Source organism: Tauraco erythrolophus, chromosome 9, assembly GCF_009769465.1.
Source record: "Tauraco erythrolophus isolate bTauEry1 chromosome 9, bTauEry1.pri, whole genome shotgun sequence".
NCBI lineage: Eukaryota > Metazoa > Chordata > Aves > Musophagiformes > Musophagidae > Tauraco > Tauraco erythrolophus.
In genome coordinates, this window is record NC_141473.1 from 12,124,543 (window position 1) to 12,195,614 (window position 71,072).

At 45.0% G+C, this 71,072-nt stretch overlaps 1 protein-coding gene across 3 annotated transcripts; it reads left to right on the plus strand.

Annotated features, from left to right (window-relative positions):
* The first annotated feature begins 261 nt into the window (after window positions 1-261).
* XPNPEP1 (X-prolyl aminopeptidase 1) lies at window positions 262-30,583 on the plus strand. 3 transcript variants are annotated; one of them, XM_009988163.2, is made up of 20 exons: window positions 262-354; window positions 3,038-3,168; window positions 8,837-8,900; window positions 10,617-10,721; window positions 10,983-11,075; window positions 12,009-12,152; window positions 12,542-12,637; window positions 14,680-14,761; window positions 15,657-15,867; window positions 19,555-19,644; window positions 20,980-21,030; window positions 22,182-22,240; window positions 22,913-22,990; window positions 23,531-23,602; window positions 24,913-24,973; window positions 25,818-25,887; window positions 27,072-27,245; window positions 28,111-28,187; window positions 28,885-28,983; window positions 30,031-30,583. In XM_009988163.2, exons 2-20 carry the CDS (start codon window positions 3,052-3,054, stop codon window positions 30,157-30,159), a joined length of 1,872 nt encoding a protein of 623 aa, XP_009986465.2. In that variant the 5' UTR covers window positions 262-354; window positions 3,038-3,051; the 3' UTR covers window positions 30,160-30,583. The 3 variants fall into 3 exon arrangements, with proteins under 3 accessions (XP_009986465.2, XP_086472450.1, XP_086472451.1); XM_086616324.1 differs by lacking the exon at window positions 20,980-21,030; XM_086616325.1 differs by lacking the exon at window positions 10,983-11,075.
* The last annotated feature ends 40,489 nt before the right edge of the window (window positions 30,584-71,072 follow it).

Consider the following 71,072-nt stretch of genomic DNA (forward strand, 5'->3'; position numbering starts at 1 on the left):
AGTGACCTCTGACAGAATGATTGGGAAAACAAATTGGTGAAAAACAGCACATGCTTGCAAGATTTAATCGTAAGTCTTGACAAGCAGATGCCTGGCCCTTGAAGTTTCCTGCTTTCCCATGGTTCACCCTCAGTGTATCTCTAATCTTGCCAGTAGAACGTAGTGTTGATGCGTTTTCAGCTCTTTGCTGGGAGATGAGAATGTTTTATGGGGTGCAAAGTTTGCTAGTTGTTTCAGTTTTGCCCTTTGCTTTCTCAGGCACAGTGGAGCTTGTGAAGGCCAAGCAAAGAGCTGAATGGTATTTCGCGTGAGCAGAAACAAGAGGCATCCAGACGTGGGAAACTACAGAGGCAGGTAACATGGCAGTCTTAATAGCTTTGAAAAAGTTAGGGCAGGGAATGGGACTGTTTCTTGTACTGCTAAATCCACTATCTTAATTTCAGCTGTGTTTGATTTTAATTGCCAGAGTGATTAAATAATGATAGAGAAGCTGTTTTAACTTTGTGGAGGCTTATTATGGCCAAGAAAGGAAAGGTTACCTGTTAAAAATTATAGGAGGACCAGAGTAAACGACTACCAAGGATCTGGGAGAAAATGGCATCTCTTTCTCTGGAAATTGCAGATAATTTTATTGGAAAGTTTGTGGAGGATTTTTTTTAGTGTGATTTCGTATACTGTAGGGGTTATCTAAAATAGATGTCCTCCTTAATATGGGTTTTGTTGCTAATCTTAGTTGTGTTTTTAATATTGCAAGCAGATCTTTCAAGTGAAAGTACTTTTTTAAATGTGTGTTTTGGTTTTTTTTTTTTTTTGTCCTTGAGAGAATCTTTCCCTTGATAAGAACACTGTGGCTTGTCAGCGAGGAGCTTTATTAAAAGGCAAAGCCTTGTCATTCCTTGTCTATTTAAATGAGACTTTCAGGCTCCTGGAGACAAAGCACAGGTCAAGAAAGGAAGCTGTGTCCTTATGAATTTTTAGAAAGAGATTCTTTTCTGCTGGCTAGTCACTATGTTGTTGCTCTCTCTCCTTTGTGTTTTTCCTTTGTCTGAACATAAATCAGCATCAGTGTTATAAAACATTACAGCAGCTCATTACAGAGGACAGACAGAAACAATCACAGTATAATAAAGTTCAGTGTAGCTTGAAAACACTGTATAAAACTATGAAATTTGTCCTGAAAAGCACTGGAGTCAAGATACCAATTTAAGGATTTAGTATGTGGTGTCTTTTGAGCTCAATTTGCTTCTTGTGGTCTGGGTTTTAAAACACAGTGTGCCTGTGGGCAGATGGTCAATCATGCACAAGTCTGGTGTTCTCTAAACTTCCTGTGATGAGACGTGTGAATGATGGTCTTGGGTTGAGATTTTTACACCCGAGTGCATCAGATCTTGGTTCGGTTCCTGGCTCAGTCACAGCACTGCTGTGTGACCTTACTCAAATCATGTCTTCCTATGGCTTGTGGAATGGAGGCAGCTTTTCTGCCTTCTCTTTTAGATGGCAGACATCACAGGGCAGGGGCTGTGCCTTATTGTGTTTTGGTGTAAGACCATAATTTTGCTTGGGGCTCCTGGCAGCTGCTGAGGTGTGAATAGAATAAATACCTGGGTAAGTAAAAATGTGTGAGACTTGCATGGTATTTGCTTCTTCTGTCTATGATCTGTTTGTGGACATAGCTGTGAAATGAACTGGTCAGAATAAAATGCTGCATAGCATGGCATTCAAGCAGCACAGAACTTACCTTGCCCTGGAAAGTGACAGCATTAAAGATCCCAGCATGTTCTTAAAAATGTGAAAGGAATGGGTGGAGAAGCAGAAAGGGGATTATCCCGGTTTGGATACCCTTTGGAGATGTGAGTGAAGAAAAGATGGAGAGAACCTCTGAAGAGGTTCAGGTTACTTGATTTTCATAGGCTTTCAGGCCAGGCCTCCCCTACAGCTTGAACATCCTCCGCAGTCAGCTGGTGTCTTCCACTGCAGCCGTTGCTCACGCCAGCGCAGCAGCGTGGCCCGAGGTGTCAGTGTGCATGGTGCTCACAGCGGGCCTTGGCTAGTGATGGTTTCTGAGTAGCAAATTGAGAGGCTGGTGTCCACTGCAATACCAAAGATCCATCCATTGCAAAACCACAGCAAGGCAGGGTGATTGGCTTGTGCCGTTGTTTTCCCCTCTGATCTGCTGTTTTCCATCCAGCCTGTGCCCCACCCCTGCCTGCCTGACACCAGCTGAGATGTTCAGAGCATTTGCCAAAGGTCTTTAGAGAAGGTTCCTTTAAGCCTCCCTAGTTGTCTCCTGATAGTCACTTGTGAGAGAGCTCAGCAGGCTGTTCCTCCTGTTACAGTTTTGTTCTTGCTAGGCGAACTAACTTGCAGCCTAGAGGTAAATATGCCCAGTGAATGCATCCCTGTGTATGTCCTTGGGAACAGATTTCTTTTGTCTGAGTTAATCTGGTCACCAATCCACTGTGAAATCTTGGGCTATAGTGAAATTGCTAAAAATTGTATTCTTAACTGATCCATTTCTGAGTTCCTGGCATGCATGGCTTGTTCTCCCAGCAGTCTGTATATAAGCCACAGTATCTCTGCCCCCAGAGTGAAAATACTGAAAGTTTCTCTCTGTGCACATGACTGGTGGGGTTCCTCCTGATCTGTGGGTACTTGGGACCTTCAACATCACATGCCAAGACCTTTCCTGGCTGTCATAGGGCATGAGATGCTCTGGTTCTTGGTGCTGCCCACATGCCAGAGGGTTCGCAAGTGTATTAAGCTTGTGTGCATTGCCACTGAGCATGCTGGTCCTTCACCAGGTGTGAAAGGTCCTATACAGGATAGACCAGGTTTGACTCTCTGGCCTCAACCTGATCCCTCATTCTCAAGACACATGAGTGAAGTGACAAGACAGGAGAAATTCTGGGCTGAGAGGGAAGATATTGGCACAGTTGACCTCAAGGGGAGTCTCCAGTGGTGACAGCCTCCTCCAGCCTGTGCATGTGAGTGGCCTGGGATGGCTGGAGAAGCTCTGAAATTTTGTGCTTTGTTCTAGTTGCAGGTAGGAAGATGAGTCCAAAAATTACAACAGAGCTGCTGAGGCAACTGCGTCAGGTGATGAAGAGTCCCAAGTATGTCCAGGAGCCTGTCCAAGCCTACATAGTGCCCTCTGGAGATGCCCACCAGGTATGCATGGATGGATTATGGGAACGATTGGACTTTCCTTCCCTGCAGAAAATAAAAACCAGGGATAACTATAATCATCCTTCGTTCACTCGCTTTAATGGTTCTAGCATAAAAGCCTGGGTAACCTGAGAAACATCATGTTGGAAAAAGTTTCTGGAGTCTGTTCAGGAGACTTAGGTTTTTATGTTCTTGTAACAAGTCAACGTGGATGTTCCACCAGCAGCTTCTCATCAGATTGTCTCTAGGGAGCTCACGCTGTGAAAAGGGAGCTTGCCAGAGCACTTGCTGTCTCCATTCTGGCTGTTGGGAAGAATGGATTTACTAGGGGAGGAAAAGGCATTATCTGGGCTTTAGTTTCTCCATTAGCACCTCCCGATCAACACATACGCTTAAGTGAGGTGGCGAAGGATTAGTTGCAGAGCTTTCCCTTTGCTAGATCCAATTCTTGCTGGAATTTGCTGCCTTATGCTAAAGCCATTCAGATCCCACTCAGAGGGGCCTTTGGAGAGTCAGGGAAAGAACAGGCCACAAGGACACTTCCCTTTTGATGCTGGTCTGCATCATCTTCTGGGCACTAAAGACAGGAGAGAAGTCTGGGCCCAGGGTAGTAACCCATGGTAGTAACTGTGTTGTGTGCTGCTTACACCATTAAGATTTGTGTAGTCCATGACATCAATTTTAAATTGCTGAACTGCCTTTTGTCTCCCCTACCCGCTCATACGCTGGTTTCACTCTTCCATGTGCTCTGTTAGGAGGTGCAAGAACTGCCAAGGGTTTTTCCCTCCTCAGCCATATTCAGGAAACGAAAGACCTGAAGCTTTCCTGGCTCACACCCAAAGCTCTCTTTTACCCCAGGGTGCATGAGAGCAAAATGCAACTGAATCGGAACCTTTGCCCTTGACTTGGCACTGGGGTGAGCTGGGTCCGGACTTGCCTGTGCCCTGGAACCGTATGTGCAGCATCGTATTTCCTCTTAGGGAGATCCAAACTTGGGCAGGTAGTGGGAAGGCGTTTTCTGCAGCTGCTATTGTCTGCCGCATTCCTGCCTCAAGCTGCCTCTGTCCATATATAACTCTGGTTTCATTTCACTACACGTTAAATGCTGTCATGTGAGTTGAAGAATGTGACCCTCAGGACTTCTGGGTTTTTCTGCTGCTCTCTTTTCCTTGACAGAGAGCAGTTAAGCAGAGAACCCCATGTTGCTATTTCCTGCCAGGCGAGTTGGTCAGGTTTCTCTGCACAGCGAATCTATCTGAATGGAAACGATTACTAAAAGCTGCTGATTCTGGCGCCATCTGACTAACCTAGTGCAGGATTTTTGTCTGTGAGGCTTGGGAATTGATGCAATTTTAGGCATTGGCAGAAACCTGTTGATCCCAGAACAGGCTTCCTGATTCCAGGTAAATTGTGATGAGCTGAGATTTGCAGCTTCCTGACGTTCCAAGCAAGGGTTTGTTTCCTGCACACAAATAAGAACTTTACAGCCCTGCAGTCAGATTTTGCTCTGAGGCAACTCCCCCCATGACTCAGAAGACTGCAGTTTAATGATACTCAAGCTTTTGGTGACTCGAGCCATTTCCTCCTCACAGCCCAAGCTACTTATTGCTGTCCTTGCCTCCCTCAGCTGTTCCTGAGGCCGTCCTGGGATCCACATCAGAGAACTTGTCAGCAAAGAGGGCTTTCCCTCCTGTGGTGTTGACACAGGTTTTAGATTAGGGGAAACGTTGTTCTCTCCTAGGTTCCAAAGGAACCCCTGGATTGGGCTGGTGCTGATACACCCCCATGCTGCAACTTGCTGACTAATTTATTTGTAACACTGGAAATGTTTGAGCTCTGAGCTCTGTGATGCTTTTAATATTGGTTTTCCTGCCAAAGCTAGAAGGTTTAGGTTATAATACTGCCAGGAGGCTTGCCATCAGTTGTGTGCTTTGCTTTCCATGCTTACTTATGTAAGGAGCTGAAAGACTTGCAGAGCTTCTCAAACACAGCTGGCTCTGACTTTGGCTTACCCAAGGTTGCTAATACCTTGGATTTACGGCTCTTGCAGCCAGCCCTGAATGTTGACTGCTTTGATTTTTGAAGCTTTCGATACTGGTGAGGAGTCAGAAGAAATGGCCTGTTTGATTGAGGACCTAGTTGGTCCTCAGGCTGGTGAGAAAAGAGGGCAGTCCCAGCCAAAAGTGGGCTGAGGTCCATATAAAGAGCCCATCTTCCTTCCATGAGTGCTGGGTGGATCTTGTGTCTGGAGATGTCAAAGGATTGCAAAGGGATGAAGTTCTTTTGAGAAAGAGGCACCTAAATCCTTTGTGGTTCCATTGAAAATACCTGTCTGAGCTTTTGGGGTGTTGCAGTGGTAAATGCAGGATCCATTTTTGTGTCAAGTTACTCAGTTGACATTGAATCTGGAGTTTTCCCATATAGGAATATTCAGAGATTGGAAGAGCTTTCTTCTTAATGGGAGGGAATGATGCTTGGTTTAGAGCTTGAGTTTGGAGCCAATCACAGCTTAACTGGGGCTGGCTTCCATCCCCAGGCCTTTATTCAGCGAAAACAAATTTGGTCAGATCTGGCTGGTCTTCCACATCAAGGAAGCACCTGCCCAGCTCAGGGCCCCATGTTTGGGTTGGCAGAGATGCCGTCTTCTGCTCAGAGTTGGCTCCTCTGACACATGCTTATTCTAAGCCAAGGAATCAGTGGAGTTATAAAGCAAGAGACGGCTTGTGCACAGGTTGCACTGACCTGTTCCAGACCTTACCAATGCAGTTAGGTTTTTGGCAGTGAATACAGACCTCCTTCCAAGTACACAGCAGTGTTTGTTCTTTAATGGCATCAGTGTCGTAGCTCTAAAGGCAGTGAGCTGCATTTTTCATTGCTGATCTTGGTTGACATTACGATACAATGAGCTTTAACATGTTACTGGCCCAACCGTGCAGGCTGTGATGATAAACACTGATTTTTTTTTTTGGGGGTTCCTCTTGGCTTAGCTGAGAGTTTCTGTGATGCAGCTCCCAGTTTTGTCTGTGCATCAAGGACTGACAGGTGTGGTGGAAAGCAGATGTGAAAGGTCTGAGGAGGGCCACGTTGAAGGCCATTGGAGCTGTGAGACAAGCCCCAGGGAAATACCTTGTTCTGACTGTGTTGTGGCCTGTGCTTTGTGTGGCATACACAGGTGTTCCCCATGTAATTTTAGCTTGTGCAAAACATGGGCTCATCTTTGCACAGTGGGGGTTGCTGTGTGGAACAGAACAGGTGGATGTGCAAGAGTTCAGACTGACAGATGACTGAACCATCTTCCCCTCCACATCCCTCATAGTCCCTTTTAAAGCCCATCTGCCTCATTGTAAACTCTTAAAACATTCCCTAAAGCTGTCTGTGAATGGGACAGCATGAGGTATTTCCCACTCAGTCAAGGTCTTTGTTAGTTTAGGTCAGCTTTTACTAGATCTTTTTTTTTTTTTTAATTATTTCAATTCATTTCACTGTTCTGTCCTGTTAACACAGCTAGCTCAGTGTTAACCCTTCTTATGACTGTGAGATTGTTTGTCTGCACAAGCAAACCAGCCTGTAGTCTCTGCTATGTTGGTCAAGAGTAAGGGAAGAAAAATCAAAGAGATTTGAGATGTACTTAGTGATACCACTCACAGTGGGGAATTTCCAGCAACCCCTTTAGGTGTCAGACCCTGGAAGATGGTGTGAGCTTTGAGTTGAGAAGTGGAGGAGAGAGAGAGTCGTAGCAGTCAACAGGCTGAGTAGTTGTTAGGAAATGTTGAAATGAGGAATCCTCCTCAGGTCCAGCATCACTCTGCCTTCATGTTATGACCAGCTGCTGTGAGACAGGCAGCCAAGGAAACAGGCACATGTTTCTGTTCCCAGAACGACTTTGTGCTCTCTCATCTACTGACGCCTCTGTCATTATTTTAAAGGGTGTTAGTGGTGATGGTGGTGCTGTGGTGGGCTGAGGCAGATCCACCGAATCAGCTAGAGGTGTGCAGAGGGCAGTCATTCCTTCCCGAGGTGGATGTCCTGACCCCGCTCCTCCCCACAGCTGCTGAGTTACTGCCCTGTGGGGTCTGTGGCGCTGGACAGGAAGAGGCACAGGGAACTGGACTGGCTCAGAGATGAGGGCACCCGTGGTCTCAATACCGGCCACATTTCTGCCAACTTTCATTAGTGGTTGGATAAAATAGAAGATTTCTTGGGATCATATCCCAGGGATGTTCCTTGTCAATCAGGAGCAAAAGCTACTCAACCGGATCCTCTTTTGAGCCGTGGGTTTTGCTGTCCCAAGGCTCAGTTTCAAAACGTGAGCAGTGAATGGTTGGTAGCTGCTGCCTAGGGCATCTCCCAGGAGGGGAGAGACGTAACTATACTGGAGAAGTTTTGACTGTGGGATGATCAGGAGCAGAAATGAAGCGTTGGTACCAGGTGCTGTGATTTGTGCTTCTCACTCACTTCTGTGCTTTGAACCCCCCGCCTTCTTTAGAACAGTGAAGAGTAACAGATTTGAAAGGAGTATTTTCTAACAATCAGGTGATTTAACAATAGCCCTGGCCAGAGACAGGGAAATGCAGTATTTATCACAGTAGGAACTAAAACCACCTGAGAATTGAGCTATGATTTCTCAGCTCATTCCCCAAAGTGTTTCTTTTGCCACAGCACAGCTAGAGGCAGAGAAACTTTACGGGCAGAGAAACGTACTTTGGTTTCAAACCATTTGGAAGTTACAAATCCAGGGGTTTTGCAGCTCAAACATTGGCGCTGTCAGCCTGGATTAAGCCGATTTGCTGAGTTGTGTTAGTTAATTAACAGGCCTACTCAGCAGTTCTGGCCTCCGAACTTGCCAGAATGGGATCCCATAAAAATGGTCTGTGGGCCATTTCAAGGTACAGTTTTTCTTTTAATTTTGGCAGCTCCTGTGGATGTTGGGTATCTGTGCATTCTCAGGCTCTCCTGTAATGCTGCCAACAGATGTGTCCACAAACACAGGCTGTGATGGGTTTGGGATGAGGATGGACTAGTAGTCTTTGATTCCTTCTCATCCACCGAACTGTAGTCAAGTGGTTTCTGGTGAAGGCAGGTTTTGAGTAGGTAAGGAAGAAGTGAGAGGATCAGCATCTAATTATGAAAGATCTGAAGGGTTAAAGTTTTTACAGTTTTACCACCTTGGTGATTTTCTTTCAATGTCATTGTTGTGGAAAAGAAAGTTTTAAAGGAATTCTTATCAATGCCAGTGAGGGGTCTTCACTGGAGATAGTGAATTTTACAGATTTTATGTGCTGATTACTCTGGTCTCCAGGATCAAGGGCTGCTTCTGGTTTCTCCTCCTTTCACATTGCAGCTTCAAAGGCAGCATTTGTTTGTTGCCCAAAGGGGAGGCTGAGTGCGAAATAAATATCTGCAAACTCTGAAGCACTTCAGTGTTTACAGACGTTTGTGGGAGAAAAGTGCTGCAGCTTAAAAAAAAAAAACAACGGACATAAATACAATATAATCACAGATGATGAAATGTTCCGGTGGAGTAGAGCCCAGGATTTTTAAACTCATTTCTTCCTCTCTATGGTGTCCTTTAGGAGAAAAAGCTTATCAAAGTATTTGTCATCAGTTGATTTTTTTTTTTTTTTTTTTTCCCCTGATGCTATAAATAATTGCTGCCTCTTTTGTTTTCTAGAGCGAGTACATTGCACCCTGTGATTGCAGACGGGCGTTCATCTCTGGATTTGATGGCTCTGCAGGTACCTTTCCAGAACTTGAGTTCTTGCTAATGTACATAATTCCCCTATAAAGAAGTAGTCTCGTTCATGTCATAGAGGCAGGATGGAAACCTATCCAGCTTGTTTGGACTGTTTTCTTCCCCTTTCAGCATCTGCAGAATTATATCTTAGCTACCCGCTGGAATTATGTAATATCAGCGCAATAACAAGTTTTCAGAAAATGTTTGACCTCTGAATGAACCTCTTATAAAGTAAAATCCTGTTAACTCTTTCATGTGGTGCTTGTAACCTACAGTCATTTCTTTTGATGTGCAGCCAGTATGAACAGATTTTTACATTGCCCGTTTGGGTTGGGTGAATAGTAGATGATGGACTTTAGCTAGCCCTTCTGTTTAAACAAAGCCAGAGCCAGAAACACTGCATTTGGAAACTGAATGCTGTGGAAAAGTTTGCTTATCTTGCCAAGACAGGATGTTTTCTTGGCTGTAGGATAGGTCTGTGTTTCAAGAGACCTAGTTTTTATCCTAGCTGTAGCCTAAGCTCTGCAACTTACTCTGCTGTGTGACCATTGGAAAGTCACTTCAGTCTGAGGTCTTTTCCCTGCCCCTAATTGTAAATTGGTTTAATAAGTACTGCTACCTATGTGTTTGGAGGCTCCATTCATCAGTTCCTATGAAGTACTCTGGGACCTCGTGTGGAAGGTGATAAATCTAGGGCTGCGAGCTGCTGTTAATGGATAACGTGAATCCTGTATTACTTTCACGCCTTCTGCATGGCCTCTTCATAACATTCCTCTCTGTTTTGGGCCCTCGTTACGTACTTGGAAGGTCTGTGTTCCCAGCCTAGTGCTCGGTGAATCAGTGAGGTCTCACACATGGGTTTACCTTGTGTTTCTTGCTTCACCTTTCAGACTGAAGCAGCTTAAAATGGGGTTTGTGTTGGGGACGTTTGGTAGAAGACAATGAATTCATATTTGGAAACTACTTTGCTAATCTGGACTTCAGTTTCTGCTGAAGTCAAGATGCAGAGACTCAAAATTTTGAATTGGATTCAGTTTCTGTTTGTGCCTTGGTTTTTTAATTTATTTTTTTTTTTAATCATCAAGGGCAAGGCAGCTAGAGTGCCTTGCTGAGATGTCACTGCCCCTCAGCTGTCTGCTTGCATCCCTCCATCTGGAGTCAGTGGAATGGGACAGACAAAGAAACCAGCAGAAGTTTATGTTCATATTTCCTGTTCAGCCATCTCTGCTAGAGCCGTAACATTTGGGAAAGGGGTGCAGCTGGGAGTGATATCCACGTCTGCTAACCTAGTAACAGCTGTTTCTTGTGGATGACCAGAGCCCGGGCTTGCTCACTGTGAGAAGCTGGGATGGTGTCTGGGGATGTACAGTATGTGTTACTGTGACAACAGCCAAGTGGAGACCTCAGTCTCTGATACAGAAGATTTGGAAAGCCCTATTTACCCAGTTCTACTGGCTGGCTGAGATATGCTTAAGTTGAATTCGTCTGAGGCAATTCATTAAGCTGCGTCCTTGTGCATACTGTCTCTGATAGGATTTGAAAGGTCATAGTGCAGAGGAAAGAGTGAATATCTCCAAACTGGACTAACTTTTGAACAGCGAGCAGAGCTGCCTTTTGGGGAATTAGGGTGCATTGCAAACACTCCCTGTGCTGTCTGTGTCTCTGCATGGTGGCTGCCCACCTCTGAATCACCACATCTTTCTGCCTTTCTGCCTAGGTACTGCCATAGTAACTGAACAGCATGCAGCCATGTGGACAGATGGACGCTACTTCTTGCAAGCTGCACATCAAATGGATAGCAACTGGACGCTCATGAAAATGGGTATGCAGGAGACTGGGATACTGCTCCACTGATAAACAGGCTATTTGGTCATTTTGCACGTAAACAGCTTGGGCTGTAGGGATACCCCATCATGCAGGGGCATAGGGACATTCTGGATACACTGCTGCTTCTGCTTTAGTGTCTTGTGCCCATGGGTTTAGACATTCATGAGTAGATGTATCTGATGGACTTTTTGGGTAGTGTGGGAACGCTTCAGTATGACTTCTTTGAACCTCTTTCTTTCTTTTTAAATCCATGGAGGTCTGAAAGACACACCGACTCAGGAGGATTGGCTAGTGAGTGTCCTCCCAGAAGGCTCGAAGGTGGGAGTGGACCCTTTCATTATTCCGGCTGGTTGGTTTTAATTTGTTTTATAAGTCTGGGTTGGGCAACTAGATTTTGCTTCCTTGCTTCTCTGGCTAAGCTGTTGTGTGATAGTATGTAGCTAACCATGTTTCAGCCCAGGTGGAGTGGTGGGTTAAACTGTTATGCAAAACAGGTTAGATTTTGGTTTTTGGCATGTATCACGAGAGCTCCACAGCAGTGCCTGGACTCCAAAACACAAGGGATGAGAACTATTCTCTGGGCTTGCAGTGACCTCACCTGAAAAGCTGAGTCAGGATGCACCTCCTTTTTGTCTGTGCTGTGGCTTGTCACAAGCACTTCAGTACAAAGTTGCTGAATGCCTTGGCTAGCGTGTGAGCCAGAACACCCAGGCAAAACTCGTGCTGCTACTCCTGCTTGGTGGTCTTGGCATCTCTGCAGCTCTCCCTTTAGGAAGCGTGTTCCTGGAGAGGAACCATTTTTATCAGATGAACAAGTCTCCATCTACTCGTGCTTCAGAATATGAGGCACAATCCAAAGGGCACTGGAGGCCACGGGAGACATTTCCTTGGTTCAGATGGGCTAAGGATCAGTCTTGTGGCTGTCTGGAAGCCCATCTTGTCTAGCTTAGATCTAGCATGGTTTTGCACTGGGGTAGATGACGCCTTTATGTCAGCCTCTGAGGTAGCTTCTTGCAGTGACTCGTCTCTTCCAGCTGGAGCAGTTCTTCTTCAGCTCAAGCATGAGGCTCGAGGGCTGTGAAGCTGGCTGTAGCAGCTGTGTTTGTGGAACTGTAATTGCAATAGTTTTTTGCATTGTATTTAAAGGGAATGGGAAGAAGGAGAGGCTGGAGGGAAAGGAGGAGACTCATATTCTTCAGTTTGCCCTCTGTGAGCAGGGCTGTTGTTCAACCAGTGTGTGTTTTTTCAAAGCCATCACTCCTGATTCTTTTCACTTTGGCAGACCAGTGGAAGAGGATGTCCAAAGCCTTGCGAAGTGCTGGCCACGACCTTGTGCCTGTCAAAGAAAACCTGATCGATACAATCTGGACAGACTGCCCTCAGCGCCCCTGCAAGCCTCTCATCACGCTTGACCTGAGTTACACAGGTGAGAAGCTTAATTCCCAATAGACAGGGACTGTTCCTACTGCCCTGTCCCCCTTTGCTTTCCTCTTACAAACTAGTGAGGAAAACACTAGTGCAGCGCAGTATGATCCACTATGAATAGGTCACCTTGATCGGACCTCAGCTAATGACCCCTTTGTCCTCAAAACTCCAAATAACCATTTGCTAGAGGCTATATAACTTCAAAACAAATACCTGGATGTCTGGAGGGCAGCTTATTTGAGGTATTTCATACCAAATATTAGAAAGGAGTGAGGATCATAAGGCAAACAGTGTGTTTTGAGTACCTGCAAAATCCCATGCATTGGTCTGTGTTTGTCATCATCGCCAGTAAAGTTTGGTGACTGTAGCTCTTCTAATTGTGTTTTGCAGGGGACAGTTGGAGAGACAAAATTGTAGCCCTCCGTTCAAAAATGGCTGAGAGGAAAGTTGTGTGGTTTGTGGTAACGGCCTTGGATGAAGTAGCATGTAAGTCTTTGCATCTCTTATATCAAGAGCAGTGGTGATAACAGCTCGCAAAGAGTGACCCTGTATTTCTGTACAGTGCCTGATTACATCAGTACAGCTCCTGAGTGAGTTTTTTGCCCAGGAAATGCAGCAAATCACCACCTTCAAAAAACAGCCCATGCAAAGGGGAAGGAAGGTTTTATATAAAGCCTGAGGCAGTTTGAATGGGAGAAAGAAGAAGACTTGTGAGATTTTTCTGGCTGTAAAATATCCTGATGCTGCCTCACCCTATGGGAAGATGGAGGCTGTTTTCTGCTGTGGAGGCTGGGCTATAAACAAAGCAATGCAACATGTGGCTTTGTATATTTAAGGCAAGGGTGGGGTACACAGCATTCACAGTAATCTTCCTGGGCTCAACTTGTATTTCCAGATCATTTCAACCTAAGGTCCCACTAGAGAGTCCCCTCCATGTTTGGGGCCCCAGGATGACTAGTTCTCCACACCTTGGCTCCCAGCCCAGTGTGTAGGAAGGGAGAATGGCCAGAAACAGCAGTCATTTCCTTGAAACTGTCATTACTAGTGCTGTGTGTCCTTTGTGCAGAAATCACCAGTGTGCAGACTGGTGCAGTGGGAACATAGTGCTGACTGGGTGTGAGTGCTGCCAATGCCCATACCCCATGTCTGATCTGAAAAGGTAGAAGTGAAGGTGGTGTGTTCCTAGCTCCAGCGCTGCCAGCGCAATGTCTCTGGTGCTGGGTGAAGCCAACTTGCTGAGGTGTGTGGGCTCTCCTGCATCTAGGACACTGAGCAAAGAGCTTGTTTCATGAAAGAAATACTTCTGAGAGTAGTGAATATGACTCCTCCCTGGGGAGGCCTGTGTGAGCAGAGATTGTTTGTCTCACCTTTTCAGGCGCATCTCCAATTAAATTAAAGATAAATTGGTGCCCTGAGGTGGTTTCAGATTAAATGTCTCCAGCAAAGCCAAGCTCAGTTATGAATGAAGGGTTTTAAGATGGACCAGAGGAGGTCATGAGAGAAGCTTATTGCTGGGTGCCTGGTTGATTTCCTATCCTAAAGGTGGAAGGGGGAAAAGTTGTCTTTAATTTTATCTAATTCAATTCACTGTATTAAACTCCAGACAAGTTTCTGGGGACAGAAAGAGAGCCACAGAGGAGGCTGTTGCCTCCTTCCTGCATTGGGAGTTGGCTGAATGAGAAAGTTTGTACCCATGCAGTAAAGAGTTCTTTGTGTCTCTTTCCTGCTTTCAAGTGACCTACTCATTCCCTGGAGAGAATCAAACTCTATTTTTACTTTCATGGCAGAATTTGCACAGTTCAATGAATACAGTGCTGGGTTGTGATTTAGGACATGTTAGTTCTTTTCCCAGCCGTCCTGCTGGCTGGCCTTATTGCCTCGAGTAACTCATTTTAGCTAATTGGACACCCTGGAGTTTTTATTTGACCCTAAAATCAGGAGTTTGGAGATGCTGAACATCTACCTCCCCTCTTGACTTTGCCTGGAGTTGTCCAGGATAAAATATTTGAGAAAAAAACATAAGGCTATGCAGTCTGAATCTGAGATGTTGGAGACATCCAAATGAGAGGCCTTTTTGGACTATTTTAGTCTTGCCTATTTTATCTTCTTCTTCCCTCAAGTATCAGAAGGATTGAAGCAAAATTTAACTTGTAACTTTGAAGTATTCTAGCTGTTGAGAAGTGAGCTTTTGTTGCATTGCACAGACCAGAAAGGGCAAACTACTTTTTTTTTTTGTACATGTGTCCTTGTCTTTTTTGCCTGTACCTGCTTTCTTCCAAGCCAACCCTCCTTCAGAAGTTAAACCACAATTACTTTGCCGAATGGGAGTGTTTAAACTGCAGTTCTGGTGCCACCTCCTGGCAAAAACTGAGGATTGCTGGAAAAGCAGCAGGACGTGAGACAGCTGGATGGGAGCGGGACCCATGGCCTGCACCCGTGATGACTCATTGATTGACTGTGTTTTGCTGACATTGTTTTTGACTTTCAGATGAACCAGGACTGTGATTCTTGGCGTTCTTATTTTCCAGGGCTTTTCAACCTCCGAGGCTCTGATGTTGAGTACAATCCTGTGTTTTTTGCATACGCCGTCATAGGACTGAACACAATCAGGTGCTTGTATTCCCCTCCTCTGTCCCCAAGATGCATTTTTCTGTGGGAGATCTGTTCTAGCAAAGCATTTGTCTTTTCAAAGTGCCTACGCCTGGGCACTTTAATGTCCTTTTTGACCACTGTTGTCTTCAACGTTAATTACTTTCCTTCCCTGATCAGAGCTAGAGAGGCAGCCAAGAGCTCTGCTGTGCTCTTCAGCACCTCGGCTGACTTGCTGGGTGACCTTGAGCATGATCGTTGACCCCTCTGAGTAATGTGGAGGGCCCTCGGAGCCCTGAGTGAAGTGTGGGTAAGAGCCAATACTGGCCTGGACATTGGAAAACTTTTCTCTAATGGTGTTGATGAGTCACTTCAGAACTGCAGGGACTGAGTAGAAAAGTTTCAGGACTGATTTATGACAGGAGGCTTCTTGCCTGTGACTGCCCCATATAATGAGCCCCAGCAAGCACAAGTCCTTTAGAGGCATGTGAGGTAAAACCTGGCTGGATAAGTACAGGTTATATGTGAAGATTGAGCTGAACTTTCCAATTCAGTGAAAATGATAACGATGTGGTACTTAGAACAAGAGTAGCTTGTCTATTTCCAGATGGCCATTATTTGCCTCTGTTACTCTTTCCTGCTTGAAGTGCAGTGATGGGAGGCAGCCGTTTCAAATGCATCATACAAACAAAAATGCTATCAGCTCTTTTCCTCTCAGCAGAGTGGTACATCTTAATTTCAAAGCAGGATTTAAGATGTGTGAAGGCCAGTGGTTAAAACAATACAGGACATAGTGCATAATTAAAGAACTCCTTTGTCCTTGAAATGTCACCAGAATGGTTTCTCATTCCCTCCTTTATGCCAGCCACTGTCAGATGTGGTCCCACCTATCTGCTCTGTCCGATTTGTTTCTCAGGCTCTTCATCGATGGTGACCGGATGATGGACCCAGCTGTGAGGGAGCACTTACAACTCGACTCCACCCTGGAGCCTGAGTTTAAAATCCAGGTGATGCCCTACGGATCTATCCTGTCAGAGCTGCAGGCCGTTGGTGCAGGCCTCTTACCCAAGCAGAAAGTGTGGCTCAGTGACAAAGCCAGCTATGCTCTGACTGAGGCCATTCCCAAGGTTAGTGGCCCTTGCAAGGGAAAAGACTTCTCTCCACTCAACGTGATCAAGAAACAGTGTTAATGAGGGCAAAGCATGATGCAGGCTGGAGCTTGTGCGGAAGAGATCCAGCCATCCTGAGATATTGAGGGGTTGTTAATCCTGGGGTCACTCTGGCTGGAGTTGCCCTTCCAACTCGCTAAGCTGATTTACCCAAAGAATTTTCAGCTTAAGATAAGAGAAATACGGTGAGAGAGGGGAGGGAGAGAGGGAGCAGGGTGAGCTGAGGTCATCCTGCCTATGGCTGAAGCATCAGCCTTATGTGGACCAGGAGTAAGAGCTGGAAACTTGCAGGAAGGCTGAGGGAGACTTTCAGGAGAGAGCACTGGTCTTGATCTTAGTGTCTGGAGTTGATTCCCCTTATTTATTTCAGTGGCTTGAGAATATCAGGCAATATGTGATGTCTTGTACTGAAGACAGGAGAGATAGGGCAACAGAGTCATTGCAGCAGGGAACCTTGTGAGAACATGGATAACCTGCAGGCACTGGTTGTCCATGTAGCAAGTGCATCTGTTGAGGGACAGTTGTAGCGTCAGAATAATTTCTGTACAGCTGTGCTTGTTGTATCTTACTGTTGTACTTGTACTTGACTGTCTGAGAGGCCTGCAGTACACCTCATATTTCAATAGTCATGAAAAGAAGTGCTTGGAGAAGGACACAGGAGCAACTACAGACCAATAAGCTGGTTTCCATGTATCTTGTGTACATCTCTTGTTTGCCAGAGATCACATTCTCTGGAATGCCATCCAGTTTACAGAGCTATCTAGCACCTAACAGTTACTGTGAGTAAATATGGTTGTGAGTCAGGGACCAGTGGGTATTTTCCAGATGTTGCTTTGGAATACTAGACCCTCTGAGCAGAATCTGTGCTTTGCTGGGTTACTAAACAGTCCAGGCTTCCTGCCTGAGAATCATAAGGCTCAGATGAAGGGGCTGCTGAAGGAAGAACTAAATTGTAAAATGTGTTTGACTGCAAGTCTGCTTTCACCCACCACCAGGTTTCTGCTTCCACCAGGCAGGCAGGTCTCCTGCCTGTTTCATGTACTGTATGGTTGTGCTGCAGGTGTGCGTATGAAACAGCCGTACCTGTGACAACAGAGCTAACTCACGGGGCCTGAATGTTTTTTCTGTATACAGGAATTTTAAGAGTAGTCTCAGCTTTGTGTCTTTCAAAAGACAAAATTGCAAGAGCAGAGTCTGTTTGTGTATCCCCAGGCTGCCACAGTTTGATACCAGCACAAATCTCTGCTTAAACTCTCCAGCTGTCATGGCCAAAATAGCAGGAACTATGCATTATTTTTCTCCAGTGATGACATTCACTTATGTACCTTAATAGCTTCATTGCACTTGGTGCATCAGGACAGATGGTAAAACCAAACAGATCTGGAAAATTTTGTTGCTTTCGATGTATCCCTTTGATATGGGATGTGGTGCTCTGTGCGTTTGCACAGACTTGAGGGAAACGTAGTTTGCCTTGTGTGAGGTGTTTTTTTTTGTTGTTTTAAAAACCAACAAGACATATATGTGAGGAAAATAGACTTTTTTTTTTACCCCAGCCCAGGGTTAAATCTTCCCACACCATCTATCCATTTCTAGGTGCAAATGGCCTTTTAATGTAGAATACTGACATTTTGACGACTCCTTCATTCAGGGTAGCAGAAAGCATAGAGTCTATGGAGTGTTCAGGATAAATTGTTGTTGCTCTTTTGACTTCAGAGTAGAGTAACCCTTGTTGTTTTGTAGTTGGAGTCAATGGCCTCACCTCAGTTTGGGTAAGTTCCTGTAGATGATTTACGCAGAGCGCCCGTATGGAAAAGTACAGCAGGTCTGGCCTAGATTAAGGAATGTAATGAGTTGTTGTTACATTATTTACGCCTTTAGCACTGGGAGTTCTGACTGATACTGAGTCATTATAGTGCTATAAACAACATTTGAATGGTGTTTATTTGTATGCTGCTGCATTGAGAATAGGAAAATAATATGTTGCTTGGGCTGTGATTGTGTAGGTGCTCATCCCATCTCCTGATGGGTAGAGACTATAGTCCCTCTGTATGCAATGGGAGGGTTCCTGCCTCAAGGAGCTCTGTGCAATGGAAAGCAGGAGAGGAAGGACTAAAATGTCTTGATGAAAAATTACTTAGAGAGTCACTGGAAGAGCCAAAGGTTTCCCAGTTCCTCATGCTGGGTGTTTTTCTCCAGCTCTGCACCACTTTACACCAGCTGAGCGACTGGCCTAGGGTGCATTGAAGAACCCCAGTGCTGGAAGTCCATCTCCCGTCTGTCTTTATCAAAGCCAAGTGTTGACATTGGCAAAAATTCAGTCCATTATTAAACACAGATCTGCAAACCCTTTATAGATTTGTCTATAGCTGCATGTAAATATGCTTTTCACAGAAGACTAATAGAACCTATCAGTATCTGTAAAAGGCAAGCCAATCGAAGAATCTGACCATTGAGAAGTTTTGTCCTGACTCTGATAAAAGAACTTTCCTGGCTTTCTTGTGGCTTCTTCAGTACTTTAGTTTATATATAATGCAGTGTGATTGTCTTGCTGTTTTTAAGTATTTGGAAACTGTAAGCCTGTAGGCTTTGTGTGAAATTGGTTTTTGCTGAGAGCCTACCAGGCCTTTCCCATGAATTTGAATGGTGTTTATTTGTATGCTGCTGCATTGAGAATAGGAAAATAATATGTTGCTTGGGCTGTGATTGTGTAGGTGCTCATCCCATCTCCTGATACATGATGGGTAGAGAACTGTGGGGCAAAACACTTAGTTTTTGTTCATTCTTCTGATGCCAAGTATGATGAGGCTTGGGCAAGTCACTTCTGTGAATTTCTGAAGATGTGCTCAGAACCAGCCGAGCATTCCTGCTAATGTAAGGACAGTTGGTGTTTTGGGAAGCGCACAGTGGTAAGGGATCAGTTACTAGTTCTTAATGCGGGGCTACCCAAACCAGGCACAGGAAAACTGTCTTAAACTGCTGATGTAAGCAGTAAGTGGACAGTATGTAAAGCTCAGGTTTGCAAAGGCCTTTTGTGTTCTTGGGCCCTTGATGTGTTTGTCAGAGCTGCTGATTGTTGGAAGCGGTGACACTCAGTGCTGGAGGAGCCAGCCCCTTGGGGCGTCCTCCGGGTTCAACTCCAATGCTCCGTACTTAGGCAGGTTACCCTTTGCTCCCTGCTGCCTGAGGGTAACAGTAAAGTAAGAAATCCAAGTGACTTTTTGGGTCTGTTTGCACATCCTGAGTTCCACCTGAGTCCCTGGGATTGGTGTTTCTCATTGGCCATCTCTAGGCCTTTAGTGTACAGCAGTAACAGGAAACCCATAGCTCAGACATTGATGGTATCCTGATATATATATTGTGTATATATACATGGTATTCAGGATATCCAAATTTTCATCCTGCTTCATGACAAGCTGTTGACTCTTTAGTTACCTGGATTTCCTTGCGGCTGTTGTTCCTTCAGTCAGGGACTTTCTTCTCTTTTTTTCCCCAGTACACTTAGCTGACTACTGGCAACCAGTATCTCACAACGCTGAAGGTTGAGAGGGACTGCTAAAGTACGAATTGTGGCCAGGCTGAGTTATTAAACCTGCAGGATTATGTAGTCTGACTAATCCGCAAGTAATCCCTGTCCTTCTGCTGCAGGCTTACCGGTACCTCACCCCGTATACCCCCATCTGCATTGCAAAAGCTGTGAAGAACACATCGGAAACAGAAGGCATGAGAAGAGCACATGTAAGTGAAGCCTTGAGAGCCTCTTTGCACCTGGCAGGAGGTTTGCTTTATGTTTAGGGAAAGAAACTACATTTTCCTTTCAGTCTTAGTGTTTTGGATTAAAAAGCAAGTAAGAATTTGGATGGCAGGATAAAAATGGTTTTCCATCAGACATCGACTGCTGTTGAATTGGGCTTTTTGCTTGTTTAGCATTCCCTTGGAGTGAAGAACAACATTTGTAATAGTGTGAGGAACCAACCTTGCTCTGTTGGAAGACCGTGCAGACTTGAAAAGTGTTGTTAAGAGTATGGGCCCTCAAAGGGATGTTCTCTCCCCTTTGCTGGTTCTGTTGTCTTTCTCAGTGGAGTCTTCAAATTGTTATCACTTGAATAAATGCAGCCTGAAGAACACAGAGAAATTCTTCGACACGGTGCAAAACGCAGGCCAAGATGCTCAGAAGCAGCCAGTGTCTTCAAAGCACTCTGTTTTTGTGTCATCATCATCATGACACTCTGGAAATGAGACTGATTTCCCAGGAAGCTTCATATTTTCAAGCAAGGAAGCTGCCTGTGAAACAGATTCATGGCAGGGCTGAAGTTTTCTCGTGTTTATTTCTAGTTAATTTTCAAGCAGCAGTTTTCACAATGGGAGAAATGTGCCAGTTAAAGCAGGGCTGGCAATTCTGGGCTTGTCCTATATTTTCTGCTAGTTTCTTGTGAACTGCTACTTTCTATTTCAATGCTTTTCTTTCCCTGTTAGTTAAGGGGAAGTAAAAATACTTGTACTGAGCAGAGACACTTTGTCACCCGACACCTGAGGACAAAATTGTGCCTTCCTCTGGTACACTTGTCTCCTGCTTCTTGCTGCTGCATGCTGTGAGCGTGAAGAAAAATGGGGGCCATCAGGCAAGAGAGAAGCCAGAAGCTGTGTGACAGAGTCTCTGTGGTGCCCGTGTGCCCAAAGGACACGTTCCCCTGTTGCATCGCCACATGTGTCGTGTGGTTACCTTCCACGATCTGAAATAGAAGGTCTTTTGTGTTGAAGCAAAAGAGACTTGAAAGTCGTGTGTGGGGTAAAGTCAGTGTTTGCTGAGTTCTTGGTAATTCTTCACAGTAAGATATTTCCCAGCAGTAAACCTTTATTAACGTTTATTTAATTGTCCAGATACATCTCCAGTGCTTGTATTAATTACAAGATGCAGAACCTGGAACGACCTCTTAAATCATCTCTTAGTTTGTATTTCTGAAACTTGCAAGTTAAATTCTTTAATTCTTTTGCATCAAAAACTGTTTATACTGAGGCTTGATAAATCTTTTTTCTTCTCAATTCCATTTTCTTGTGCCTCTTTTAACATAGATTAAAGATGCTGTTGCCCTGTGTGAGCTCTTTAACTGGCTAGAGAAAGAGGTAGTGTATTATTTTTTTTTTTTTACCTTGAAGATTTTATTGTTATGTGAAATTCTTCTTTAGTATAAACTTTTCGATAGTCTTTAAGGTGCCTTTGCAAAAAGTGGGAAAACAGTTGGGGTTTTATCTGGTTTTGGAGGGGGATTTCAATCATACTTCCATCCAAGGCTGAATGAATTTTTTTTAAAACATACTCCCATTCATTTTACACAGACCAAAGCCAGAGCAGGTGAGAAATTACCTGAACAGGCTTAATACAGTGTTAGTACTTTCCTGTGCTGGTTTGGTAGTATAAATCACGAAATAATATCCAGTTTGGTGCAATACTTTGGAATTGTTCTCGTGATAATTAATATTGTCTGACAGTATGGACAGATTTGGCATTTATGAATGGAGAGGTGCAGTCATGCCCATGTGCGGTGAAAAACGGATAAAGACGAATTACTCGTATTTGCTCTGGGTTAGAAGCACACAGTGAAGGTGCAGAGTGCCAGGTGTTACACAGCAATTTACTAAGCTGTGCTCCTTCTGTGCTGCTGCATGTCTGAGTCCGTTGATTTTAGCTGTGGAGACGACTTGCGGACTTCCAGGAGGTGCCTTTTTACATGTCTGAGTACCTCAAGAAATCTGCCTCAGGGGTTATGAGACCTAGCTCTTGCTCCCCTGTGCCTGTTGTCCATTGCTGGGGAAGTTGTGTCACAGGTTTAATTTATCAAATGCCTGAAGTAAAATTTAACATCCTTTGTTTTTCCTGCAACTGCTTCCATTTCTAATTTCAAAGCTTAAAATTTCTGCTAATACCATGGGCTGTTGGAGAGAACTGTTTAAGCATAGTATAACCTGTCTGTGAAGAGATGTTTCCTTACGAGATGTTACCTCTGTACATATCTTGCTGAAGTTAATACTGCGCTAACTGCTCCCTAGTCAGGATTCATCAATGCTGCTGTGACTGTCTCTGCTTCCTGCTTCTCACGTGCTCTGCACAATATTGCTAGGCATGTGTTTGCCATTATTGAGGGATGAGGATAGAAAACCAGGAAAGAGGCCACTTAATGATTGGGTTTCATGATGCACAGATGAGGCCCAGTGCTTAAGCATATAGCATTTTCTTTGCTGGTTGTGCTAATTCAACCTACATCTTTGTCCACTAGGTTCCAAAGGGAACAGTAACAGAAATAATTGCAGCAGACAAAGCAGAGGAGTTTCGCAGGTAAAAAGTAAATCCCCTGTGAGGGTGTTTTCTGGGTGGCGTTTGTATCCTTTGTTTTTATTTTATTCTTTAGAAATCCATCTCACTCGCAGATATATTTTACCTGACGACAAACCATTACTACAGGATTTCTTTGAACACTTGAAAGAGTTGGGGAAGAATTGAGTCTCTTGGGAGATACAAGTCCCAGCCCTCTGGATCCTATCCACTTTCCTTTTGAGATAGCAATGAGGAGTGCCGCGGGTTAGGACACTTAAATACAAGATGGTTGCTCACGGAGGAGTTGATACAGGAGTTCTGTTTCCTCCTCGTCTTATGGAGAATGAGTACCATTTGTATGGAGAGATACTTCCATATGTACATCAACAGGACCTCTAAGAATGCCTTCTGAGTAAATAAGTAACAAAGAGGAAATTGTTCAGGACATCTCTGCCCTGGGTGGTCTGGGTTGTGAATTTTCTGCTTGTAAGGAAAGGGTAGAGACGGAAAACAGGTTTCTGCATGGTTGGGAGGATAGAGCTAGATTCTATGCAATTCTCCTATACAAGTGCGCTTGCCCAGATGGCTTTCAAGGCTAAGGTGATGTGAAATTGAGGATGGGGCACTCCAGCTGCCCCAGGTGCCTCATGCTCTTCTGGCTTGTGCTGTAGTGATCACAATCTTTTCTTTCAGCCAACAGAAAGACTTCGTTGAATTGAGTTTTGCTACCATATCAAGCACAGGTCCAAATGGAGCCATCATTCACTACAAGTAAGAGAAACACAGCTTGTCCTTTCCTTCTTCAGCAAACATAGTTTGAGGAATGAGCTGTCTAGCTGCTTTGTGGAGTCACAACAGAGTACTCCAGGGAGATGTAGTCACTGTTGATTGCCATCTTGCTTTATTCCATCAGAGCTTCCACATTTATTAAATAAAGATCTTTCCCTGCTGGCAGCATGCGTGTATTATGGTGCTGATCTGCTAAGGGGCCATAGAAAAGGGCTATTTTGGGGGTAGAATTCTGGGAAGGATGAGTATGAAGTGCAGACTGTTCCGAAATGTGTCCAGGAGCAGATGTTGAGGGGTTTGCTGGAAGCAACAAAGCTATTCTCTGTACTGTAGTGCTATGTACTGTAGACAAATACATTCCTCAGTATGATCCCTGGCTCAGAATGTGCGGGATTTCCATCACTGCCACAAGAAATCAGAGCCAACACATCCAAGCTTACACTTAATATGGTTTCTGAACTGCAGACGTGGGCTGGAGACCTTAAAACTGTGGAACAAAAAACTTTGTGTTTAACTGAACAGGCCAGTTCCTGAGACCAACAGAACGCTGTCTGTGAACGAGATCTACCTCCTGGACTCGGGAGCACAGTACAAGTGAGTGGGATGAATTGTCCTGAACCGCTACGTTTTCTGCTCCCAGTGACCACTTGCAGGGTCAGCTCACAGTTGCTGTGGCAGGCATGGCAATATGTAGTTTTGAGTCCAGTGCCCTGTGGTGGTTTCTGCCTTTCCAGAAAGTGGCTTGAAGGGAGGGTTTCTCATCCCAGTGGCCACTTGGGTCTCAGGTGTGTGTTTTGGGAAGGCGTTATGTCTGTGGACTCCACTCAGTTCTGTTTTGACAGTACCGTTCAGTGGCCTCTGTGTCTGCAGCTGTTTACTGTGGAGCTTTGACTCCATCGAAGATGAAAGAAGTGATGTTTTTATCCGGTGTAAATAGATGAGAAGTGGCTTGTTCAGAAAGATGCAGGACAGACTTGGCTGCTCCTTTGAGATGAGCTTTATCTTTAGAGCTATGCCTTTTTATTATGTCAGTCAGGAATAGCTTTGAAAAAGAACCATACAGACATCTTTTGATAAGATTTGTTAGAAGGAGATCTTTTTTATCTCTGCTCTGATGGCCTAATTAACTGTTTCCTTAGTGCCACTACGAAAAAGCAGCCCTTTGAATACAATGTAAGCTGGACATCAATGGCACTTACCACAGCATTGTGACAGGGATGCTCCACTTGTCCCTGCTGAGAAGCTAAACCATGAGTTCTTTGTGACCGTGGCCAGTGTGTGCTGGGTAAAAGTGTAGGCGCAGGAGTGAGTGTTTCAAAGGGAACTTATTATTTCAAGAGCCTCTGTGTTTTTGACAGCAGGCTCAAAATGATATGTGTAGAAGCAACTCAGAGCCAGTTTCTGATGTCTCAGACTAACCCCTAACCAAATGCTGGTTAACTTCTAGAAATCTTAGCACAAGATGTCCTGAAGATGAAAGGGGCACTGTGCCCCTTTACACTTCCTTTTCCTGAGCTGGTAGCTGTCATTTGTGCATAAGTATATATTTTTAAGCTTCTAACGAATTATCTTCCATACAAATAGATTGAATTTTGCTTTCTCTGTTCTGTTCTCAATGGGCAGGTACCAGTTGCTAAACCTCAAATTAGCATTATTTTAATGAGCAGTTTAGATTCTAATTTGTGAAGAGCTCTGGGATGCTTATGGATGAAAGATAACATTTTGAATTGTAAATCATTATTGCTACATCATCAGTGTTGTGTAGCACAGAGCAGATGACTTTACCCAATTATGAGTTTGGTTGGTTTTCTGCAGTGTGACTGGTTTTTCTGTGCATTCTCACTTTGATCTTTCTTTTTTCCCCCCATCCCTTTGCTTCCTGCGTCTTTGTTTGCCCCTGGAAGAGATGGTACAACCGATGTGACTAGGACAATGCATTTTGGCACACCATCAGCCTATGAAAAGGTAAGTTGACAACTCAGTGTGATTTGTGATCTGACCCTTATTATTAGAGATGCTTAAACAAATTAGTAATGTGTCCTGTTGCTATATAGTCAAAGTGCTCTATCAAGTATTGTTTATTTAATAATATGTGACAGCATTTTCATAAAGACTGAAAAGGAAGCTGTCAGACTTCAGACTTCCAAAATAGAAACTAAGCAATTTAGAGAATGACGCTTTTCTATCTTAAAACGTACACCTCTCATGTGCGAAGTGACATGTCTCCTCTAAGAAATAATAATACCAGCTGGCTGAGGATAAATGTTACCGGCTTGTCCAACATGGGAGTTAGAGGGGTTTAATTTAGTGCAACGCTCAGTGTCTAATGCAAGGCTGCAGTAGTGGCTTGTGTCTAGTGTACCATACCAAAAACCAGCCTCAGACTTATCTGAGAAGGTCTGTGTTGGAAATTCAGCAATGTAATTTTGTTTATTTTAAATTTCTTCTTTAATTAAGACTAATTTCATCATTATAGTTTGCTCAGTGATGAAAATATGCTGTAGGATATACTCCGGAAGTAAAACTACAACCACAAAGAAAATCAGTCATGTAGGTCAGGTGAATCGTGCTGCTAAACCTGCAATCTGAGTTTGTGACACACTCTCCATAATTAGCAGAGAAAGATCTTCGGAGTCATCTAAACTCTTTCTGCTCATGGTTTACTTTGGCATTGCCAGCCAAAGGAGAGCATGAGCAACTTTTTGCAGATCCTCCGCAATTTGCTATAAGATGCAGTGTTTCTTTCCATTCCTGGGGAGACAAAGTTTTGTCTCTCCCTGTTTATTTATGGCACACATTTCTTTAACAGGAGTGCTTCACCTATGTCCTGAAGGGACATATAGCTGTGAGTGCAGCCATCTTCCCAAATGGAACCAAAGGTAGGTTGGTGAGTTGGAGTGTTTTGACCAAGCAGTGACCTCTGAAGAACCATTTAGTGGTCTGAGAGCAACATTATGGTTGACAGGTCCAGATGTGTTGGGCAGATGTTGAGGTACCTGTCTGTGTCTGTTTCTATAACAATATTTTGGATTCTGGATTAGTGACGCCTTCTCTCTTGGCATCAGCCAGTTCTGAGAAGTCTGAAGGGTGTTCAAAGTGCTCTGGTTCTAGGGCGATAGTGACTTTCATCGGTTAATGGCACTCTAACATATCTGTGGCCTTTCTGTGCTTGGAGGTTGTCTTTATGCTTTACTCATGGCCCTATGAAAGGGAGAGGTCACTTTCTAGCTTCAAAAGGACTGGCTAATTCTCTTGCTGCTAATGTGGAATCTCTTTTATGAGTGAGCAGCATGGGGAAATGGCACACAAAGGAGCTGTTTTGATTTTTGTGCAGGAGAAGCTGTGGCATGCATTCGACCCTGGTGAATTTGTTGCGGGGTTATTTTCTCCCCGATCAGACTCCTTACACAAAGATGCCTCTTTTTAGAGTGTTCTCCAGTTCGCGTTCTTGGGTAGGTGAAGAAAAAGCAGCTGCGTAGTGGTATGAGAAACTCCAACTGAAATTGGAGGGCATTTGAACTTGGACATATGGGTTTGGTGTTCACATGTGGGCAACAGAAATCCTCTGCATTGGCCATCCACAAAAGATGTCTGGCTCATTAGTTCACCATATACAATTGGCAGGTCTTCTACTTGGGGTTCACTTAGTGCAGCTACCTGTAAGAAAGGTACTGAGTTCTCTGTAGGGCATATAATCACTAGATTCTTTCCTGAAAACCCCAGTGGAGCAAGCAGCAGTGCAATATTTCTGTTGCAGACCATATTCTGAAGAGCTCTGTAACAAGAGAGAGGGGGAGAGAGAGAGAGACACTTTAGTTGAGAAAGGGCTCGAGTGTCAGACTTGCCAAATCTGCCCTGTAACTTCTAACAAACCAATGACTTGCTTTCTTTGGTTGGTGATGGGTTTTTTTGAGGGCATGGTGGTGGGTTTTGTTTGTTTGTTTGTTTTCGGTTTCTTGCATGTTTTCCAGGTTTGAGCTTCAGTGTGATTATCTGCATCTCTGAAGGAGCCTGACTTGATCAGATTCTCTCTTCATGTCTGTCTCTTCTCCTTGGCCTGCAGGTCACCTTCTAGATTCCTTTGCCCGCTCTGCCTTGTGGGACTCTGGTTTGGACTACCTGCATGGGACAGGACATGGAGTTGGCTCTTTCCTAAATGTACATGAAGGTCCTTGCGGTATTAGCTACAAAACCTTTGCAGATGAGCCCTTGGAGGCTGGCATGATCGTCTCTGATGGTATTTAGCATTGGTGATTCTCTTTGGTTACTCGGGGAGGGACCAGTTCTTGAAGATTTTTAAGATGCAGAGGGAATAAATTTTGACAATGGTGTAAAGGAATGGTGAGGTCATAAGCTTTGGTCCTGCCTCCTTAGTTTATTTTAATTGTCATTTAAACTCTCTAGGTGAAGACCCTCTGATTTTTAGCTCTTTCACCTTCCATAAAGCATCTTTGCAGTCAGGTGCTGCTTCCTGCTCTCTACAGTGCAAACTTCAGCAGAGCTGTGCTGCTGACTAGCGCAGCTCTGGCATGCTGCCTCCCATTCTGCAGTGGAAGAGCTGGCTACAGTACAAAGTGGACACCAGGCTTTCAGGAGCTAATCCTGTCTTTGCTATGGGCTATTTGAGGCAGCTGTTAAATCTTTACATGCCTTATTCTTCCAGTAGTAAATTAAGAGCCTGCTGGGGTTTGCTGAGGGACTTATATTCCTTCAGGGCCACCAAGTCCTCTGAAGGAGTCAGGGGAGCACTCTTTAAAATAAGTGTTTTGGGGAAGGGGTTACCCACTTGCCTTCCATAAAGACATTAATATTTTCAGAGTTTCTGGTATTTGGAACACATGTACTCTGTGCTCTCTCTTGACTTGGAGCTCGAGGGCTGTCTGTCTTGTTTCTCCTCTCTTTGAGAACTTCTGCTGTCACCTTGCTCGGGGCTTCTGTGCAGATTAAGTAGAATCAGAAATTTGTTTGCCTCTGTGGAGGCCTGATGTCAAGATTGCTTAGTGACTTCAGTGGACTAAAGCCATGGAAAGTTTGGCCATAGGGAATTAAGTATTTGCACGGTGCAGCTATGTGGCTTAGTTAATTACTGTCTGTTTCTGCAGAGCCTGGGTATTATGAAGATGGATCTTTTGGGATCCGAATAGAAAATGTCGTCCTCGTGATCCCTGCCGAAACCAAGGTGAATGACCTGCTCAGGATGCACCTTTCTCCATGACTCACTGGTTGTAAAACTTAAAGTACTGGGACTTGAGGTGGGACTGTGCTGCATACGGTTGAATCCTACTCGAGACTCCTGGTCTACAAAACCCTGCTTTGGTGGAGGCTGACTCTAAGTCTCCCTTGCTAATGGGAGCACGGAAGACAGTTCTGCTTCTGCAGAGTTTCCATAGGTTGAAATGTGTATGTGAGAGTTGTTTTAAAATGTTTTCTGTCTGGATGTCAAAGACCAGAAGCATCTTTTTTCAGCCCTTTGGAGTCATTGCTGCAGAGTTGGTTGATCTTCTCAAGTTGGGATTTTCTTCTCTACTAGAGTCCTCAGTGGCAGTGGAAACAAAACTGCAGACAGATTTTGACATTGTAATTGCCAGTCTGTGCTTTTAGAAATGCCAAACTGAAAATGACCGTATAGCCATCAAACAGAGTCCTGTACAGTTGTGACCTAGGACACAGCCTTTAAAAAGTAACCATTGAAAGAAATAGTGAGGTTTTATGTAGAGATTCTTTGCTTGAGCTATAAGAAAAATGTTACTGTAAATTGCTACCCTCTCACCTGAATGTTACACGGGTTGTTCTGTAGTGATGACGTGAACTGAGGAGTGTGGTCTGGCTAGAGCTGTTACTAAAAATTTATAACGCCGTTTGTCTTTCTGCTGCAGTACAATTTCAAAAACAGAGGGAGCCTGACTTTTGAACCCTTAACCCTCGTTCCAATCCAGATGAAAATGATTGATGTTAATTTGCTGACACAAAAAGAGGTAAGTGTAACAATAGGTTTGCATTGCCTTCTTTGCACCAGAACCAGCTAGTTCTGTTCTGGTCTACAAGAACCACTGGCCTCTCTTCCATTTTCTAGATTCAGAGAGCAATTCTGAGCAATCTGACTTAATTTTAAACTTGATTCAGCTTTGAGTGGGAGGGTGGACTAGACAAACTCTCCAGTGGTCCTTCCAATCTAAATTATTCTGATGAAGGCAGTGAGGACCTCTCCAATGATATTGTTTTGGTAGTTCCCTTGATACGATATTTGCTGCTATCATCTCTTCTCTTTTCCTCCTCCTGCCTTAATTTGCTTTAGTCAGACTACAGTGCTGTCTCCCTAGAGACTTAATACTAACGACTGTCCCATGTTGTTGTCTGTATATACTTGTGACCAGTCCTGTTCAGCCATGCCACATTCTGCAGTGCATGCAGATGCTGAGCAGACATCAGTGGTACCTGCTCAGCAGCATTTATTTCCTGAATAGGTTCATACTCTAAACTTTCTGCTTAGATCACCCACTACCTTCACTGTTTCATCCTGTTTTTCTACGATACTCTTTATTTTGCCTCAACCCCTTGTCCTTTTCTGAATGATAATTCTGTTTGCTTTTACTTTTTCTGAAGAGGACTGTGAAGAGTGCCAAGATCTGCTGTAAGGTTACCTGTTCAGATCAATAGGGCAACTTGTGTCTCAGGACTGCATTGTTCAGTTAAAAATTTGCACAGCTATTTACTAGTCTGTGCCAAGGTAGCTATTTGACTTGCTGGAGGCAGTGATTTGCACTTTAAATGCTTGTTAGCTGAACTGAACCTTGGATCCTCTGAAAACCCAGGATGAATTGCTTCAGTTCCTACCGTCATCAAATTTATAAGTCACTTCCATATATCAGAGGTCTGTCTCGTTGGGACAGGATCTCATCCCAACTTAACAGATCAGTCTCAAAGAGCACAAGGGCCTACAAATGTCTTTGGCTGTATGTAACTTGTAAGGGCACCAGCTCTTCTGTGTTTGTGCTGAATGTCATGCCCCTCCCATTCTCTAGTGTAACTGGGTGAACGACTACCATCGGAAGTGCAGGGAAGTAATCGGAGCAGAACTGGAGAGGCAAGGCCGGCACGAAGCTCTTCGGTGGCTCATCCGGGAGACGGAGCCTCTCATCAGAGTTCAGTAGCACCACAGTTGTCTTCCATGCGTAGAACATCAGGACCGCTCAGTGTCACAATAATCTATGTCTTCTCGGCCCTTGGCACCACTGGGAGAACGTTCTTCGATAAACCTTTGGAAATGAGAAGAGGGATTTCATGTAGTGTTTCTCTCCCCCTGACATGTGCGGGTAATCTGGGGATATGGAGAGCTACTATCTGAACAGTTTGTTGTTTTTTTTGCAGGGGGAGGGATTGAGAATAGAAAGGAAACAAAATAAATAAGCATGTTGCCTTTGAAACAGGAATCTCCTTGAGGTAATGGTTCTAAGAGGCAATACTGGAATATTTTATACTGTCTGGTTTTTCACTGTGAAAACTCAGTATTTTTGCATACTTGGGTTCCAGTTGCTAAGATGTTACCCACACAGCAGGACTGATTACTGAATAAAAGTTTCCAACCCGCTGTTTGCTCCATCTGCCTTCTCTTGCCGTCAGTGATGCACTGGGTTTGACAGCTTGAAGAAGGGCAAGAACCAGATAACTCCACCTTTATGTGTGCGTCCAGCTCGGACAGTGGAGAAATGTGTGTAGGGCTGCTGTGTGCTAGGCGCGGGGCATATGTTATGGAGAGGCCTGATGGGAGCAGTCACTTCTGCCTGTGCTTGGTGGCAGATCATGGAAAGGATGTGGTGACACTTGGCAGAGGTTTATGTGTGCAGAGCACCCAGGCCAGTACGTCTTCTGTCTATTGCTGTGACTTAACTGAGTACTTGTATATCCCTTGGCAGTGCAGAATGTGTGGGCAGTATCATGGAATTACAGCTTTTCCTGGACACAAAGCAATTAAAAAAACAAAAAAAAGTTAAAAAAAACCCCAAACCAAACCCAAACACGTATGATGGACAAAAGAAGGTCTCTGCATCTTTGATTCAAGATCAGCCTGGCCTTGGCCACCAGGAATCATGCTCTGGCTTGCCAGGCAGTGCGCAAAGAGACATAGTGGTTGGGCGAGCTGCTGCAAGTTACACACAGGTAGGAGAGCTTCCCACCCCGGACGGGCAGTTCTCTGCTCTTCTCTGAAACGCACTGTGTGCAGGTGCATCAGAGCATTGTCCGCAGCGCTAAATGGCGGAGTGAGAGTATGTTTGCTAAAAGCAGCAGTCATTCTTACCATTAACGCTGAAAGTGTTGTGATCAAATGCAAGTTGAATATTAGATCTAAAAAGAGCCATTGAGTAACAGGGACTCAATTTCCTGATGTTTTAAAGAAATACTCTGTGCAAATGGAAATGTTCATATACATAACTTTCTTCTCCCCTCACCGCAAGAAATTCTGAGAGGGAAATATTAATCTCTGTTAAATGGCATGAAATTAGTATTTCCCTCAAGAATTCTGGAATTTGGAAGCAGTGTCATGTAGCTGAACAGAAAAGGACTGGGAAGAGAAACAGAATTGCCTGGCCTCCCAGCTGTGTTATCCAAGAAGGTGGTAAAACAAAAGCGCGGTAAGTGCTTCAGAAGGTCGTTTTCACCCCCCAGCCTCTGCACATAGATATATACGTGTTTAAATATCTAAGTGGTTTCCCACCACCCTCTGGAAGAATTGGCTTTCGTCTCAGCTGTGTGAAACTCAGCTCACATGTCCACCACTCCACAGGCTCGTGATGTGCTATCGACTAGAACAGATCAGCAAAAACGTTTCCACCACAGGTGCCTGTTGCCTCTGTAGGTACTGGCTGTGCCACAGGATTGAAGGACAAGTGAGGGATCTCCCTCCGAATGGGTTGTGCTGTGACAAATTGGTGCTTTCCCAGCAAAATCGATGTGCGTGCAGTGAGGCTGAACGATCGAGGAGCTGCCAGCCAAACGCTGTGGCCTCACCCAGCCGGGTGGGAGACCTGTGAGGCTGGAAGGCAGCTGCTCCCCACGACAGTGGTGGAAGTTCAAGTAGATGACTCTGCTGTTTGGTGTAGACCCGCGGTGAGGCTGCACTGCTGACGACAGATATTCCCAAGAATGATGTCCCAGATGTCCTGGCAAAGACCCAGCCTGGGTAGGTCTCCTCAAAGTCAAGGGCAAGTGTTTCCCATGAGAAGGCAGAAGAGAAGGATTTCTACCAAACAGTGAAATACAACAGCCAGGGAAGCTTTTGTCCTCTTGACCCAAAGCCACTGTGGTTGGCTCAGGCACCTCAGTGGGAAGGGGGGACATGACACCAAATGCAATTTGCTAGGTTTGAATGTCCGTGTTAGACCTTTCCCCACCTCAATTCCCTTTACCGTCAAATGCCAGCCTGGGGCGATTCCCACCCAGATCCCTGAAATTCATGTCTCTTTCCTGTCCCAGAGTCCCCTGCGGTGCAGTGGGGCAGAGGTGAGGCAATCCAGACTTCTCTGGACACCAGCCTAGGGAGCCTCAGCAGATACCTCCTGCCCTTCACTCCCCAGCTCATCCCTCCATGCCGCCTGGCCCCTGTGGGTTTGTCGCAGGGAGCCTGACACTGCATCTTGGTCACAGGAGATCTTTACCCCTTTCTTGGATTTGGGACCTCAGCAGATGGAGACGGGATATTTCCTGGGGGGCTGGCTGCCACGCATTCCTAACTCTAAGGCATTCACTCCTTGAAAACACAGCTGCAGTTTGTACCCTTTCCTGTCTGAGCTTTGGATTTCCAATGGAAATTAAAACTTGGCTTGTTTTTTTTTTTTTTCTTCTTCCAGGTTTTGATTTATTCCATCGCTGTCTGCTTTCCCTGGGTGGCCTCTCCCTTCCCCTCTCCTGGTGAAAGGAAAAAATTAAGGAACAGAGGAACAAGTAAAAGAATGAATGGAGACCAAGTTTCTGTCAGGTTTGGGTTTTATTTTTGTACGAGTGCCATCCACTGAAATGACCATAAAATTATACTGCTCAAGTAAAAATTACATTTTTATTTGATTTTTAAAAAATTATTTTCTTTCCCTAGAGGATTTTTTGTTGTTGTTGTGGGAAGGAAGGGGCATTTTCAATAACAACATGCTTAATGGTCTATTTTCAAGCCATTCAGTGCTGCAAAGCACGTTTCTTCTCCTTATCCAGCCTGTGTTACAGGGCACTGGCTGGAGTAAGCCTGTCTGATCCTATCACTTCATTCAACTCAGGAGCTTGGTGGGTAGTTGTACCTCACCACCACCTGACCCTGTTTCTACTCATGGCTCAGGACTTCAGCAAATGCACACTCTACTCAGGGTCCATGTGGCCACCCTGATTTATGTCACCAGAGCACTTCCCTCACTGTTCCCTGCCCAGCTGTTTGGTAACATTTGTGCTGGAAATCTCCAGCTGTGCTGTTACTGTGTTTGGGGGCTCTGAAATTCATAGAATCATAGACTGGTTTGGGTTGGAAGGGACCTTAAGGATTATCTAGTTCCAATCCCCGTGACATGGGCAGGGACTCCTTTCAGTAGATGATGTTGCTCAAAGCCTCATCCAGCCTGGCCTTGAACACTTCCAGGGATGAAGCATCCACAGCTTCTCTAAGCAACCTTTCCAGTGCCTCATCACCCTCAGAGTGAAGAATTTCTTCCTTAGATCTAATCGAAATCAACCCTCTTTCAGTTTACACCCATCACCCCTTGTCCTGTCACTACATGCCCTTGTGAAAAGTCCATCTCCAGCTTTTTTGTAGGCCACATTTAGGTACTGGAAGGCTGCTAGAAGGTCTCTCTAGAGCGTTCTCTTCTTCAGGCTGAACAGCCCTGACTCTCTCAGTTTGTCTTCATAGGAGAGGTGCTACAACCCTCTGACCATCTTTGTGGCCCTCCTCCGGACTCACTCCAGCATCTCCATGTCCTTCTTGTGTTGGGGACTCCAGAGCTAAATGCAATATTCCAGGCGGGGTCTCATGAGAGCAGAGTAGAGGGGCAGAATCACCTCCCTGAACCTGTTGGCCACGCTTCTTTGGATGCATCCCAGGATACGGTTGGCTTTCTGGGCTGCCAGCTCACATTGCCAGCTCATGTTGAACCTCTCATCAACCAGCACTCCCAAGTCCCTTTCCTCAGGGCTGCTGTCAATCCATTCTCTGCCCAGCCTGTGTTTGTGCTTGGGATTGCTCTGACCCATGTGCAGGACCTTGCACTTGGCTTTGTTGAACTTCATGAGGTTCTCACAGGCCCACCTCTCCAGCTTGCCAAGGTCCTTCTGGATGGCATCCCTTCCCTCCAGCATGTCCACCACACCACACAGCTTGTTGTCATCAGCAAACTTGCTGATGATGAGGAAACAAATTCTTTGTTTCCCTTGGAATAAAAATGTTACAGCAGGAGACAAATCCTACTTTTCAGTGAGGAAAATCCACATTGGCCCTACTGTTCAGTCACGAATCCTGACATGTGAATTGGCAACGTGCCTGTTGGTGTACAAGGCTTTTGAAGCAAATAGACTATTTCTCCTTGAGCAGAAGGATTTGTATTCATTCATCACCAGCAACAAATGCTCCTTCCCTTCACAAGCCAGGTGACTGCTTGGCCTCTTGGCAATCACCTCTCCTTCCTCAGTCTGAGGGTATTACCTTAAGAGTGCCTGGCAGCAGTAAAATCCAGTTGTTTTTTAACCTAGATGGCTCATAATTCACCCGTAATGGAAACCCCACTATTGTTCGCATGAGTATTAAACCCATTGCATTCCAGGACAGTTATTGGAGCAAGTTTTGACTTACCCTAGCTGAGCCTTAGAAAGAAAAAGAAAACTTCTGAGAACGCTGTTGTTGAGGTCCTCCTCAGCAAACCCATCAAGCCAGCCTGACTTTCAGGCTGCACACAGTGAATTGGTTGCCCAGTACCCATGAGGGGCTGGGTGCATTTCGGAGCGTGGACACTTATTCCCGTGGTTTCTTCAGCAGATAGTGACAGTGAGATCCAGGTGGTCAGAGCGGCCAAATTTTAAATCCTTCCTGGGGATCAGGAGATGGCATCTTCTTTCCTTTGCTGCTTCTCTGTCACGTGGGGCTCTGGCGGGATCTCCTCTGGGCAGTGTGTGGCTCAGGACAGCAAGGAGCTCACCCACATTTTGGAAGATGCTCATGAAAGGTTGAGTGAGGCTCCTCAGTCATTCAGGAGACTGCCTAAACATGCCTGCATGCTGGCACCTGATGCCCGGAGAGGGCCTGTCTTTGCCGGACGCCATCTCCTTTTGGCACTCAGTGAGAGTGAGTCAGCTGCTGGTGCTAAGGATTATCAACGTTTATTTTTGCTGACTTGTAGCAATTCACACCTCATTCCCAGAGTCCTCTGTCTGCTTTTTGGGGAAGTAACTGCAGGCCTGGGCATCTGGCCGATGCGTCTGGAGATCAGGAGTTAAATAAGTTGCCTGGTGTCACTGCTGTCAGCTTGTTTTACATGATTAGGACAAAACTCCCCATGGCTTTGGATGTAATAAGAAAAAAAAATGAAACAAGAGCCTCTGGAGGGTAGAAATATGAACTGGGTTAGTGCTTAATTAAGTTGCCTATTAACAGTTGCGTAGCGGCCTGGAAGAATTTTAATGTACCAATTAAAGCAAGGAGCTATCTCCTTGGCTTTCCACCACCTCTGGGGACGCTGTCAAGAACGGGGAGCTTGCAGATCAAGTGCTGTTTATTTTGCTATTTCCAGCTTGTTAAAATGGTTCTAAATTTGGGATCTGGCGGATGCCCACGGACATGTTTGCTTCCGCGAGGCAGTGGAGTGACGTCTGTCTGATGAAGAGATTATCATGGGAAAGAAATGGGACAGTAACGCCGTCTGACCCTGTAAAACCCCTCCGGTGTCTTACGGTTTCTCTGTGTTGCTGCATGAGGAGAAGAGGGTTTGGTGGCCGCAGGGCAGCTCCACGCTGACAGTGGGGTGTGTTGGTTTGGTATGTACAGCCTGGACAGCCGGTGTGGGCTCACAGCACGCATTTGGAAGGGACGTGCCGAGTTGTCCTGCCTATTTGCTGGCTGTCCCATCACTGTGCTGCACCACCCTTCAGGAGCTTGCCCAGCTCCGTTGTAAGCTGCAGGGATGAGGAGTCCCTCTCCAAATGTGCCTCATGCGAGGTGGCCAGAGAGCGTGGCTGCTCTGGTGACTAGGAACCTTCTGGTTTACAGCCAGAAGGTACTTAAGGCCATTTTAGTGCCACGTGCTCAAATCGCTCTTTCTCCCCGGTTGCTCACCTTCCCAAACGTGTTGCTGGGGAGCAGTTGTACCTCCTGCCTCTGACCAGCCCAAACATGCTGACCTTGTCCCATCACTGCACTCATGCCTCTGCGCATCCTTCTTCTTCCAGGAGGAACTCGTGAGAGGACTCGTTAGCAAAACCAGATGGGCTTTAGTCATCACAGTCCTTGAGAGCTGGCTTTTTGGAAGAAGAGGAAGAAATTTAACCGTGAAGTTGCTATGTCATGTTATGTTCTCACTGACATGTAACGTATTTTAAATTTGGACAACCCAATCTCACTCACGATGCACTAAGAAGAAAAGGCTGAGCAGAACGGGTAGGTGAAACCTCACTGTCTGGTAGAGAAGGGGAATAAGGAAAACAGGAGCTATTGACCTTTTCTCATCCAAACCGCGCACACTCTGGATCCCTCCACAGTGTCTCTTAGAGGGGGGGAAGTCTGCAGGGGGAAACGGCTCAGGAGGAGGGGAAGGGCAGCTGGATCATTTCAGTCCTCAGCGAGACGGCAGGGTGATGGAGCCTCTGTGGGCACATGTCCCTGGCACTTTGGGTGGGAAGTGAACAGCTTTCCAGCCCCGGCCCTTTGCAGTGGGCTTGGCCAGGGGGAGAGGGACACTGGCGGAAGGGTCTGAGGGAGATTCCTGCTGAACAACTCTGCTGATGGACAAGTCGATCTGTGCCACCATCTCTCTCCTGTTCACTGCTCAGGCAAAGGCTGCAGGCAGAGGGTTGGAGAAGCAATAGCAGGGTTTAGAAACTGGGGTCAGAAAAATGTAAAGACAGACGTCTGAACCCCTCTAACAAACCTTCAGCCTGATGAAGAGGGGACCCTGCATCTCCCCACTCCCAGCCCAGAGCTTGATCCAGGGGTGAATGTGTATGTAGCACTGACGGTGATCCTGACCAGAAACGCGCAGGGAGCACACAGAGCCAGCAGAGAGCAGCCTGAGTCATACCAACAGAGAGAGAGAAACCCTTTTTTTAAAATTTAAATTGCTTATGTTTTACTGGCCCAAGGGCTGGTGAAGGCTGCAGGGGAGTTTCATTCCTCAGGGCTGCCCATCGCCATCTCTCCCAGGAGCACGGGCTCCTGGTGCGTGATGCTGCCCCGCTCCCATGGTGCACCATCTGCAGAGTGATTTCCACACTCAGATGGCATTTGAAGGAAAAAAATCCAATCCCATCCTTCATCTACTTTTCATGTACCTGCCAGTGGCTTGCTCTGGCTCCTGGTGTTACAGGAGCCTTTTGCCCGCAGAGCCTGAAGGTGGGTGTCCTGCCCTGTGCATGCTCAGGTGTGAGCCCGTTCTTGCAGCAGTCTCTGGGGTAGTTTATATGGGCCAGTAGCTGGGCAAGCACAGAGCCTGGCCCCTGCAGGGAGGCCTGCGTTGGACTGCTTCTGCTTAAAAACCAGTCTGGGGCCAGCATGTTGTAAATGTCTCCCAGAATGAGTGTTGGCCAATTGGAGAGGGTCTGCTGGGAGCTTTCCATATCACTGCCATCACCCCAGCATTGTGTCAAGCAGCCATGGCTGAGTGTCTCTGGAGCTGGAGAAAATCCACATTTGTCGTGCCCTGTTTCTCTGGGCATCCTCTCTCCCATGCAGATGCTGCTTTTGCTGTGCTGGCAGGGAACTCGGCGAGCATCCTTCATTTCCGTTTGCATTTGGAACACATCTTCTGATAAACACCACCATGTTCCTCTTGAGGCTTGAATAGAAAATGAGCTGGGGAATTTCAGATGAAAGTAGCATTAGTTTGGAGCTCCACCATCTTCTAGGAGGGGGTTTAAGGAGCTTGGAGCAGTTTTGAGAATATCTCTTCTCAAATCCAAACAGGCAGCTCAGTAAGTGCAAAGTTGAGGAAAGTGTCCTCTTCCTCTTGTATGCTATTAATATTTAGGGCTGGGCTTCAATTATTCATTCCTTCAGGGTGTGCTTTTATCAGCTCAGCACTACAGGATTAGCTCGTACACCTTCTCTGGGCACTCAGAAAAGACCTTTTCATAAGATTTGCAAAATTTCATATCTGAGAAGCCTTTTACAAGCAAAATATGTGCCATGCCATTAGTTAGAAAAAGCAAATCTTCCCCATCCCCACCCGCAGCTTCTTTAAGACCACACAGTGCTGAGCCTTAGTAGATGTACAGGATCTGGCCTTGGCTGGAGATGGGGTAATCCAGCATGGCTTGATGAGAGGTTAGGTCCATCATTTCTTTCTTTATAGAAGAACAAAGAGATATCTAATGATATTAAATCAACCCAGATCAGTTCCATACCTTATCCATGATCCTTGGCAGAGCCAGGTTGTTTGTCTGAACTGTGGAGAAATCAAAGTACTCTGTGATTAAATACTCCAAATTATTGACATCTGCACTATAAATACTTGACTTGTTAATAGCCCGTCTTCCTGCTGGGTCGCAAAGCCTGACAATCAGTTTGCTAAAATGAGGATAATCAGCTTGCATGTTTCTGAGCACAGCTTGATCAGGGCAGGGTCTGAGAAGAATTCTACTTTATTTGCCCAAATTTTCTTTTTATTTAATTAAGTAAAGCCAACTATGGAATTAACATTCCCTTTCTCCCTTCAGTAGCCTGGGCACTTGTGGGAGCTCAACGCTGCAGCGATCACTGCAATTTCAGAGTTGGTCAAAACAAGGGACAAAGAAGAAATCTTCTCTTTTCTGCCTTTTGAAAATATTTTGTAGGGTTATTCTCTTCTGGGGTGAGATGATAAAGCCTTGATAAGAACATTAAAAGTTTTGCTAACCAAAAGCCTGGAAAAATTATTGAGCCAAAAAAGTGACATCCATAAAACCATATAGTTTTCATTGTTTAGAAGATGTTTTGTAAATGCTGGCAATTCTAATTAAGCTTAAAAGATTGGATTAGTTTTTAAAGCAAAAAGATTAAGTAGAAGTTGGGAGTTTTCATTTTGGAACTTGCTTAGAACAAGGCAGTCTGACAATTTTTGAAACTGTATTATAATATTTTTTTGACATAAACCTGATGAAACCTGGTCCTAATCCTCTGTGCAGATTGCATTTTGAAGAACTTGAATTTTTCAGATAAGAAAAACAAAACCATAAAAAACCTCTGAAGTCAAACATTTGCTGAAAAATTCCTGCTGCAGTGATTGCACTACTGAGAAACAGAAGTAGCAGCCAAGACACATTGAGCTGTGTGTTCATCCTGTCACACAGAGCTAATACCTTGTGTTTGGTTTCTGTAGTTGGTGGAGAGAGATAGGTAACCCCAGAAATGATGTAGCATACTTGTGAGCTGAAGCATCCTTTTGGGGTTATGGCCTTCTCCATTGACTTGACAAGCAGATAAGGCTTGTCTCTCAGCCATCTCTGGCACACCATTACAGCTAGGTGGAATAAATAAACCTGTGTTCAAGTGACAAGGCTCAGGATTGACATGCAAACCTCTTCTTCACTTTGGGCAACACCTCCCACTTGAGACCTTCACCGACCCCCCTCTGGGAGCAATGCTGCATTATCACTTCCAAAGTGATCACATCTTTTAAAGAGTTCTCACTATTCAGATTTAAAATAAGTTTCAAATCTAAACTGATGGCACTGGGCAGCTCTAAATCAACCGGATTTTGAACACAGCGGGATGAGAAATGCCACAGTAAGCATGGGCTGAGCTGGGTGAGGAGTTTGGTGGACCACACTGGTGGCTAGTGGCCGTTTCAGCATTCTCACTGGTGCTGAGACCTGCTGTGGCATCTGTAGGCAGCACCATATGCCAGTACAGATGAGTGAGCAAACTGCATCCCACCCCTGCTACCCACAGCTGAGCTATGGTAACACGTGTTTCTTCTAACCTCTTCTCTAAACTACGGCAAGGCAGTTTAAAAGGGCTCGCCACCCCGGGCAGAGACGTCAGGTCCTGTTACCATCTTTGGGTTTCCCACAGGGGAATGGGAACTTGGCAAAGCAAATAACCCTGGGCATCGGTGCTTTTGCATTTCCTTTGCTGAAGGCTGTGAGTAAGGGTACCTGCATGCCTCGCGATGCATGGGATGTGATAGAGATGTCTCCTGGAGTTAAGTGCTCCCTGCTGCTCGCTAGTCAGATGGCATTGCTCTGCCTCTGCTGCAGAGCAGAGGTGACAGGAGGCAGGTGCCTGGGCCATTGCTTAAAAAATAGCCCCTCTTCACAAGTGCACTCCTTAAAGATGCTCTTTCCGGGAGCGAAGCTGGCTGTTTCCATAACACCGTAAGGCAAACATCTTGTGTTTGCCCCACAGCAAGCGGGGAGTCAGCGGCACAAGATCCTTCCTGGGCAGGAAGCAACAGGTAAGGCTGTCGCTATTTTAGGAAAACCAGCCCCTTTGGAAGCCAGGCTGAAATGTAACATCTCCTACAAAAAGCTCCCCTGAAAGCTCTGTTAGTTGTGATAGTGTGAGCAGCCTGATGGAGAGATACCCAGCTCCCTCGCCCTTCCTCACAGGGTCTTTCCACCAAAAGCTGCAAACCCATTTTATATTAAAGGCTCAGCATAGCTACAAGGAGGCTCAGTAGGACTCAATTTTTAATTGTGAAATATCGATAGGGACAGCTTTTTTGCGTGCTGCCTCTCGCTCCTGCAGCACCGGTTATAATTTCTTATCAACACTGGGTTCTGTGAGCGACCACAGCTGAGCATCGGGGAGGTGCTGGCATTAAAGATGGGGGCCCTGAGACGTGGGTGGAGAGCAGCAATGGTACCTGGCAGTAAAAGCTGGCAACCAGAAATTAACGTTACTTTTAACTATCAACTCTCAGTAAAAATAAACCTCAAATCCTACCAAGTCTAGCTGTAAAATCACAGGGTTCTTGCTTTGATCATCGACTGAGCACACTGCACTCTCTGCTGCTGTCTTGGGGAGGATGGCGTAATGCCTGTGTGGCTCATTAAATGTGACATGAGCTGCAAGATGGAGATATGGGAATCCAACACTCTAGCAAGGGGTGTTGGCACTGTCAGAACGTGGGCTGTCCCCAGGGAACAGCCTTGTCCAGGAGCAACCCCACTCATATCAATACGGCCTGCCATGTCCTACCACTCTTGTCCTGGGTTGGAAGATGGATGCCAGGGCAGGGCTCACCCACCCTCCTCTGCCTGTAGTCTTCCTCCTGAGCCATTTCAGCCATCTTAAGAAGGGTTGGGACACTCGTCTTTTCCTGAGCCTGAAGATGTAAAGTTATAGAATCATAGAATCATAGAATGGTTAGAGTTGGAAGGGACCTCAAAGATCATCTAGTTCCAACTCCCCTGCCATGGGCAGGGAAACCTTCTACTACACCAGGTTACCCAAAGCCTCATCCAACCTGGCCTTGCACACTTCCAGGGATGGGGCATCTACAACTTCTCTGGGCAACCTGTTCCAGTGTCTCACATCACAGCCTGTGGTTTATGATCTGGGTAAACGGGAAAGCTCCTGAAAAAGTAGAATACTTTTCTGCAAGTACTTTTACTTGCAGAAAGGTATTCACAATAGTACGGAGGAGGCTCTCTAGAAGGCGGCATTCTGGCTCCCTTTGTTCAGTTCTCTGCACATAGAGGGACATCGCTCACTTGATCACAGGTCAGATCGTCTGTGTAGGTTGAAATATCTGGGACACAGTTAGACCTACAGCAGGAGAGGAGGGTGCGTTCCCAAATTATGGTGGAATAATTGTAAAAATCCAGAAAAGATCCAGCTGCTGAATCGGGAGGAGACGTGCATTGCACCGGAAAAGCAGCAGAGTCACAACTAACCTGGTAATGACCCTGTGGTAGAGCAAATGCCCATTGCCTTTAAAGAACAAAGCAAGTGAGCTTTATGCTGCTACGATCAAGCGTTTTAAAGTGTATTTCATAAACAGGATTCTTAATACAAGTCATCCCACCATTACTAACAGTCTGCCTAGCATTAAAAGTTGTACCGCAGGTGCATGATTTTGTGAGTTTTGAAACGTCAGCAAATTCAGTTTTAATCTGCTGTAGAGCTAGAAGCAGTCACTGTAAGGATGATACTGTTTTACATTCAGTGCATTTATTGACATGAGAAAACCAACAAGCATTAATTTAAAGTGATTAATTCAGAAACATGCAAATGCGAAGGCTGTATGGAAGCATATAACCATGTGTTGCAGAATGGGAGTGTGGTTCTTGGTGTCCCTGGGTCACCAAGTGAGCCTTCTGTGCACAAGGAGAGAGAACCCAGGCTGATGCAAAAGCTGGTACCAGTAAAGGATCCAGGGTGGGTTTTGAGTTGGCACTCAGCTACCTGGGTGGCAGAAACCCAGCAAGGAGGGAGACCTGCCACTGGAGGTGGGCAGTGAGTTGGATGTGAGACCCTGGCCCAGTGGGTCAGTGTGGTCCAGAGGCTTCACAGGCAAGAGGCCTGAAACAAATCCTACCCAAAGAGTGTGCAGGGGAGCTCCTTGTATGAGGAAGGCAGCGTGACCTATCCCTGCTCTGTACGCTGCATATTGAATAAGACTCTCAGCTATCCACGACATTTTTCACAGCACTTGACAGTGTGAAAGTGTTTTTTAAAAGAGAGGAAACAGCCCAGGGAGAAGAGCCTTTCCACAGCCCTCCTCGTTTGCTCTGCCCTAGTGAATGGTGCAGGACAAATTGCTCTCAGTTAGCACCTGTCCCCCAGGCTCAGGATGGCTTTTGGGAAGATGACAGTCATAAGGCTTCTCCATCTCACTGGAGAGTCCCACAATGCTGCAATGAAGAAGCCACTGTAGTGATTTGCTCTCCCTTTTTGAGAACCAAACATTGGCTTGGTCTGTATCACACACATCCCAGCTGGCAAAGACAAACTAGATCATTAAGACAATAGAAACAGTGAGTGTAGAGAGAAACATGAAAAAAATGACTCTGAGATACATTCACATTTTATGCATTTACTGGGATAAAGCCTGGAGTCTGTAATATTAAATCAGAATGTCAAAGAGACAGCTTATGCTAATTTAATTAAAGCCAACGTCCTGGTGCACATGGGTAAGGAGCTGAATTAATATTGTGTACCACCCACTAATTTTGCCTGCTGTGGGTGTGCCTAGTCTGAGACATCCTGATGTACTCACAGCTCTATTTGTTTTTCTGGACAGGATGAGTATCCCCTCATCACCCTTCCAAAATTAGGAAGAGTCAAATTTTACTCTTTTCAGTCCCAAAGCTGGCAACATGTGTGTAAATGCCATTGCTGCACACCTGGGCACCAATTTATCCCTCTCTGCTAGACAGGTGGGAGTCCTTGCCTGCCTTTGCTTCCCATGGGGGAAGAAAGAGAGAGGTTTCTCAAGGAAGCCTGAAATTAAGTGCTGTGAACACCCCCTCACCCTTTCCCTCAGTATGAAACAAGATTGAATTCTTCTGGAAAACAAACCAACATAATGGAGTTTGAGGCATCCTAAAGGTACCATAAGCCCTCAGCTTCACACTTCATATGTTTGAATCCTAATTTTATTTTGGGCATATTCTCTTCCTTCATGTGTGTGGGAAAATCATTCTCCAAGAGCTATAGTAGAGCGAGGTTTTGAAAAGCTTGACCTTTATATGAGTGCCACAAAGGAGCTTCACTATCTGGCTGGCAGGCCCAGGGATTGGCGAGATCTGTCTGCTGTTTAGGTGGAGAGATTCATCCAGCCACTGCTCCCCTCCCTTCCAGCCATGTTGTCCTGCTCCTGGCAGATAGAAATGGCGGGGTGGATGTCCCTGTTATGTATACATCAGAAACACCTTAAATCCTCGAAGCAGAAACAAATAATTGAACTCCTCATGCACTGGACCTTTGGAAAAGCTAGGGGAGTCTTTAGGAAATTGTCTCTGGGCCTGACTCAAACCTCAGCCATGCTAATGGGAGAGTTTTGGTGGATCTCGAAGAGACATAAATCAAATATTTTGCTTGTCCCGGAGTCAGATGCAGAAAAGAGCTTACGGCTTCTTTGTGCAACACGTTGTGATGTACTGAACTTGGAGAACGTGTTGAAGTTCTTTGAAGCTTCTTGGTGGCACTGAAGCTGCCAGACAGATTCTCAAATGCTAGGTCCTTGCTGCTTCATCTTTGGTGTGACAGTGCTTGTGAAACAAACTTCAGTTCTTATTTCCTGGCTTGGATTGGGAAAAGGGAGAAGAGGCAATTAAAACATTGTTGAGTAAAACCTGGTATTAGTCCATAATATTGAATTCACACTTCAAATCTTCTTGCAAGAAGCTGTTTGAGTGGTTTTGCCCTCTGTAAATCAGGCAAGGAGCCTGGGTCCATAGCAGATGGAACTACATAGTTTGAGTCTGAACCTGTAGCCTAACTTGAGCCCTTCAGAGCCAAAGGTAGTCTGTCTGTCTGTCTGTTCGCTTCAGTGAGGCACCAGCTCCCTGCTCCAACATGTTTGGTGCTTGAGGGTGCCAAGAAAGTGGAGAGTTTCATTACTAACTGTGAGGGAAGTGCATCTCTGAGGGCACGAGAATTGCCTTGCTGGGGAATAAGAATGTCATTATAAACCAGGCTGGATGCAATTTTAATGTGAAGAAAGTAATATAGAAATAAATTGCAGCATAAAGTTTCTTCTTAGTGCTTTTTTTTTCCAGGCAGAGGAAGCACTAAGCACGAACACGCTGAATGGGCAGCAGAGCTCTAAGATTGCAGTAATATCTTCTGCTGGTATGTAATAAGACGAGCAAGGCGTTCACTGGGTGGTACCTGTAACTCCTCGCTGTTAGGCTAAAAATGGCATATGGAGCGTGTGAGTGGCTTTGCCGTGAAAACTGCTTATGTGCAGAGATGTTTGTGTTCTGTGGCACGCTGAGACACTTGGTCACAAGTCCAGTTCCTCCCATTAGCTATGAACATACTGAAAACAGTTAATGTGGAGCAAAAGTATCCAGTCCCACACGAGGTGACCAAACTGACCTTTTAGAGAGTCCAGGTGTCAGGGAGAAAGAGGGAGCATTGCCACCATCTGGGATAGTCAGACAGGACCTTTCTGGAGTCTGTCTGTGCTGAAACACAAGCTGCTTCATTCATGTGGTCTGTGTAAGCGATGCTTCGATGCAGTTTTGCTGAGCCACCATCCTCCCTGGTTTACAAAACAACACCTTGCTGCTGCCTCGTAGCGCTGACAGAAAGCTGACACACTGCCCTCTGAAAGGGTGTGACTGGAAACATCTGTATTCTGCAAACAGGAGAACTAAGAGACAGACTTTTCTTCTTCCATTAAAGCTGAACTGCTTGGATGATAAACACCTGCTTGTGAGAGCTGGAAAAACTAAGACACCAAACTAGGCATGAAAACTGCAATAGTTAAGACTTGGATTTGCACTTAGCTCTGCCTCCAGCTAAAGGGCATGAATGAAGCAAGTTAATAACTTACTTGCCTGAGGAGTATGTAATGTCAGACCCCCAGAGGAGTTGGAAGGACTGCTCTCACCCCTTGAAATTTCCCGCTGGCTACCAGGTGTTCTTTTATCATCACACTTTAAAGTGAAAACACTCTACATTTTTCTCTATGACTGTATTGCAGAACATGACTTGGGAATGACCTGAATAGGAAGGTCTGACGGATTGCTTTTTTTAAAGACTCTTTAGGGGAAAAAGCAGACATGACCCTCTGCTAAATTACACCTGTGTTAAAATAGTGCATTGCTACTGCTATTGACAGCATCACACCTGGCTAACTGAGTGTGAAAGGAGGACTGGGACCAGTATCACATTATTTTCCACTTAGTGGAGCTGCTACGGTCTCCCCTGAACCCAGGGGGCCCTAGAAAAATCTTGGGTCTGACCTCCTTCCCCCAGATTTGACAGGTCATTAGAGATAGCGGATCAGCCATATCTTCAATCTAGTGGTTTGGAGGCACTTGGAATGTAAATAGTGGCTGGATTTCAATTTCTAAAGAAAATTTCATTATTTTGCACTACATCAATGGGAATATGCTGCAGGTGATTTGTGAGAAAGGTATCTGAAGCCAATTTGTTGGGTACTAGCCCCTGAACTGCCGTGGTCAGAAACATCACTTTTGATCCATCTCCTCTGCCCGCTGCACTAAGGTCATCCACCCTCTCCCTGTTCTGCTGCATGTGTGGGAGTTTGGGCCGGTACTGGGGCAGGGCGCGAGGAGCCGGGCAGAGCTCTCCGGGAGACGAAGCTGCCCGGGGCTCGCCGGGCGGGTCTCCGCCGGGGAAGAGCAGGAGCATCCCCGGCTCTGCTCCCAGCCGCCGCCGCTTCCCGTCACCAGAGGGACCCCTCGCACCGGCCATGGGTCCCCCGGCACGGCGAGCTGCGGGCGAGCGAGGGGAGCCCCGCGGGGCTGGCCCGGTCCTGCCAGCAACGCCTGTGGGCTTAAAATAATAGAAAAGAAGATGGCTCGAGCAGATAGAGATCAGCAGGCTTGGCCTGGAGGTGTCAAACAACCTGGATTCACTTTCGTTCCTCTGGCTCTGCTTCGGCGTGCGGCCGTTTGGAAAATCCACTGATAATTCCGCAGAGATGCGACGTGTCCGAGAGCTTTGCAGGGACTCGGCGTAAATCACCAGCTCTCTACCGTGGCGAGTTAGTGTGGAAAAGAGCTATGGCTGAAAGAAAAAAAGATAGGAAGGAAAACGGAAGCAGAGAATAATCAAGTCTTTGCAGTCTCTTGCAGTTTCCTTGACACTTTTTGCTGCTGACAAGTATTTGACATTATGAAGGTAGAGGAGCCTTGATAAAATTAAGGCCAGTTGCTACCAAACTTATTCTGTAATAGCCTTGTTCATGATTTGGTGGGCACTAAGACACAAATAAAGGGTGATTATGTCTGGGTTTAGGGGAGAGCAGGAGTTTGGTCTCTTTTCTTGGTGAACCTCATAAGCCTCTGCATGTGCTGGTGGCTCACTTCAGAGGGTGTCATTCCTCACTCCATCCTCTCCCTCCAAAAAGAAAGAAATACTCCATGAATTTTTCTTGACAGAGTCCTGAGGGTATTAAATTAGCAACAGGAAAAAAGCAGAGCAACCAAAGGATGTCTGCTACATCCTAAGAAACTGCTGGGCTCCATTATGCTACAAGCTGCAATTATTAATATAACAGATGACGGAGTTGATTTAGAACCTTAGTGAAGTCAGCTGTAGCATTTTTTTCACCTTTATCAAGGTTAAAATTTGGATTAGGGCCTTGCAGAGAATGGTTTTCCTCAAAGCGAGTGCAGCTTCTAGGTTTGGAGGACACGAACTCCCTGGCCTTAGCTCGCTTGAAGGGAACGGCCCTTTGGAGGGGAGTTTGCTGAGCATCTGCAAAAAACAGCTCCCTGCTCAGGCTGCGCCAGGAGCTCCCTGGGTACCACTATGAGTTCTGCAATTGAAAATGCTTCAGAAAGTTCTTGTCTTTCTTCTGTCCTTCAGAAACTGCCAGCTGGAGGGGGAGGACTTTTTAGTGCATTGATCAAGATTTTTTTGGGAAACCGAACACTTTTTTTTGAATTCGTTATGCTTTTCTTTTTGCAAAGGATTTCCTTCCTTTCATAATTACCAAATGCAGCTCTGCATCTAGGAGATGCCAAATACGGGCAGACAGACCTCGAGCCAGAAGCTTTACACTCAGCTGAAGTGGAAGGACGGTCCCTGCCCCGGCTGCTTCAGTCATCTGTATTCATCTTTGCTACAATAATCCTTCCTGCAAAGCCAGCCATATGCCTTTGGTACCGCTGCGTGACTAATCCTTAAGTAATCGTTTATTTGGGGAATGTCACCTCTGGGTGTGCTATTTGTTGGTCCATAACAGTAAGTTTCGAAGGGAGTAAGTTGAGATAATCCAATCAGCATTTCCTGAAGGGAGATATGACCCCTTCCCCTTTTTTCCTTGTCCCCAGCAGAGTATGAGAAACACACGATGTGCCTGTGAAGAGATGGGAATGTGAGTCTCAAGGAGAGGAGGGGTGCCTGAATGCTGATGGCAGTGTGAAGGGTAGACTTGGGAGGAAACACATGGTGAAACAATGTGGGAGAGCTGTGTTCCCTGGCTGTTGGAGCTGCTGTTGTAAGACAGGGGAGTCACAGAGTGTACTTTGAAGACATAGAATCATAGAATCATAGAATGGTTAGGGCTGGAAGGGACCTTCAAAGGTCATCTAGTCCAACCCCCCTGCAAGGAACAGGGATATCTCCAACTAGATCAGGTTGCTCAGGGCCTCGTCCAACCTGGCCTTGAACGTCTCCAGGGATGGAGCATCCACCACCTCTCTGGGCAACCTGTTCCAGTGTTCTACAACTCTCATGGTGAAAAATTTTTTCCTAATATCCAATCTGAATCTACCTCCCTCTATTTTAAAACCATTACCCCTTGTCCTATCACAACAGGCCCTCCTGAACAGCCTCTCCCCATCTTTCCTGTAGGCCCCCTTGAGGTACTGGAAGACCGCTATAAGGTCACCCCAGAGCCTCCTCTTCTCCAGGCTGAACAGCCCCAACTCTTTCAGCCTGTCCTCATAGGAAAGGTGCTCCAGCCCTCTTATCATCTTCGTGGCCCTCCTCTGGACCCTCTCCAACTGGTCCATGTCCTTCTTATGTTGGGGGCTCCAGAACTGGACGCAGTACATGGTGGGAGCTATAACACTGTGCCTTGTGATGGGACGCTCTGTGGCTGGAGAGCATTTGAGCTTCTTTGAGGCCATGTCATGGCCACAATGTGCTTTAGGAGCTACAGGCAGCACAAGCATTTCTAGTACTCCTGGAATGTCCAGGTCATGATCTTCCAGGGTGCAAATTTCTCTAGTGCTGGTCTCTCATGAGCTTTGGTGGGCTGGAGGAGTGTAGTTGATGCTAGATGTGTCTCTCCTTTTACAAACTGGTATGTTGAGAAGGTCACTGTGCAGCTAGCTAAGGATGCTGGCAAGACTGACAGCTAGGAAGAATGTCATGTCTGGAGCCAGATCCCATCCCAGCAACCTCCATGGAGTGGAGAACCTGCCTTCTCAATCGTCAGCTCTCGAACATAATGCCTCAACTTTCGTGTACTACTTAACTCTAGTGGAAAGGACATTTACAGTCCAAATTCCTCCTGTTTTTTTCACTTCTTGTCTTTTTTTTCTCATATAAGTCAACCCAGGAGCTTGTCATCTTGAAGAGGAGGGTGCCGTCAGTCCCTGGGGCTGGTCCCTCGCTCTGCCCTGCATCCCAAGACGTGGTTTGAGTTGTTGGCATAACTCAGGGAAAATTCAGCCCATTGCAGGACTGGTTGCTATGACACTTTGCAAATCACCATATAGGGAACTATTGGTGCAAGAGTAACCTACATTCTGCCTTGTGTCTGATTAAAGCCTTTTTGACAAGAGCTCTATGTGTTTGGCATGAATATGTATGATCGGGGCTTCACAAACCAGAAAAATCTCTATTCATCCAGTGGCGATAGAGCATAACTCCTGCGGGACAGCTCTGGGGTCATTATGCCTTTTAAGGGATAAGTTAAAAATAAAGCTATTTTTTATTCAGCTGTTGCTTCCTTCGGCGGTAATACTCACCACTTGCATTGTGGTATAGAGATCAAGAATTTCTAGGTGACAATTTGATTTGGAAAGTCAGGGGAAACACTTCTGAAGAAACCAATTCCCACAAAATGAAGATAAAACTGGGCTGACTTTTTCTTTCAGTATAAGGTAAAGAGGTCAAAACAGGATTTCCAGACAAGGCTGAAGGTATGTTCCTGCCCTGCTCTCTAAAAACTGGGTATGGTCGATGGGCTGTTGGTCAGTTGTCCCAGGGGCATTATACATAAGACAACTTCGCTAACTTTCAGACATGTCCTTTACACTGCTGCAGCGAAGGAAAAAAAAGCTGGTTCAAATGAGGACCAGGATCTGGATGTCTGGTTGCAGGAGCATTTTTAAGGCCATGCACATGTTTCTTAAGGCTATTTTTTTGTGTTCTAGTTCAAATTGCTGTCTAATCCTGTCTAGCATCTGGTGCTTCAGAGGAAGGAAAGGAAGACTGAAATGAAACCTCCCTGTAGACCCAGAACATTCAAGTAAACTACAGTTTTTCTTGTCTTAAACAAGATTAGAAATCATTAAAAAAAACAACTCACAGAAGAACAGTGCTGGGTTATGGTCATTTCCATGAAGTTATCAATATGGCCTTAGGCATGAAGTCTTCTTTTTCAATGCCTTCTTCTAAACACCAGCTCAACAGGGTCATCATGGGGTCGCTGACATTATGTGAATTGGTTTCTTTTCCCAGCTGATGCTCCTACCTATTTTTGGCTTTGCCCTTTGGCTTGCCTTTGGCACTTGAACTGTATTAACCACTAGCAATATGAATCAGTGCTCAGGACTGACGGTCTTGCAGCCACTCACGCAAGCTGGAGATGCGCCGAATAAATAATCAAAGCTACTAATGAGGCTGCGTAACGCTGGGGGCTTGCAGGGAACTTTCTTGCAATGTGGTTGAGAGTGTCACAGTTGTTTGAGAAGAAGAGGGAAAACATAATGCTTGTTACAGCAGAGAGGAAATCCAACTAGAATATTTTAAGTTAAGTGAGTAGCAGCTACGGTATTGTTTAGATTTTCTTGCCACAAGGTTGAGTATGTTCATTATTTATGACAGCATTGTTGGAGCTGCTGTGGTAGAAGGAGAAGGGCAAAATGATTTTTGTAAGGAGAAGTAATAGCTTTTAGTTGTAACGAAAGCTATTGCTGCTATCTAAAAACCCTTTTTTCATTGTTGTCACGAAGGTGTTCACATCTGGGGAGTGATCGTGCAAGTTGCAAGCAGATCATTTGCTTTTTTGGCTAGACAAATTGTTCACTATCACGTTTGCAAGCCACAGGCTTATCTCCTCCAGGAAATTCCACGTGTTAAACCATCGATTATTGACTGGCACTTGGGGCAACCTATTGACTACCAGGTCCACTAAGGAAACTACTGCCTCTGTGCTTCGGATTTACCAGGAGAGAGGAAAGAAAAGAGACACAGAGCTCACATGCAGCATTGGGAACAAACTGTAGCAACTCATCCTCAGCAACCCTCGCCACTGGAACCTGCTGTCCATCTTTCCAGATGTGACAGCACACTTTATGTAGGGCAAAGATTATCAAGCCTTGCTGTCACAAGCTGCCCCTGAGCACGTCTTTCCTCATCTGGCCCACCAGCTAATCTCTGACTATCCTCAGTTTCGTGTGATCTTGCTGTAGATCATGACAAGGGGAAGAGGAATGAGTAGGAAGCTTGTCCTTTTCTGGCCTGTGTTGTAACATATTTATAACCTCTTGGTCTCTCTCTCCCCCAGAACTAAAGGGGAGGGTGGAAAATATGGTTAGATAGAGATAACTGGAACAGTTTGTGAGGTAAAAGCCTATGGGATCTAAGAGAGCAGATCTCTGTAGGAAGTTCTTGTCACATTTTGAGGGTTTTTGAGAATCTTTTCCCCCTCCCCAACCTTTCTAAATGCTGCATTTGGAATTTTTAGCGCATCCCTCAAAAAACTAAGGTGTGCGATATTGTTCCTTCTCTCACCCTCTTTCATTTTGCAAAGTTCTCCTTCAGTCACAAGGGCCATCATCCCTCCTCACCCACCCTGCTGGGAGCCTGCTGCAGTGCTGAGACTGCGAAATCCGCCTTGGTGTCTCTGGGTATGGGGAGGGGATGGAGGACACAGCATCTGAGACAGCATCCTTGGTCCCTCACAGTCCTGGTCTCAGAGGACCTGGATACATTTTGCCCAGCTGCCCCAGGACATGTTGCTTTCGAAAACACCTTGCACAACCCAGACGAGGGCGGCAGAGCTACTGATCTCCTTAAGATGCTCAGGCATCTTATGCAGAACTCAATTCATTATGCCCCAGCCTCCAAAATCATTAGTCAGCAGTGGCCATTTTTTTCAATTATGGGGTTTAAGGGATTATTGTGAGTCATTACCCTGAGGTATTAGTATCTGCGTTGCTTCTGAAACGGTTCAGGTAAGGAGGTGGTGCAGCAGCTGCACCCAGGACAGCTGGGAGCTGGGAGCATGACCCTTTCTTTTAACCTCCAGAGCAAAACTGAAAAGAAAATGTGCCTTTGTGTTAAAAATTCAACTCATTCCACAAGCTTTTCACTTTGTCTCTCAAGGGGTCAATTAAAGCTTCACGGTCTTTCCTGCCACACTGGCAAAAAAAAGATCTTCATCTCCCCTTCCTTTGATTAACTATGTTGTTATAAACAGACGATGCAGCACAAGCAAGGGAAACTAATATGCTTCCCCCCCTAGCCGAGGTCCTTGTAAATGAATCAATTAATTTAAACCAGTGCACCCCTGTGCTTGGCAAGGTGCAAAGCTGGTACACAGCTAAAATCCTGCTGAAGTCTCAGTATCATGGGAGGTGAGTGGTCTCAGATATGGGAAGCCACCCCTGCACACAAGGACTTCACGCATGCACTTGGGCATGGGCTCCCTGAAACTGCTTACTACTGCACATCCCTCCCCCATTTGAAGAGATTTTCTTGGCCTCTTAGTTCCACGAAAAAGGCGCTCGTAGCAGGCATTTAAATTTTTATGAAGTGCTTGCTTTATTATCTTAATAAATCCTTGTTTGGTTTGCAGAATGCATCCCCATTGAAGTTAAGAGTTTATATGAAAATTAAACCAGCACTATATCTTCTTAATTAGACAAATGTATAGATAAAAAGAAACAAATGTCAGCTGGCAGTGGAATTTAGCTTTGCTGGGAGGGCTCTTTTTATTTCTCTCTCAAGATGCTTGCGGAGGTTAATGCCGGTGCTGCAGGCATTCATAGGGACAGCAAAACTGTCCCTTATCAGTAGGCAAAACACGGGCACAGCCCATTCTTCTGTGTTGTGCATCTCATCCTTGTTGAATTATTTACTTCCAAAAATAAGTTACATAATTATTATCACATAAAAATTAAGCAGATTTTATTTTTCACAGGTGAACAGCCAAGGCTGAGCCCATGAAGTCTTTGCTCTGGCGTATTTTTTAAGGTACACTCACTTACAGGCTTAATTGGCGAAAAATGGTGGGAGAATATTGATCAATGAATTTTTTATTCAGATTGTTTTTGGCTTTCAGAAGCAAGACATTTCAGAAGCAGGTCATTATTATTTCTTACATCTCCTAAAGACTGTAGCTGTAAATCAAGAGGAGTCATCCAGCATTCTCCACAAGAGAGCTTTTCTTTTTTTTTTTTAAAGAACAAGAAGCAAATTTTAGCTGAATTGTGAGGATAGTTTTGTTCTAGCTCAGAGCTGACTGCAAGGTGGACCTGAGGCTGCATTTGCTTTCTTAGCTACACTTGGCAGAATTTCTGGTTCTGATAATGAAATATGATGGGAGAAACTGCTATGTTTTAAACTCAGCTCTTGCAGTTGCTGGTCCTAATGTCTAGGGTTTTGGTAATGGGTTTTGTTCCATATAATATGTTGGAAAACTGCCACTCTGCAGCAGGTATGGAGCAGCAGAGGTGATCCTGGCTATAGGGCTCCTCCTCTTCTTTCTTCTGTTGAGGTGGATGGAGACTTGGGAGGAGACATCAGCCTGGAGGTCTCCTACCAAAGTGTTTCAAGATAGATCCTATTTCTTTCATGACTGTAGCATTGCTGACTGCAGCAGCTGCCTCCCCTCTCTTCTTTTCTTAAGCAGGCCAGTAAATACAAGAAAGTCCCTGCTTTGGGTTTGCAAGGAAAGCACAGGTTTCACAGCCCCGTCCTGCCACACAGCAAGCAAGATCTGGCAAAGCTGTGACTGCAGTGTCTGGAATAGGGGTAGAAAGCAGAGGGCCAAAAATGTAATTTAGACTTTAAAAAGCTCTTCTTAAAACACCATTGTTGATGAACTCTGCTCAAAAGCTTTTCAATCTTGACTTCTCATGCTTCTTTTAAAACTTTGTAAACTAGAGAATTTGTTCTGTTTTTAAAGGAAATATGACAGTCTCAAGGAGACTTTCACGCTTTTTGAACAAAACCAAAACCATCGAAAGAAAATCCTTGGTTGGGATAGTCTTTTTGCCTATGGGAAATCGCAGGTGGATGGTTTAAAGCAGTGCTTATACCGTCAGGGTGGGAGGAGACTTGCAAACCTCACTGTGCCACGAGGTGCATTGGTAAATTATCAGCCTCTTGGGAACTGGGATCAGTTCCACAAGCACTGTGAATCTGCAGGCACACCTCATTAATCTGCCGGTGTCTGGGTGCCCCTTGCTTTGCTGGTGGGTTGAGTTGCTGCCGAGGGTGTGAGCAGGGGCTGGTTGCTGCTGTGCATCAGCCCATGCTGCTGCAGGACACGCTCCTGGGCTTGAGTGTGCGTTTGGGTGAGAGAGTAAAAGTGCTCGAGGAGGTTTTTTCTGAAGAACAACCCAGCTCCAATTTCAAAGCACTGAGCTGTGACTGCTTGAGATGCGGGTTGAGGATGGGCAGGACCTGAACTTGTTTGCTGCCTGGGTTATATGACCTTCATCTCCCCTGGGAAAGGCAGGAGGGGACCCGTGGGCTTCCTAGGGAGAACAGTCTTTTTTAGGGGAGAATTCCTCTCCCAGGCACACAGCAGTAGCCATCATTAGTTATGTTGCAAGTGTATCTTCCAAATGCAGAAATCAATTCTGAATATTTTATGGCTTTAATTACACCACCCTGCATGCGCTGCAGAGAATAGGTTATTAGGCTGCCGGATGCTAATTTCCTTCTAGGATGAGTTTTTTTTCTCATGCTTTTCCTGCTTTAGGTAGCAAAATATTGCATGCAAGAAGGCAAAAGTTCATGGCAGTATTGAACTAGCAGTTAGGCTCGAAGCAAGAGCTGGCAGAGCAAAAAGTCTCCACTCTTTTCCAATAACGCTCAATAGCTGGGCTATCAGCAGCATATGGATTTCGAAGGGCAGGGAGGGAGTATTTATCAGAAAGTCATTCATATCTGCTGCCAGATAGATTCTTCTGCAGTTCAACCAAAAAGTCCTTGGAGGCACTGGCTTTTGATCTAAGACCCAGGATACATGGATGGGCGTTCAATAGCAAGTAATTCAGGCCAGGGGTGTTGGCTGCCCCTTCCACGTCTGGTTGGAAAGAAGGGACCAGACTTAACTGCTGTGATGTGCCACTAGGCTCACTCTTAGTGAGCACAGTCAAAGCCTGGGTGTTGGAGCTAAACGTAGGGCTTAGTGAAACAATAGCAGTGATATTATAGCTCTTAGAGACAGGGTCCGGACTGTCTCCTCATGCTTTCTAAGCTCACCTGCAGACAGGCCTGTCTATGCAGGCAGGTCTGGGAGTCTTTGAAAAGTCAGGTCTAAGGAAACAACCAAGACACTATGAGCACAAATCAGAGTCTTGATGAAGAGTTTAGCTTTTCCGATCTAAGCCATCTGTCTGCCTCTCCCCTAGTATCTTTTACCAGTATTGATCTCTTCAAGTCATTTATTTTGACAGTCTGCACGATGGCATGATGTAACAGATGCTATCTGCTCCAGCAAGTAATGAGTTCAGATATTTTACTTCATATACGGATGCAAAAGGCCATTGCTCTCAGGTTGTAAGGCCTTGGCTTATCATCACATAAAATCTCGTAAATGAAACAGGATTGAGCTGATTTTGTCTTAGCATCTTCCAAGGGAGTGGGTCTGGTGATTGGAGGAACCATATAATCTGCTGACTCTGAATTCCAGGTCCTGGGCAGCCTGAGAGAGGCTATGCAAGCACTTACATTTGTTCTGAGATTCCCAGATGTTAAAACATATCCATACATCTTTGGGCAACCATGGGCCAGGGAGTCAACCAAATAACAATACATGGTCTTTGTCAGTGTGTGAATGCTGGAGCTGCTCTCGTCGTGAAAACAGGTTATGCTGCTGTATCATGCTGTTTAAAAGTTCCATGTGCTGCCTTGGCAGAGGCTCTGTTTCAGAGGATGTTGGTTTCAGTCATGAGTTGCACTTGACTGAATTCAAAGAAACTGGTTATGGCTGGAAAATAGCTCTCCTCAGTTCCAACATTTATCACTGACAGAATGTACACACAGTGCACTTATCTTCTTTGGGACTGGATTTATAGTCTGATAAAGTCAATGGCAGCCTCTTCATTGACTTAAGAGGATTTTTGGGTTAGTTTCTCAGTTACCACTCAGTGTAGTGAAAGTATAATGCCTTCGCAAGTCAAGGAAAAATAATCCATGTTACACCAAATTTTACTCTCCTAGATGGTCTCCATTCTTTTTATGGCACGATTTCCCATAACTATGCTGTCTTGTGAAGTCTGTTTTGTTATGGTGTAGAAGAGAGAGTTCTTTTCATCTCCAGATTGCTTCCAAATACACCTTTGAATTGTGTTTTTTGCTCTTCCTTCGGTGCAGCTGAAGGCTTAATGCATTTCAGCTTTTAGTAGAACTGCCTTTTTAAGGCCAGTCTGGCTTTGTAAGTATTCTTTATGGGGCAAGGAAATGACACTTTTCATACATCCCCTCCTATAGCAGGAATTTTTCTGAAGTGTGGCATTCCTTTCCCTTTCCATTAAACCTGTTTTTCTTTTTCCAAATGGTATTTTTTTCAGGAATTCTTGACACTCATGTCTGGATTTGCTGTGCATTTGGAAGGTGAGTTGAAAAGCTTTTAGTGAATAAATCTCTAACGACCCCTAGTCTGAGGTTCTTATCACGGTTACGGTGTTGGGGGCAGGGGGGAGATTACGAAGAGTGCTAGCAGAAACGTGGGAAGTTTTCTGAGAAGGAGCCTCAACCAGTCTTTTCCTCCCATCCTTCATCTTACCTCCTTAGGGTTTGCTACTTTGGCGTCCACAGGAAAGCCCTGGTTATTATTTTTCACAAACAGGGAATCAAGGCAAGTGGGTGATCTGGCAGCCTTCCTCATTCCCCGAATCATGTAATTGCTCTTGTATGTCTCTCCCTATAACTCTTTCCTCCTGTTCATCGATCTCCTGTTGTGGTAATGCCAGGGGAGAGGAACAGATGCATTTGCATTACTACAGATTATCTTCTCATATCTTGAAGATTTTCCCATCCCAGCAGAAGACATGATCTCCATCTATGTTTATCTTTAATCTCATCCCGTTGCCTTTGCTTCCTCATGTGATTTCATTAAGTGTCCCTTATGCTTATCTTGGAGAAATCTAGAAAAGCACGGAAGGATCAGTGTGATGAGAAAGTGTGCTCGCAGAGGTACGTAGCAGGTAGGAAAGAAATAATGATTGTAAGATGTGTGAATGCTATTGCTATGAGGGTCAGAGTTAAGGTTAATTAAATGTCTTCATTGTGCATTGTCTTCCCCTTAAGGTGTTTGAGAGCCTTCTAAGAGAGCCATTAACTCTGATCATCCAAGTTTTTTAATGAATATTTTTATTGATTTTACTTGCAACAGGTTTTCTCTTAACTTACCTATGTGTACTCTTCATGTATTTTGCCTTGAAATTATGTTTAAATTTTCCCAGGTCATTATTACTAACTGTTAAATTTTTAATCAGATATGGCATGTAAATATTCCTACTTTTTAAGACAAAGCCATCAAAGTGTATGTAATCCATTTTTTCCAGTCTTTCTACAAACATAATATGAATAAAATAGTCTGAAAATTACATGCAGCTAACTAATGTGGCTCCTACTGAACTAGGCAATTAAACCATCTGCGTATGAATGGCTTGGTTATATGCAAAAGTATATGTTTTAGCATTTCATACATTATATAGGGTTTAAGATTAAAAAGAACATTTTTGCATCTAGATAAAGATCTGAAAATCGTGAAGTCTCTTGTTTGTAACCTGCATGTTAGTGTGAGAGATTTAAATGGATATTAAGTATGAGCATTCGTGATTCATTCCTTCTATATGTACGAGCATTTCCTTTCAACATACCTGCTTCTCAGCTTGCATGAAAACTACTGTTTCACTGCCATGGAAATGAGAAATTGTGAGAGTTAATGGAATGATGAATCTCCATTGCTTGAAGACTTTCAATCAAGGCTGGCTGTCTTGGAGAGTTATTGTTCTCATTGTAGGAGGAACTAGAGGAGGTAGTGACCTATGTCTTTTTTAAGGTCTTTTTCTGGCCTTAATATGATGTCTCTGATGCAAATTGCTTTTTTTATACTCAGTGCAGCCAGATCTTCTATAGGTCTCAGCTCCTACTGATGGTGCTGAATTCATCTTTGGAAATGCTCTTAGAATCATAGAATCGTAGAATAGCTTGGGTTGGAAGAGACCTTTAAAGGTCATCTAGTCCAACTCCCCTGCAATGATCAACTAGACCAGGTTGTTCAGAGCCCTGTCCAATCTGACCTTGAATGCTTCCAGGGGCAGAACATCTACCACCTCTCTGGGCAACCTGTTCCAGTGTTTCACCACCCTCATTGTAAAAGATTTCTTCCCTATGTCCAGTCTAAATCTACTCTCCTTTAGTTTAAAGCCATTACCCCTTGTCCTATTGCAACAAGCCCTGCTAAAAAGTTTGTCCCTGTCTTTCTTATAAACACCCTTTAAGTACTCAAAGTCTGCAATAAAGTCTCCCCGAAGTCTTCTCCAGGCTGAACAACTCCATCTCTCTCAGCCTTTCCTCATACAAGAATTGTTCCATCCCTCTGATCATTTTTGTGGCTCTTCTGTGGACCTGTTCCAACAGATCCGTGTCTTTCCTATGCTGAGAACTCCAGAGCTGGAGGCAGTGCTCCAGGTGAGGTCTCACCAGCGCAAAGCAGAGGTGGAGATTCACCTCCCTCGAGCTGCTGGCCATGCTTCTTTTGATGCAGCGCAGGATATGGTTGGTTTTCTGGTCTGCGAGCACACATTGCTGGGTCACGTCCAGCTTTTCATCCTCCACCATTGCCCCCAAGTCCTTCTGCACAGGGCTGCTTTCAATCATTTCATCCTCTAGATTGTATTGATGCTGAGGGTTGCCCCAACCCAGGTCAACCACACCACTCACCTGACTGCCATGACTTTTCAAATATCATGGAGAGTGGCTTGGCAGCTACACGAGCCAATTCCCTCAGGACTCTGGGATGCAGATTATCAGGTCCCATAGACTTAAGTATGTTCAGGTTCCTCAGGTGGTCACGAACCTGATCTTCTCTTACTGTGGGAGGGACTTTGTTCCCTCAGTATCTTGTGATCCATCCGCTGGTGTGGAGAGGTATGGGAAGAGGTTGCCAGTGAAGACTGAGACACAAATGTTGAGTACCTCAGCCTTCTGCTCATCTGTTGTTACCAGTTTGCCAGCTGTGTTCATCGGGGGAGGAACACTTTCTTTGACCTCCCTTTTCTGGCTGACATACCTATAGAAGCCGTTCTTATTTTTTGTGTCCCTTGCCAAGTTCAGCTCCAGTTGCGTCTTGGCATTCCTGACCCCATCCCTACACAACTTGGCAACAACCCTATACTCTTCCCAGGATACCTGTCTCTGCTTCCACTGTCTGTGTGTTTCCTTCTTGCCCTTTAGTTTGATCAGCAGGTCTCAACTCATCTGTGCCTGTCTCACCTTCCTTTCCTGATTTCTTACATCTGGGGATCAAGAGCTCTTGTGCTCTGTGGAAAGCATCCTTAAAGATCTGCCAGCTCTGTTCTACTCCCTTGTCCCTGAGGGTAGTTTCCCAGGGGGTCCTATTGATTAATTCTTTGAAGAGCTGGAAGTTTGCTTTCCTAAAATTCAGGGTCCTGACTTTAGTCTTCGCCTGACCCATATTCCTCAGGACTGCAAACTCCACCAGCACGCGATCACTGCAGCCCAGGCTGCCTCCAATCTTGATGTCACCTACTAGCTCATTTGCATTAGTGACCATCAGGTCTAGTATTGCATTCTTGACACCAGCCTGATGCTGGTTTGGTCAGAATTCACTTGGGGCAATGCTACAGAGCTCCATGATATCTTGGTTTCTCATTTTCTGCGAATCTTCAAGTAATTGTAGTCTGTGTTTGGACTGTGGGGCAGGTGATCTACATAGAGGCCTCCAAAGTTCTCATCTCTGATTGTCTCAGCTGGGGACCCAGCTGGAGCATCCCTGCTGGTCTGTGCCTGTTCAAAAGACAGCTGGGCTGATTTTGCTCTGATTCTTATTCTTTTCATGAACATCTGCTGCTGGCCACTGGTAGAGACCAGAAATTAAGGGAGAAAGGAGACCAAGCAGTGGTCTGAACTATAATGATGTTTCTCATATCTGTACTGGGAGTTATTTTTGACTGTTCATATTCTACCACTGCTTGTATGGGCAAAGATTTAAGGTTTCTACAGGTCACTACTCATTTCACCTACATCATGTGATATGAAAATTCCAACTTTAATGTGTATAATTCAGATGATGTTTAGCAGCAGATGGGAAATATCCAGTGGTTTAAATTTATAGCTCAACTGCTTCTTGGGAGTCAGTCCCAATACTTGGAATAATGCCTCACCCTTCACATGTAACATATGTGAAGCAGTGGATTGTCCACCTCATATTAATACATGGCTGGAGATGAAGCAGGCAAACTGGAAGGGTTCAGCAGGACACCTGATTTAAAAGCTAAACTGGACGTCCATGCAGTTTTCCTGCACCAGTTCACAGATGCCTAGCTTACAAGGGACTTGAACTCATTAGAGGTCTTGCGTGCCTTACCACTGCTCGTTACTCATCTGACAAAATCTCTCAGGTCTCATTTGTTTTTACAAAAGGAAATGTTCAGTTCTGCTCCTGTTCGAACGATCTAGCAGGTCTGTGTTATAAAATACAACAGTACAGATCTGAGACTATTAGTTAAAGACATAAAGAATCACGGCCAAAGTTGTAAACGTAAATTTTTTGTGAATTATTTTTTATTGAAGTACACTCAGCAAATTTACATATAGATTAAACCCTAAATATACCAAATGTCAATCTGTTTACATCCTGACACCTTTGCATCTCTGCTGTGTATGGATTGGGTTCAGAGCTGGAGCATTCTCCTCATTGCCTCTAACTAAATCATTACAGCAGCAAGGGTTAAAAGAGATCCTTATAGGTCACAGATATGCTGGGGAGGTGTCTGAGTTGTTTGGACTTCGGTATGAACTTGTCAGAATTTTAATGTATGTCCCCTGCAAAGCTAATGAGCCTCCATCTGGAGACATATAACTGATTACAGGCTCAATTATTTCTTCTACCTGAACAGCTCAGTCCTTTGTTCATACTCACTTCTATAAAAAAAGCAGCAACAGCGACTTCTCCTTGTCAGGAGGAGGCAATCTTCGCTGAAGGCTGTTATTCCACCGACTTGTACCCCATGCAGACAAACACCTAATTTCTTTTTGGCTTTGTCTTTTTTTTTTCCCCTCTAAATTTCAATCTCAAGGTGATCTTGTAGCAGTTAGTGGTTCATCAGGATGGATGTGCAGATAATATAGATATCCTCGTCTTCACGGATGGGGCAGTATAATCTAATAGCTGAGGTACCTGAGGGGTCAGAACAGTGGGATAATGCAGACTGATCACTCCTAACTAAAATATGGTAGCACTGAAGGAGATAATAAAAGCTTATGGAGCAAAAGAAGGCAGAAGGTATGTTTGGTTTGGATAGTGATATAACACAGCAGGAATACGTCTACAAAACATTACTGATAGAGCCTGGCTGTCAAGACAAAGGATTTGAAATCTACCTTGTGGACTCACTGTTTCCTGGTGCAATTCCCATCTTTCATCCTTCTGTCTTCATCTGGGAAAAACACCAAACAGGTTATAGTCTGTCTAAATAAAGATTGTGCACAGCACCTGGGTCTGTGTGAATTCAGCGATGTTCGCATCTCTAAGTTGCTAAAGCGAGGTTGAGCAGAGGTGGTCGCTGGACCCTGACTACCTGGAGTGCTTTGCTGCAGGATTTGGAAACCAGAGGGAATAGAGGAGATTCCTAAAAATGGAATAACTCATTTGTGAATGTCGGTTGATGCGTTTATTCCTCCATCAGTTTGAGGGCTCAGTTTTCATGGGCACTTTTATTTTACAGAGTACCCACCATAACATTTTTCTTCCTCTCCCTTTTTCTTTTTTCCCATGAGCTGAAACTAGCCTGTCGAGGGTGACCAGGGTCCTCTCCTGTTCAATGAGGGCAGAATGAAATCACTTCTGTAATGAGTTGTGCAGGGCTTATGTCAGCCTGTGCTGCTGGGTGGTCCGAAGACCGCTGAACCATGGGTGGTAGTCTGCAGCTCGCATCTGCTTTTAAGTCACGCAGTAAAGATTAGATCTGTGTCAGTCAGGGAGCAAGATCTAAACTCTCGTGAGACAATGGGTGAAGCCACATGATGATGAGGGCATTAGGATCTCAATCCTACTTTGTAGGAAGGTAGAAGCTCTGCTTTTTGACTTGCTGAGGACTGGAGGAAACAATTCTGTGCAAGTAATAACTACTTTCAAAGAGGTGCAAAAAAGTTTTCTCTGCTTGGCTAAAACATCCATTTGAGATGGTAACTACCTGTGCCTGGCTTTTGCAGGCAGTCAGAGAAACATCCTCAGGTCTTCAAGGCAGCTGTGAAATGAAAGCTTTCTTCTAACAGATGATACACTCCCCTTACTAGTTACATCCTGGTGGCCACTGTCAAACATGTATTAATTATTCCTCTATTTTTTTCCTTTTTAGCACCTATGAGAAGCTTTTGCCTTCTATAAGCAACTCTTTATTGACCAGCAGTTTGTTATTGATTTCTGTATTTAATAAAAAGTGTGGCAAATGGGGACATCAAATTACTTTAGAGCTCTCACTTTTAAAAATGCAAGGGAAAATAGGACACTGATGTGTTTTGTACACATCACACAAGGTAAAAGGAGAAACTTGCTGCCTGAAATTAATCTGTTTTGGTTGCAAATAGGCAAAATTTGGTCTGCCACATGCATGGGTGAGCACATGTGCACACATGTTCAGACATACACATGTGAAGTGGAGCTCTTCCTCCTGAGACATCTGGGAGTTATTTCTCATTTGAAGCCCAAGTATGTTCATTGCCATTTGAATGAAAAATTAATTGTTAGGCCATATTATGACATTCATTAGGCAGAACTTTGGGAACAGTCCCTCCGGCTGTGATCAGACCAGTCACAAATCATGATGTGGGGAAGGACTTGGGAGTAAATTTAGTTTAGGGTTGTGTAGGTTGGTAGGGCTTGCATGAATTGATGGAAAAGCTGGTTTCTCTGCCAGTGACCCCCCCAAAAATTAACACATGTACACTTAGCTGTGAGCTAAAGGCTTAGAGATTGGATTTTCGTCCACAGAAAATGTTGTGAGATGTGTGAAGCAGTGGGATATCCAGGTTTCTAATACTGAAGTCAGTGACCTTAAATTTTGAGAGGCTTCTCATTTTGACAGATGGCTTTGGGGTTCTTGCAGACAAACATCTCGAGGTCAAGCACCCTTCCCTGCTAGAAGTAAGCATATACGACAAACTTGCTCACACACAGCCGGCTTTGACCTACAAGAATGAAGTTACAGTAGCTTTAGAAGAGGCGTGTGTGGTTTTAACCTAGTTAGTGAGGGTGAAATCTGGTGCAAGGAGGAAGCCAGGGGGAGGTTAAGTCACTGTGAAAGGAAATATGATACCAATCCCTTTTGTACACTGGGTAAAATGAGGTCTCTCTTTTCCTCATTTCCTTTCAATGTGATTCACAGTCCAAAGCCTCTCTAAGTGCGTCTGGGCTGTGCTTGATTTTCTGTATGATTTTGTTTTCTCTTCAAACAGAGAGATGAAAACTGGGTCAGGTAGTGTAAATGCAACTAAGCAATCTGCTTTATGAGGGAAGTCAACTGCAGGACTGGGCTGTCTCTGGAGGCTTCCTTGAATGCATGTCCCAATAACTGTAGGGCTAGAGAAAGAAAAAAAAAGAAACCATTGCTTTACCATCTGCTTGATTTCTTCCCTTTTAATACTATAATAAATGGATACCACTCTTGTGGTATCAGAAGTCAGAATAAATTGATTTTGAGCTCTGTGGAATTACATGGAGGTGGGGGAAATGAGATGTTTCTCCTTCTGCCTGCTCTGGTCTTCTGTAACTCTTCCCAGTCACTGGGTTCTTGGATGTGGGTTAAGGAACAAGCCGTAGTGACCTGACTTTGCTGCTACTGCTGCCTTGTCTGCAAAGAGAGCTGGCATGGCTGTTCTGTGAGTACGGTACGTTGGCTGCTATCCAACAGCATGAGCTTCTTACAGCAGCTGACTTCTCCTATTGTAGGTACATGTATTTCTAAACAGAGCTAAATGGCAACCATGATAATTTATGCCAGTGGGTCTGAAAAGTGCCTAGCACAGTGTTATTGGAGTAATGACAACAGTAAGAACCTGTCCAGTCCAATGCCTCTGAACAGTGTCAGTATTGAGCCTATGGATGTATGAGCATTTCTCTCGGTATTTCATTAACTAGCTACCCCTACCCAATGCTTCACAGGCATCTTTCCTCTCTAGGCAGCTATGTTTCCATTAAACCCAGAGGTTTCTCGGTAGCAGGCAGCGGAGCAGTTCCTTGTGCTGGGTGAGGAGCGGTGGGGACCATGGTTGCAGACATCTGCCTATGCTGCCGGTCTCTAGTGGAGCCTGTGTGATGCACATTGCTCTGGTGTGGCTCTGCCCTGGAGCAGCCGCTGCTGTTTAGGGGGGATGTGATGCCATATGAGAAGGGCAGAGCAGGGCTGAGCAGGAAGAAAATGTTTTCCAGGCAGTCTTTCTCCCTGGAGACACTCTCTGCAGTCGCAGAGGTCTTCAGCCCTAGGCTTGTGAATGATGCTGTGTCTGCACTGTCACATCACGTTGGGATTTGAGCACACTGAGCTTCAGACTCCCCTGTTGTCCACCCTGCTTATGTGCTGGCTTCAGCTTTGCACCAGTTCCTCAAAGGAGGAGGAGAAGTGGAGAGGATGGGGGTCAGACTGGGCTCCAGCTGAACCCTCTCTCTACAGGCAGCCTGCTGAATTCCTGCTTTCCCTGGGCATGGATGGCAGAGGAACAAGAAACAAAAATAAAGCCCATCTGCAGCTGCAAAAGCAGAACTGGGCAGATATGGGAGGGAGAAAAAGGGACAAAGCCTGTTCCGTTATTCCTGCACTACATGATGCTGGAGGCCCTGGTGGGCTACAGAGGAACTAGTGGGAATGAGCTGCCCTCTCAGCAGGTGTTGAATCTTGTATCTCCTGGCTTTGCCTTCGCAGCATTTGGGGCCTGAGGAGGAAATGAAGGTGGAGGACCAAGGACCACAGCCCAGCTACTCCTTCCATCTCCCCAAACAACCACGAGAGGGGAAAGGGCTGAGGCTCCCATGGCAGTGCCACTGCTGTGGTGTTGGTACTGCTGACCTGGAGGGAATGTCTGGCTCCTGCTGATGCATCTTCTTTCCCTAGTGACAACTGTGAAAGGAGAGAAACAGGTCACAGCGCTTCATCTCGAGAAAAGCCTGTGCTTAGACTGACACCTGCACAGAAGTGCGTGTGTGTGAAAGTGGGGTTTGTACCCTGGTAGCTCCACAAGCTCTGCTGCTCCAGCACACTTTAACCACCCTCCTGGAACTTGCACTGCTTCTCTGTCTTTCTTGAATGAACAAGGACCTTGAGTCTTTTGGACCATTTATCATTTTTTATGAACACACCAATTCACTTAAAATTCTCCTACACTATCTTCCTCCCAGCTCTTGCTCGGTCCATTTAGTTGATTGCCGCATACTCCCGTTAGTGCTCCGTTGGGCTGCTGATGTATGTTTAGTAACTCTCCATAGTAGACTAGTTCTAAAAAAATACAGTGTAAAGAATTTTTGACACAGGGAGCTGAAAAGCCAAGGATATGTATTTCAGGGCGAAGTCCTGCTCTTGGCCTCCAGCCTTCTCACTGATGTTGCATGGTCGGATTGACAACAGAAATTTTTGGTTCATGTCCCTGCATTAAAGTTGGTTAAATGGGGTTGGGTGTTTGGTGGTTTGTTTTTTTTGTGTGTGTTTTTTTTTTCCCAGTTAATTATAGTTTGTCAGTTGTGCTTTGTGATGATTGGAGCAGCTCTGCATATAATAGATGTACTCAGGTAATTACCTCGTCTGTTTAAAAAGACCTCATGGACCAATACATTTCCCTTTCTCTTTTTTTTTCTCCTTTCTGTGAGAAGGGGAGGAGAGGAACACTGAACAAACAGTGCATGTATTCTGAAAGAGCCCTGACATACATCACGCACAAACACACACGCACAGACACACATGGAAGGTCAGGTCTGGCTCTCTCTCCCACGTTACGGCAGCACGGTCAGTCCCAGGATTCCCACCCTGCAGTATCTTCACGCTACAACTGTGCTAAGTAATAGCGAAATCTTTTAATGGGTTACACTTGGTGCTTTCATGATATGAACCCGTCAGGCTCCATTTCCTTCCCACACATACCGTGGTGTTTTACAGCTTTCTCATGCCTTGGGTGAGAAAAAACTTCATCTTGCTTTCAGCTCCGGCTGGAGAACTGTTTTATCTCTTCCTCCCAGCTCTCCCTGCACAGGGAGGCTTGGCTGGCAGCTCGCTGCTGGTGTAGGGGCAGCCCTGCAGCGTGGGGGCAATGAAACCACCTGCAGCAAGAAATGTTCTTGGCTGCTGCTTGACCCGCTGCTGCTGGGGGCACAAGCACAAGGGTCTGGGTCTGCAGACACTAAACGGGATGAAGCCGTATGCTGCTCCTGCTGGAATGATTGCTCTGCGGGTGGTGGAGGGAAATTGCTCCAGCTCAAATTTAAAAGTGAGCGAGTTCCTTACAGCCGTAGGAAGGAGCAAGTGCCTCGTTGGCCGAGGTCTCCTTTGAAAGGGTCGACCTGCCCTGGCAGGGGCTCGGATCCGGTCACATTCCTATTACCTGGGTAAAAGGCACTGCTGAACGACAGCAGTAGTTATTCACAGACGATGATTTACTACAGCATCTCGTGTGTCTTGCACCTATGATGCCAGACATGTGGATTGCCAAGGGAGTGAATCAACCACAAAGGCTTCCGCTAATTAATGGCATTTGCTACATACAATATAACCACAGATTCAAAATATTACATCTGGGGCTAGAAGGAATTGTTCACTGGATTTTCTTTGCTTGTGATTGAATTTCTAGTCTTGAAGTCTCCTTAGGAAAAGGAATAATTATGAGAAGTAATTTGTCAAAGAGGGTTCATGCGTGTGATTAGTTTATTGCACTTCAGCAATTTACCGTGGATCAGCTGGGCGATGGAGGCTGGCTGTGTGACATATGAGGCTAGGCTAGCATGCATTTACGTAACAATATATTTCTATAGCATGAGTTTTTAAAACAGTTGTGAAAAAGCCAGAGATTTTCATGGAATTGCTCATATTATGGCCAAGTTTGTGGTATTACTGTACTGTAACTGTACTACAGAGCTCAAACTGTAACCTGGCAATATTTCCTAATGGTGGTAGTACAGTTGTTTAAGTTAACCTTCCCTGGAAGACACTTTTCAACCCGTATCTTATTTCAAGATATGTTTTTTTCCCCCAACTGTCAAACATTTCATCCTTGGTTTCATGAACTCCCCATCTGGAGAAACTCTTGGTCATTTATAGAGTAAAATGTTGCCTTTAATCCATTTTTTTTTTCTCCTAAATGCTACCAGGTCTCAGTACTCTTCTTGAAGTCTTACATTTAAGAATTATTTCTCATTTGATTAACTTTATTTTGATTATTCTTCTTTCTTATGTATCAAATATACTGAAATGCCTCGTGTCTTCTTGTGAAGAGTCATTCTGGGAGAGTTCTGCAGCAAATGAATGAAGACACTGCCAGTACCATCCTGCTGAATTCACAGAGGTTTTGGAGCTGTTCCTAACCTTGTGTCCAACTCAATTGACTTCAGGGAATTCCTGCAGTTCTTTGATTTTAAGAGTTCATTCCTTGTTTCCAAGACCCTCTTTTAGATATGGTTTCTTTGCAGAAGAGGAAATTTTAGTGTGTATGCACACATACATATGCATGTATGCACACATACTCACACAAATTTTCTGTATATATAGTGTTTCAGCTGACTGGAAAATTGCCAGGTTAGGATGGAAATGCCAGTCCCTCAGATACCTGGCACTGACACCTGATCAATAAACAGTTTTACACCACATCCTTTGAAAACTTGCGTTCTTCATCATAGACATGATGAATTCTCTATTTATCTCTCGGAGTTCACCAGACCTGTCTTGCAACCTGTGAGAGCATCGCGTGGAGCCTGATAAACCAGCAGTGCTGGCCTCTCATGGCAGGTGGCCCATTTGAACTCCTTGGGTTGGGGCAGCCCTCGGAGCTGCCAGGAAGGCCAGGAGCCACCCAATGGTTCATTCTTGGTGGACTTAGAGCCATAGCGATTGTGGGGAATGAGAGAGATTATGCATTTCTAACAGATTTATTTTTTTGTCTTTCAGGGTGTTATTTTATTGCTCTTATGTATTTATATTGCAGCAATGACTAAATACTGCTTAGTACTGGGAGATGACCCAAACAATTTACATTCTAATAAGCAAAACAGAGAAAAGGAAATATGGTTATGCATCTTTTACAGATGGTGAAGTTACTCATAGCAAGTTTAAGTGGCCTTTCCAGTATCATGCAGGAAGCGAATAATGAATAAGGAGCAAACTGAGACATGTGGAGTCTGAGACTGGAATTTTAATCACAAGATCATCTTTCCTGATCTGGTTTGTCCATAGAAGTGAGAAACATTTACTAGAACATTTACGCAGCTAAGGGCAAATTTGTCCTTGTTGTTACTCCATAAAGGCAAATATTTACACCCAAGGGCTTCCTTTGTGTAGGGAGGAGGTGGCTTGGATGGGAAGAGGAATGTCAGCCTAGAAATTTTGGCGTCATCCTCCCTGAATTTCTCATACAGGAAAAGGAAAGAAATCCCCCAACTCCACAGGGTTTGCCTCTCCATTATAAGGATTAAAAAAGCAGCAGTGTTGGATCCTTGTAAATTGGCAAGACTTCATCTGCTGGACGTGCCTGCAGCCCTGCAGGGTGGCAAGCCCTGGCCTGCACATTGCACAGCCATGGCCACCAGAGCTCCTAAGCTCCAGTCTGTCTTGCTGTGGGTCTCCAAGCTATCATTGCTCTAGTCATCTCCTTGTGCAAAATTGCTTGTACTTATCAGTAGAAAAGTGCTTACCTCTGCTTTAAGCTGAGATATTAGGCTTGTATTGAAATGTCATCAATGAAACATGAGTTGGGACACACCTGTTAGAGAGGTTTTCTGTAATTGTCCACTTCACCTTCTTCTGACATGACCATTACTGGATAGGGTAAAAGCCAATCAAGGCTCTCCTCTCACCTTTGCTCCTTTTGCCGTGTCCCCTTCAGCAGCCAGGGGAGTAAAGTGAGACAGCTTCACTGCTCAACAAGCAACAGGATGGGGAAGCCTCAGGTAAAAGCCTTCTTGGACTCAGAGCAGCTGTACCTTTTCAAGCAGGACGGTAAGATGTGAGTCATCTTCTTCTGAGATTCTCCAAGCTTGACCCAAGTGGTATTCAGTTTAAAATGTTGTAGGGACTTTTTTACTTGGCCCTCTGGCAGTGCTTATATTAGTTTTTATTACGAAGTAATTTCACATCATTTCTGAGTTGACCGGAATTAGTACAGGACACCCAGTGGGAAGGTGTTAGGATTTGATCCCGACTGGAGAAGTACACTTCCGTGTCCTGCAGCGTCAGAAATCACTTGCATAAAAAGTGCTGCCCAGGGCTTTCAGCCCTTCTCTTTGGGTGGAAAGGCCAAGAAGAAGCACACAGATGTGTGTGTGTGGGCAGCTGAGAGGACGCAGCAGAGACAGGGTTGAGCTCTCGTGGTAAAGACTCCCAAGGACTTTGTTGCCAAGGCAGTTACCAGTTCCTGCTCAGTCAAGTCAATAAGGATTGCTCAGATGACAGTGGCCTTTTCTGCTGTAGGAAATGAATGCTTCCCTGTTTATTGCTTTTCCTCTTTCATAAAGCAGAAGCCAGATCAATTAGTTGGAGAAGGCCAGCAGCCTGCTGGGAAATCTGCAAAGCTAAAAACAGTGTTAAGAGAATATTTGAATGAATTGCTGAATCTGCACTCATTAACACGTAACAAAAATGCTTAAGCATGACTTTAGGCTTAAGGGACTTGTTAACTAATGTAAACTCTAGGATTTCACAAGCTCTCTCTCTGGAACAAAGATGACTGTCAAGATACCAAGTAGACAATATTATTACAGTTCATTTGTTGCTTAGTCTAGCCTCTATCAGTTAGACTATTTCCTGAAATGAAAAACAGCAAGAAATTTCAGGACCTTTTCATTTATATTTGTAACATTTCAGAGGCTCAACACATTTCAGAGTCTTCAAGATTTTCCAAAGTAAAATTCTTCCTTTTGAAGCAAAGCATGTGAACAAAACCAGAGAAACCCACAATCAGAATTTGCAACAAGTCTTTTGAGGACATCATAGAGCTAATGACAGGCTCAATGGTTTTCAATTTCCAATACAATTCTGCAGATTCAGAAAATATGAATAGGTCAGAGATGTCTGAAGTCTCTGCATTACTGCACTATTATTTCACCTAATGCAAATCCAAGACTCCTGTAAGCCTTTTCTATCTTTTTCCTCAAGAAACAGGAAAACCAGACAGGGATGGTCTGAGGTCTGCAGTTACGAGCAGATACAGAGGAGCAGGATTGGAAATTAGGTGGCTCTGACAGCACAGGGTTGTATCCAGTGCAATAAGCTCATTCTTTTCCCTGTTTTTCCTGGGAAGGGATATCCTCTTCTGCCTATGAGCAAGTGGATCAGTGCATCATTGTCCAGGACATTTTACAGATGAAATGTTCTACCTGCTCTTCTGCTTTCTAGGGATGAGTCGACC

Coding starts and splice junctions, on each gene's coding strand:
- XPNPEP1 (XM_009988163.2), top strand. CDS start 3,052: ATGAGTCCAAAAATTACAACAGAGCTGCTGAGGCAACTGCGTCAGGTG. Junction 19,645..20,979: donor AAGGCATGAGAAGAGCACAT/GTAAGTGAAGCC, acceptor CTTTTAACATAG/ATTAAAGATGCTGTTGCCCT. Junction 27,246..28,110: donor TGGCATGATCGTCTCTGATG/GTATTTAGCATT, acceptor CTGTTTCTGCAG/AGCCTGGGTATTATGAAGAT.